General features: G+C 36.5%; 1 protein-coding gene and 2 pseudogenes across 1 annotated transcript; 2 read left to right on the top strand and 1 right to left on the bottom strand.

The window, feature by feature from the left end:
- Positions 1-31,425: 31,425 nt before the first annotated feature.
- On the top strand, positions 31,426-33,175 carry LOC113353272 (annotated as a pseudogene).
- A 563-nt stretch (positions 33,176-33,738) lies between these two features.
- Positions 33,739-51,428, bottom strand: LOC113353271 (cytochrome P450 72A15-like). Its single transcript, XM_026596922.1, has 7 exons — positions 51,253-51,428; position 50,986; positions 35,435-35,537; positions 35,082-35,302; positions 34,691-34,938; positions 34,247-34,613; positions 33,739-34,167 (listed from the first exon to the last, which is right to left on the bottom strand). Exons 1-7 carry the CDS (start codon positions 51,426-51,428, stop codon positions 33,739-33,741), a joined length of 1,545 nt encoding a protein of 514 aa, XP_026452707.1.
- Positions 51,429-63,401: 11,973 nt separating this feature from the next.
- Positions 63,402-65,379, top strand: LOC113353270 (annotated as a pseudogene).
- The last annotated feature ends 6,710 nt before the right edge of the window (positions 65,380-72,089 follow it).

Below are 72,089 nucleotides of genomic sequence, written 5' to 3'. Positions count from 1 at the left end.
TGAATACTACCATTAAAAATATTAGGTCTGACCGTGATGGTGAGTATGAAATTCCTGTAGGAGATTTCTGCGAAGAACATGGCATAATACATGAGATTACAACCCCTTATTCACCTCAATCCAATGGTGTAGCTGAACGTAAGAACCGTAACTTTAAGGATATGATGAATTCCATGTTTATTAGTTCAGGATTACCTTCGAACTTGTAGGGGGAAGCTATTCTCTCAGCCAATTACATCATGAACAGAGTACCCTTTAAAGGATCAGATAAAACTCCATATGAGTTATGGAAAGGAAGACAACCATCTTATGATTACTTCAAAGTGTGGGGGTGCTTGGCAAAGGTGGGCATCCCTCCTCCTAAGAAAAATAAGATAGGACCCAAAACAGTTGATTGTGTTTTTATAGGGTATCCTGAGCATAGTAGTGCTTATAGGTTTATGGTTGTGAGTTCTGAATTTTCTGACATAGGGTTGAATACTATTATGGAGTCTAAGTATGCTGAGTTTTTTGAGAAGCCATGACTTGTCCAGAAGCTCCATGGTGGAAAGAATCTTCCATTAGTGAAATGGATTCCCTTCGATAAAACGGTACTTTTGAACTTGTAGATTTTCCTCCAGGGTGTAAGGCCATAGGTTATAAATGGATTTTCAAGAGAAAACGTAAGATAGATGGAAGTATTGAAAAATACAAGCCTAGGTTGGTAGATAAAGGCTACAAACAAATATAAGGTATAGATTTCTTTGACACCTATTCACCAGTGAGTAGAATTAGCTCCATTAGGATGTTAATTGCTATATCTTATGTCCATAATCTAGAGATACATCAAATGGATGTATAGACAGCGTTTCTTAATGGTGAGTTAGATGAAGAAATTTATATGGAACAACCTGAGGGATTTGTAGTTAAAGGTTGTGAAAAGAAAGTTTGTAAACTGGTTAAATATTTATATGGATTAAAACAAGCACCTAAACAGTGGCATGAGAAATTTTATCATGTGATGATTTCTAGTGGTTTTAGAATTAATGAATCTGATAAGTGTGTTTATACTAAACTTGTCAAGGATGCCTTTGTGATTGTATGCTTGTATGTTGATGATATGCTTATACTAGGTACAAACATGGATGTTATTAATTCCACTAAGAAACTGTTGAATGAGAACTTTGACTGTAAATCTGTTTGTACTCCATATGACTCTTCTTGTCATCTCATGAAGAATAAGTGTGTAGGAGTTAACCAACTTGAATACTCTAGAGTCATAGTAAGTCTGATGTATTTGATGAATTGTACGAGACCAGACATTGCTTATGCTATGAGTAGGTTAAGCAGGTATACTTGTAATCCAGGGAATAAACATTGGGATGCACTTATTAGAGTACTAAAGTACTTGAAGTATAGAATGACCTTTTGTTTGAATTACGAAGGTATCCAGCCTTCCTTGAGGGATTTTGTGATGTAAACTGGATAGCAGACTCAGAGGAGTCTATGTCTACGAGTGAATATGTATTCACTCTAGCAGGTGCGTCTGTAGCTTGGAAGAGTTCCAAACAGACATGTATAGCTCGCTCAACTATGGATTCAGAGTTTATTGCGTTAGATAGAGCTGGAGAGGAGGCCAAATGGCTAAAAAACTTTTTAGAAGATATTCCTCTCTAGCATAGGCCTGTGCCAGCTATATCTATACATTGTGACAGCAAATCTGCGATAGGTAGAGCTAAGAATAGCTTTTATAATGGAAAGTTTATACATATGCGTAGAAGACTTGATTATTTGAAAATACTAACTCAACTGGCGTTATTTCCATAGATTGGACAAGGTCCAAGGAGAATATCGCGGACCCTTTGACGAAAGGTTTGTCCAAGGAGATAGTTAGTAAAGCATTGAGGGGGATGGGGCTTAGGATCAAACTTTCCATGAAGGATACTCAACCTTGATGATTGGAGATTCCAAGATCAAGGTTTCGAATGAGACAACTAATTTATGGTAGGTAAAGGTAAACACTATTAGAAAATTTCATTCTCTGTCCCTTCCCTATGGTGTTGATGTGATAGTGTGACTGCATGTGGAGGATAACTTTTAATTAAATCTTAATGAGTTGTATGGTTTCAATTTAAGATTGAAGTGGGGTGTAGAAACACTCTTGATGGAACTCACCTATCTGAATATGGAAGTGGGGCCGTTTCTATAAGAATTGAGCGGATTCTCTAGAGCATTATGAGAAACAGGATATGTCCAGTGCCAAATTGGACAAAACGGCACGAACTTAGCGACGCCAGGAGGATATCATGCGTGGTTTTTGTCGCGAATTACACCAAACACTATCAGTTCAAGACTAGGTTTACTGTTTATAAAGTAGTTCCGATAACTTCTCACTAAGTAAGGGTTCAAGACCTCATGGACACCTTTTCCTAAATGGTATTTTCCTTACTCTGATTTTTCGTTTTCCGAGATTTCATTCATGTGGGGGATTGTTGGAGAAAATGATTTTTAATAAAAGGTTTTATGGTCTTGGTGTGGTTTGATCTAATGACGTAAGGGTCTGAGGATACTTACTCATTTTTTGGGTGAATAAAATAGAACCTTTAGTCCCACATTATGGAAAACTAAAGAGGATCTCCACTATATAATCATACTCTTATGTATGTATTGTAAAACATGCTTTGACCCATGCGGGTGGGAAAAAATACATGTTTTGACCCATGCGATATGCGCGTATGCCATGCACCAAGTCCGTTTTCTACACGGATTTCTTTTAGCGAGTTTTTCTTTAGGAAATTAATTCCAAAATTATTTCTTAAGAGTTTTATTTATGGGTAAATTCCTTTTACGTGTTTTACTTGTTTTTGAAGAAAACCAAAACCTAACTTTATTTGCAAGTATTTCATCCTATAAATACAACTCGAAATTCTGTTTTAAAAAATACACAAGAAGCAATTCTTTTTATCATATTCTTCCTTTGTTTGTGCGGCGTTTTACTTCCATCCCCGTTGCTGAGTTCAAGAGTGGGTAAATTGCGTTGTGCTAACTCAAGTTATATCGGACAGTCTTATCCTGGACACATCTTCGTTTTGAGGGGTTTAGCATTACTCAATTCGAGTATACCCGCGAAATAATGTGTTAAGGACAACTTGTTGAACCTATGATTCTGCCCTCATCAAGTTGATTCGGTAGAGTTGTTTCAAATTATTTCTTCACATATTAATTTTTGATACATCTAACTTGTTATTTATTGTTGCAAGATTCCAACAAAAATACACCATGCTATCAATTTTTTGAGTGAAAAATTAAGTTTTTCCTTCCATATGACTGGACAGATTTTTTATTTTGATGAACCCCTCCATTGTATAACATTTCTTGTAGTTTCCTCCACCAACTCAAATGTTAAACTAACTTGAAATATGGCTATTAATTTTTATAATTATTATCTTTCAAAATTTTCACTAGAAGACCACACGATAAAAGTCCAATTTATAAGATCCGCAACAAAACTCAATCATGTAAAACAAATTTCTACACATCAAGTGCATATTTTCATTTTTTTTCACGAGATTTGGACACATAAATAAATTAAGGAGTAGTAGTTTACTATGTTTCTGTTGTTACGGTATTTTGATCAACAGATTAGCAATCATAATGTACTTGAACAAAAAAAGGTAATGCAATATAATTAAAGCTTCATAAGAAAAAAAGTTTAGCAATACAATTATCCAATCATAATGTACTTGAACAGATTAAAACTATCTTAGCTCAATAAGAGATGATCAATAGGCAGCCTAATTAGTAATATCCAAAAAGCATGATAAAACCGGGACTTGCTCTTGTTTGCTGTAGTTGGTGATGGTTAGTTAGCATATGAAAACCATGTTGATCTTCCATGCTTTCTTTATACTTTGTTATTAATGGCAAAACAAAACTCGTTTGAATCTGCCTTTCTGAAACACCAAAACTGCAACTTAGTTCCTTGTACCATTTTGTATTTGCGAACCAATGCATTCCAATTCGGTCCCGTCAAGACAGGTTGGCCCTCATCTACAACTGGTTGATCACGCGTGCCCAGACTACCCCAAATTTTGAAGTCGATTTCTGATGTTTTCCCATCTGGTTCAACCAACGTAACAGAATATTCTTCCTTCTCCTTGTTTGATCTATTACTCTCATCACCCTTAAAAACCCAGTGCTTCTTAACCTCTGTCAGTGTCAGATAATCTTTCACAATTTGAGACATGAATATCCTTCCTTGTTGTCGTGATGCATCGCTCATAGTTAAAGTTTTCTCAAACAACCAATTTACTGGTGTTGTGCCACCAATTTCTGTAACAGTTTGCTGCATGACTTCAGACACGTCTTGAGGTACTTCACACCACTTAGGAAGAGGCATAACCTTAAAAAGTAGATGTTCTACCCTCGACGAGATTATACCTTCCATTGCCTGTATACAACATGAACATAAATGCCCTTCAAATTTACTCAAACATTAAGAATAAAAATTAAAAAAATTAAAATAAAATGTAATAAACAAAACATAAAACGAAGAACTAGACAAAAAATAAATTATACCTTGTTATTAATGGCAAAACAAAACTCGTTTGTATTTTCCTTTCTGAAACACCAAAACTGCAACTTAGTTCCTGCTACCATGTTGTATTTGCGAACTAATGCATTCCAATTAGAGCCCGTCAAGACCGGTTGACCTTCACCTACAACAGGTTGATCACCTATACACAGACTACCCCAAATTTTGAAATCAATTTCTGAGGTTTTTCCATCTGGTTCAACCAATGTAACAGAGTATTCTTTCTTTTCCTTGGTAATATTACTCTTATCACCCTTTAAAACCCGGTGCTTCTGAAGCTCGCGGGTGTCAGATAATTCCTCACTGTTTGAGATATGAATATCCGTCCTGGTTGTGGTAATGTATCGCTCATGGTTAAAGTCTTATGGAAACTGCAAGATGAAACTTAGCTTATATAAAGACAACTCTCTTTATTAATGTTTAGAAAATCTCTCAAAACTAAACACAAGCTCTAATCTTGCTCCTATGATCAACCACAACTTTGGTGATCATATATATATAGAACTATGAATTCCTTTTCCTAGTCCTATTACCTTATTACACGTCTTTCCTTTTCTTAGAACTAGATGACTTCTAATTCTCTTAGGATTACATCAATTGCCTTTTCTTATCCTAACCAACTTGTTAGAGATTATCTTAGGCTTAATGTTGAAGTTTAACCAACATTCTCCCCGTTAAGCTTCAACCTTACCTGTGACATATCTTGTACTCCAATCAGTTATCTCATTTCTTAAAACTTGATCTGAGCTAATGCCTTTGTCAATATATCTGCTTTCTGCTCAGTTCCTGGTATGTGTTCTACGTTAATGACCTCCTTCTCAATGCATTCTCGTATGAAATGATACCTTTTTTGAATGTGTTTCGTCTTCCCATGAAACACTAGATTTTTAGTGAGTGCAATTGCATACTTATTATCAATCTTGATGAGAACGTTTTCAGGTTCTCTTCCTTTGATTTCACCCAACAGTTCTTGAAGCCATATTGATTATTTAGCTGCTTCTGTTGCAGCCATAAACTAAGCTTCACAGGATGAGAGGGATACAATGTCTTGCTTCTGTGAACACCATGTAATAGGTGCTTCTCTTAGATAAAAATATATGACCAGTTGTACCTTTTCCATCATCTTGGTCAATATTATGACTGCTGTCACTATACCCAACAATTCCTTTTGATCCTCCTCGACCATACTTCAATCCATAGATGATTGTTCCTCTTAGATATCTCAATATCTGCTTTATTACATCACCATGAGACTTGCATGGACTCTGCATATAACGGCTTGCTACTCCCACAGAGAAATCCAAGTCTGGTCTTGTGTGTAACAAGTATCTAAGGCATCCAACATTTCTTCTATAACTCGTTGGATCAATCTCAGCTTCTTCTTGTGCCTTTGAAACTTTAAGTCCAAACTCCATTGGTATCTTAGTTGGATTACAAGTTTCAAGTCCTGCTTCTTTCAGAATTCTCCTTGCATAAGCTTCTTGTTTAATCTGAATCCCATCTACTCCTTGATGGACTTCTATGCCAAGGTAATAAGTGAGTTTTTCGAGGTCTGACATCTCAAACTTATATGACATATCTTTCTTGAACTCATTGATCACCTTAAGGGAGTTGCCAGTCAAAAATAGATCATCTACATAGACTGCAATCACAAGAAGCGTTCCCTTTTCTTCTCTTCTGTATACTGATGTTTCTTTAGAGCACTTAACAAATCTGATTTCTCTTAAGATTTGATCTAACTTTGTATTCCAGGCTCGAGGAGCTTTTCTTAGACCATATAGAGCTTTTGATAACTTATAAACCTTATGCTCTTGTCCTTTTACTTCAAAACCTTCTGGTTGTTCAACATACACATCTTCTCGCAATTCACCATGTAAGAATGCTGTCTTAACGTCTAAGTAGTGAATTTCCCATGAGTTTGATGCAGCTTCTGCTATTAAGAGACGAATTGTCTCTAGTCTAGCAACTGGTGCGAAAAATTCATCAAAGTCTATGCCTGATTCTTGAATGTATCCCTTAGCTACAAGTCTTGCCTTGTATTTGTTAATAGTTCCATCAACATTTCTTTTAACCTTAAAGATCCACTTAAGACCACTCACTTTTACCCCACCTGACTTATCAACTAGAAACCAAGTCTTGTTTCTGTTGATTGAAATAATTTCTTCTTTACATGCTTGTGTCTATTTAGTCGAGACCTTTGCTTCCTGAAAATTCCTTGGGTCATCATTAACAGAAAGTAGCATAATCTCACACTCTTCTGTAGCTTGAAGAACATAATCCTCCAGATACTGTGGCTTTTGTATCTGTCTTGTTGATTTTCGCAGTGGAATGGGTTGAGTTATTTCATCGATCTCTTCTTCTTCTTTTTCTTGTTCTTCTTCTTCTTCTTCTTCTACTTCTTCATTATTCTCAGTGTTTTAATTATTCTCTTCTTCTTCTTGATTAACATCATTGTTTCCATTGGTATTGATGATTATGGGTCCTTCGCCTTCATCAAATACTTGACCCCATCTCATGTGAAACATTCCTGGATCCCTACTTGGTCCATCATTAGTTTCTAAGGTTCTGAAACTTATGTGTCCTAACCTTGCGTGCCACTTCCATGTCTGATCTTCCAGTCTCATATTCAGACACAATGTCCTTCCAATCATGAGACTTATCTTGTAGAGTCTATTCTGTGAGCGTGAGACTCTAACTAAAAGTCTTCCACTTGGGTCATGAACTGTTAGATAATCTTGTCGCATTCTAACATCACATCCAACTTCTGTAGCTTGTCCTAAACTTAGAATGTTGTTTTGTAAGTTTGGGATGAAGTAAATGTTTGTGACAAGCTTCTGTTCTCTAGTCTTGCTCTGAAATAGAATTGATCCTTTCCCTTCAATTTCTACAGAAGATCCATCCCCAAACTTCACTTGTCCTTTGATTTTCTCATTGAGTTCATAAAAGTAGTGTCTCTTACCAGTCATGTGATTGCTGGCTCCATTATCTAAATACCAGATTCCTTCTTCTCCATCCTTTGATTCGTAGTTCTTTGGTATTATTTTCCCTTCGTTTAAGAATACAACTTCGTGCATGAAAAAAGATGTATCTACTTCCCTTGTTTCATTCTTGTTTGTTTCTTCCATCTGTTGTATTCTTTCAGGGCATACAGAGGAGAAGTGTCCTGGTTTATCACATCTGTAACAAATAATGTTTGATCTATCCTTCTTTTCTTTCCCTTGGTTTTGATCATTCTGACTTGTTGTTCTATCTTGTGAGTTAAACCTACCTCCCCTTCCTCGGCATCTGTTTCCTCTACCACCTCTACCACGACCTCTTCCTCTTGTCGCAGAGTTTTGTTGGTAAGAGTTTGTGTACAAGAGTTTTCCTTGAGTTTCTCCATTGTTTTCTTCATCAAGGATTCTTTCTTCATATGCTTTCAATCTTCCAATTATATCTTCATAGCTAGTCTTCTTTAAATCTAAGACTTGTTCGAGAGAAGCTATGATATGAATATACTTGGATCTTGGTAAACTATTGAGAAACTTCTTTACCAGTTTAGCTTCATCAATGGATTGTCCAAGTGATGCAACTTTTGAGGCTATCTCTGATAGCTTTCCTGCAAAGCTATCAATAATATCAGTGTCTTTCATCTTCACTCTTTCAAATTCAGACATTAAGGTTTGCAGACGGGCTTCTTTAACTCGATCAGCTCCGAGATTACGTGCCTTTATTGCATCCCAAAATTTCTTTGAAGTTTCCTGTTCACCAACTTGTAGAACAAGACATTCTGGTATTGCTTGAAAGAGTAATCCAATGGCAACATTGTTTTTGTCTGGGTCCAACGTACCAGGATCAATTGTTTCCCAAACTTTGTAGATTTTCATCAGTACATTCATTCTCATGGCCCATACTGTGTAGTTTGTGGCGTTGAGGATTGGAACTTGTATTGATGGTGGGGTGAACTGTTTTGCACCCACAATGGTGGTTTCGTTTTCCATGGCTCAGAAACAAGCTCTGATACCAATTAATGGCAACTGCAAGATGAAACTTAGCTTATATAAAGACAACTCTCTTCATTGATGTTTAGAAAATCTCTCAAAACTAAACACAAACTCTAATCTTGCTCCTATGATCAACCACAACTTTGGTGATCATATATATATAGAACTTTGAATTCCTTTTCCTAGTCCTATTACCTTATTACATGTCTTTCATTTTTCTTAGAACTAGATGACTTATAATTCCCTTAGGATTACATCAATTTCCTTTTCTTATCCTAACCAACTTGTTAGAGATTATCTTAGGCTTAATCACTATGGGAAAAATATACATCTACAACTGGATTTTTACAACTCTTTGATAAACATCGTAGAAAGTCTTATGTTTTACAACTGGTTTCAAAGGAAGAGTTGTCGTATATCATCACTACCAACCCTTAGGAACAAGGGGTTGGCGCTAAGAAAACAAACGACAACTCTTTAAGCAAAACAGTTGTGACGACATTTAGCTGTAACAACTTTGTTCCATAAAGGTAGTGACTTAGCCTATCACAATTCTCACAAGAGTTGTTGAAGAATACCAAAATATGATAATGAAAAATATGTTAGAGGGGAGATTCGAACATGAACCTACTGCATGGAAGTCTAGCTCATCAACCATCCGTACAGTTCACAAGTTTTGTTTTTTTAAATGTATAACAACACTTATGAGTGTTGTTGAAATAAAAATATATAATGTTGGAAAAAAGGAGGTTAGAGGGGAGATTCGAACATGAACCTACTGCATGAAAGTCTAGCTCATCAACCATTCTTACAGTTCACAAGTTTTTTTTTTTTTTTTTAAAAAAAACGTATAACAACACTTATAAGTGTTGTTGAAGTAAAAATATATAATGTTGGAAAAAGAATGAGGTTAAAGGGGAGATTCGAACATGAACCTACTTCATGTAGGTCTAGCTCATCAACCATCCTTACAGTTCACAAGTTTTAGTTTTTTGTGTTTGTTTTAATAAAAACGTATAACAACACTTATAAGAGTTGTTGAAAGTAAAAATATAGAATGTTGGAAAATGAGGTTGGGGGATTTGATCTTCAGCCTCCTGCATGAAAGTCTACACCACTAACCATACCTACACTATCACAAGTTCTCTCAAGTTTGTGGTTCTTTAATATACTAACTTTATGACAACCCTTTATATGAGTTGTAAAACAAAATATAATGTTCAAAAATAATGCTCAGGTGACTGAGCCGCAAAAAGCGCGAAGCCTTCTCTGTAAACAATCAAATACATTCTTCTCTGTAAACAATCACATACATTCTACAATGACAATGCATATCATTCTATATATATTAGTTGATGAAAGCATGGGCTGAAATTGGCACCACATAAGCCAAGTACTTCTCAAACTGGTCTCCTATTGCTTGGAAAAATCTTGCGTATTCTGCATTCACAACAACTTCACCAAAGAGGTTTAAGTTCAAATATGTAACTTCCCTTTCAAAACCATAACTCAAATTTCAAAACAATAAGTTCCAAAGTCAGCACATATCCTCAGTAGATTACAGATATGGGTTACAAATCGATTAGGGTAACAAACCTTTGAGAATTGGTGAATGTGGTAAGTCTTCAACTTTGTGTACGATTACTTGTAGATGATGATGAAGCTGGTGAAGAAATCTCCTGAGATGATGAAGCCAAAATCGATGTAGGGAGAGATGAAGACGCTGCTCTGTTGAAGACGATGAAGTTAAGGGGGAAAAAAAGGATAAGGAAGGAATGGATATGGAAGTAATGATGTTAAGGGGAAAAAAATGAATGAACGGTTGTATATGAAATGGATGGATTCGTCGTTCTTACCAAGTTTCTGACTTTGAGTAGTCAACTCGCGGCTAGGTTTCCATCTCGGAGCCTGGTATGCATACAATATGCAGAAACAGGTTTTGTTTAAGGTTTCATAGAATGTTCCGAAGGAACCTTACCTGTAACTGGATGGATTCATCGTCCTTACCAAGTTTCTGACTTAGAGTAGTCAACTCACGGCCAGGTTTCGATCTCGGAGCCCGGTATGCATACAATATGCATAAATAGGGTTTGTTTAAGGTTTCGTAGAATATTCCGAAGAAATCTTACCTGTAAATGGATGAATTCGTCGTTCTTACCAATTTTATGACTTATAGTAGTCCACTCGCGGCCAGGTTTCGATCTCGGAGCCTGTTATGCATACAATATGCAGAAATACGGTTTGTTTAAGGTTTCGTAGAATATTCCGAAGGAATCTTACATGTAAAGGGATGGATTCATCGTTCTTACCAAGTTTCTGACTCAGAGTAGTCAACTCGCGGCCAGGTTTCGATCTCGGAGCCTGGTGTGCATACAATATGAAGAAATAAGGTTTCTTTAAGGTTTCGTAGAATATTCCAAAGGAATCTTACCTGTAAATGGATGGATTCGTCGTTCTTACTAAGTTTCTGACTTAGAGTATTCCACTCCCGTCCAGGTTTCGATCTCGAAGCCTGGTATGCATCCAATATGCAGAAATAGGGTTTGTTTAAGGTTTCGTAGAATATTCCGAAGAAATCTTACCTGTAAATGGATGGATTCGTCGTTCTTACCAAGTGTCTGACTCAGAGTAGTCAACTCGTGGCCAGGTTTCGATCTCGGAGCCTGGTTTGCATATAATATGAATAAATAGGGTTTCTTTAAGGTTTCGTAGAATATTCCTAATGAATCTTACATGTAAATGGATGGATTCGTCGTTCTTACCAAGTTTATGACTTAGAGTAGTCAACTCGCGGTCAGGTTTCGATCTCGGAGCCTGGTATGCAGAAATATGGTTTGTTTAAGGTTTCGTAGAATATTCCGAAGGAATCTTACATGTAAATGGATGGATTCGTCGTTCTTACCAAGTTTCTGACTCAGAGTACTCAACTTGCGGCCAGGTTTCGATCTCGGAGCCTGGTTTGCATACAATATGAAGAAATAGGGTTTCTTTAAGGTTTCGTAGAATATTCCGAAGGAATATTACCTGTAAATGGATGGATTCGTCGTTCTTACTGAGTTTCTGACTTAGAGTAGTCAACTCCCGACCAGATTTCGATCTCGGAGCCTGGTTTGCATACAATATGCAGAAATAGGGTTTGTTTAAGGTTTCGTAGAATATTACGAAGGTTTCATAGTTTAGGGTTTGTTTAGGGATTCATAGTTTGTTTGTCGTTATACCGAATTTGAATTTCGAATCGACACCGAGCTTCATATTTATCGATTTCGATGATGTATCATGCTAAGTTTGAAGTCAGAACCCTCCCGAAGCTTCATGATTCATAGTTTGTTTGTCGTCATACAAAATTTGAAGTTCGAATCAACACTGAGCTTCATATTTATCGATTTCGATGACATATCATGCTAGGTTTGAAGCGTGAACTGAAGTTATTTCATGACTTGTATGACTAGTCAAAATTACTTCATGACTTATGTTACTAGTTGAAATTCAAACCGGAAGCAAAAAGAGAAAGCACAAAAACATAAGGAAAAAGCACAAAGAAAACAAAAAGAAAACACTAAGAGCTTCATATTTATCGATTTCAATGGTGTATCTTGCTAACGCGAGTCTTGCGGTGTAAACTGTAGCTAGTTCATGACATATATGACTAGTCGAAATTACTTCATGACCTATGTGACTAGTCGAAATTTAACCCGTAAGCACATAGAAAAAAGGGCTTGCGGCACAACTTGTTGCTCGCTTGCCTGCTATGTAACATTTTTAATTGAATTTTTTTTTTGAGTTTTTTTTTTTATAGAGAAAGCACATAAAAACACAAAGAAAACACATTTTCCTTGATCCATATGGCAGTCTTAAATCAAATCTCTACCGTCCAAAAATATCCTTAATCCGTATGACCATTTTAAATCAAATATCGACCGTTCAAAGATAGGTATATAGAAGATCAAAAGAAAGTTCTCACAATTTCTTCACTTCCTATTTTATCTTCGTCTCTAACCTCTCAAAACTTCCTCCTACCTCAGGAAAAAAAAACCCTAATACAAGAAATCAACTCAACCTTCATCTATTACTTTTGATGCGTTTATGAGTAGATCTGGTCCGATTTTCGTCATTGTTTGTGGTTAGGGTTAAAGTAGATTGGAAATTTGTGAATTGATTAGATTTTTTCGATTTCGAAGTTTTTGGGTAAACTGTATTCTCGGTAACAATCAACATCAGCAACTTCTCCATCTCTGATTAAGAAAACCCATACCTATTAGCTCACCATCTCAAACGCTAACCCAAGTCTCCTAAGATTCAATTGCTTCAAATCTTCATAACAGAACTCAATTCTTCCATCTCTATAATTCGAACTCAAACGCAAAACCCTAGACTGTTGACAACTCAGATTTCTATGTTTGAGCTAAGAGATGGAATTTAGGGTTTAATTACTGAGAATCGAGAGATGATTAAGAATAATTAGGTGATGGGTTTCTGTGGTTGTTCTTCAAGGGAGAGAAGACTAAGAACTGGTGCTGTTTTGATGGGGTTGAACTCGATTTCAGAGACAAAGAGCAGGGATTTGACGGGGGTTTAAAGCAAGAGATGTGGAGAAATTGGGTTAATTTGGTGAACATCTGCAAGAATAGAGAAGGGGAATTGGTTTCTGGTCGAGAAACAAAGAAGTTCTTGCCGTCAATTTTGGTTAGTTTAATTTCTAAATGTTGGTCGTGAATTCTAGACTGCAGTGATGGTTGCTGGTATTTGGAGAGAGTTAAGACATGGAATTGAAGATTGAAATCAATACAAAAGCAGTCATACTTGGGGATTTTATAATCTCATCCAAGATTAGGTCTATTGGTAGATGTTCCTGAGAGAAGGAAGATTTGATTGATGAGTTTTGTCTTTTGGGTTTTTGTTAAATTTGTACTGTGAAGTTCTTGTACTCGATTTGTAGCAGATTGATATCAATATCAGTGAAGTTAGTGATATTGTGTGCTGGGTGATTGCGGATTTGAGTTCGTTGTGAAACTCAGTTGAGATGAATCTTGGGTTTGATTGGAAGAAGATGGCAGCAAAAGCTTGGGTAGATGATGTACGTGTTTGAATGGGTGATGGTTACACAGAAATGGTCAATTAAATGGTGATGTTGCCATTGATGCGTAGTATTCTGTCAACAATAGCAAATGAATACTGGGTCTTGATTTAATGGTGATGGAAGCGAAATTAAATGAAGGGTTCGCTGTTGACTTGAGTTTAAGAAGTTCAGTGAAGTGAAGATGGTGATGGAAACAACAACAACAAAGACAATATCAATGCATGAATGTATTTTTGCTGAGATGGTTTCAAAATGTGATCTCGTTGGATGATATAACTGAAGTCAGTGGTGGTTATTTTCTCGAATCTGTAATGGGTTCATTCGAATTGGTTGCAAGGGTATTGAAATGAGCAATGCAGTTCAGTGGTTGTAGCCAGATCTGGTGGAGATGGTTGATGGTAAGCAGTGCAAGGAGATATAAATCGCGAGAACTCTGGAAGCAACAATAGATGGGACTTTGACAATGTCCTGGGTGCTGGAGAGTTGAACTGAAGCTTAGTTGAGGTGCCAGTTGTTGAATTTCAGTTGGTGCTGCAATGAATTATATTTAAGTCTTTTTCTTGAAATTCCTTTCATCTTCTAACTTAAAGTTGATCCGTTGTTTGTTTTGTTGAGCAGGGTGTTCTTGTTATCAAGGTATAGATCATGTTAGATTAGGATCCCAAAGGAAAGAATGGTCCAATGACTTCATTACCTGATGTTGTTACAATCCACCAACCTAAGAATGAAGAAGACTCATTAGCAGGCCTTCAGTGATGGCTCCTACCGAAATCGAAATGCCAGGTCAAATGGTAGGTATAGTAGCTTGAATTGGATAGGTTTATAAATTGGATTCATTTTTGGGTTCTGTAATTTCTCAGAGGAGTATTTTGAATGATATCACTCATCAAGTTTATATGGGTTTTTTTTGTGATTATTGCAGGCTAGGATTGTAAGCTGAGCTTGAGCTGGTGATTGAGTTGATATGAAATTGGAACTGTATGAATGAATGTATTCCAGTGGATATGCAGAGATGAAGTTGTAGAGAAATTGCAGATGCCGGTTGTTACAATGGATGCGACGATGTGTTTGAGGTTCCTTGCTAAGATGTCACTGCCAAAAGGTTCAAAGATGTACTTGTCCGACAACCTATTGCAATTACAGTAAGTAGTTTGATTTTTTAAATTGAAGCTGTTAAAATGCGTTTGTTTGACAAGAATTCTTTCAAATGAATCTGTTTTTTATTGGTTGTTCCATTTATGTTTTTATCAGTTGTCCCATCTCTGTTTCTAATGTTGATTCATTTGATAAACTTTGTGGTGCCTCTAGTCACTCATTTTTTGTTTTTGTTTTTGGTGATTCAGGTATGAAGTCTAGATAACTTCTACAGAGGAGTTAATCATAATGATCCCTTCTTTGTTTTTGTTTTGTTCAACTGTGGAACGAGTATGATTTATCATATGATTTCATCCATGATTATTGAATTTTGTTAATTTTTTGATTTAGGGTTTTTGTGCCACTTAAAATTTGTGTATCTGTGTTATATGATTTCGGTGTTGACTAGTTTTTGTTGATTTTGCTTAAGGGGAAAAGACCCATTAATGTGGGGATTTAAGGGTTTCCCTACTACGGATGCCAGATTGCAAGGTGGGTTTTGGCTGCTGAAGATATTTGCTTCAGAAATTCGATATCGTCATACTTATTCAGACTCGGTATGGACGCTTCATTCATCTTGCTATTGGTTATTTGTGCTTTGTGGTATTTAGTCTAAATTTAATTTACTGGTTCTTGTGCTTGGTGTTTGCAGTCGATTTACCGACTTGGTTTTGAAATGTTAAAGCTATATTTTTGCAGATAACCCCAGGAGTATTTTACATTGGACTGCCAAAAGCTGGACCCAATTTCACCTGTAAAGCTTACATGCTTCAGGTATGTTTATACTATTGGCTCTAAATTAGTTCCTTCTTAGTAAGTTTGGCTTTTGTGGGCTATGCTCATTGTTTCAGTGTGTTTTCTTTTTCTGTGCAACATCAGTGCTCGCATTGATTGGATATCAAGCCTTGGGAATAAGATTGGCAACTCAGATATGGCAAAGCTTGAGGATATTGGGAGGAGTGTGCTTGTATGATAGTGCCTGTCTGATTGTATGATAGATATATGATATTTTTAGTCATGTTCAAAGGATCTATAATTTTCTTTTCTTTTGTTGCGCAACACACTTTCATACAAGGTGATTTGAAGTTAGATAGGTAATGAAATTGGAGTGGCAGGTCTTGAATGAATGTAAATGTGTTACACCGGCAGGTTAATGTGAAATTATGAATGTGAAATACTTTCGGCAGTTCGGTTTCGGCTATAATTTTTTTTTTCAAAATAGTTTTATGCACAAAACTTCTAATAAGAGTTGTGTTCCATATTTCAACTACACAAATCAATGGTTGTGAAAGAATGTATTTACGATATAACTAGGTGTTGTCCAACATAGTTCTACAACTCTAACAAGTGTCGTGCAAATCTTATTCATAATAGAAATAAGAGTTGTTACATATTTCTACAATACACATCCTAGGTTGTCTAAGATAGTCCTTTAACTTATACAAGTGTTGTGTTACATATTTCTACGATACACATCCTAGATTGTCTAAGATAGACCTTCAACTTATACAAGTGTTGTGTTACATATTTTTACGATTCGCATCCTTTGTTGTGTAAAATAGTCCTACAACACAAGCAAGAGTTGTGTTAGGCTTTCAAAAAAAAATCGAAAGAGAATCACAAGTTTGGCAAAATATTGTGGAACCATGAATCACATCACCCTTTACAACTCTTAGTCAAGTATTGTAGAAAAGCTTGGACTTTCTACAATACCCCCATCCACAATGCATAAATTAGAGTTGTTGCAGGGGTACTACAACGCTAATACAATGTCGTCAATGATGATTTTTCCCGTAGTGAATGTTGAAGTTTAACCAACAAAGTCTTCTCGAACAACCAAACTAATGGACTCCCGCCACCAATTTGTGTAACAGTTTGCTGCATGAGTTCAGAAATATCTTGAGTTGGTGATGGTGCTGTAGAAGTCATGTCTTCTTGTTGTTGGGAGAGAATAGAAAAGACAAATAAGAATCGAAAGGAATGGAATGGGGTTTATTAGCTCTTGGAAGTATTTATAGTTGAAGTAGCTTCCCTTATTTATCATGGTTTCTTAATACGAGTTCAACAAGAACTAAATTACTGTTCTACTGTTAGATTAAGGAATTAGGACCTTGTTCTTTTTACTCAAATAATGATAGCTGTCTTTGAGTGTTTAGCCGTGACTGTAAAAGTTCCCCTCACCGCGTAAACACATAGTGGCATAGGCATAGCCGTTTTCTTTTTTACTTCTTGCAAAGATTTTATCCTTGTAAACTTCTAATGTCTGAGTCTATAGTAGTTTTCCTTTGCGGTGCACCGAGCACTTCTTGAAGTTGTTCTCTTGTTAGGGTTCGCTACTACCAAACTAGAGAAATGGAGAGTGTAGATATTTATCCAGCAGAGCCAGATTACTATTCATCTCCAGCTAATTATGATCATGAACGTCATAAAGCCCAGATCATGATTATGTTACGGGGATTTCAATGACAGCATCATCATCAATAGTACTCGAAGACCGACCAGCTAAAACAACAACTTCATCAGCGTCAATTTGTCATCAAGGAAACTCATTAATTTCTTCCTCAAAAGTCTATGAAGGACATTATCCACCAGGCTTTTTGAGAAAGGTTATCCACTTCTTGTTAATATATATAAGAAATGTCTAGCAGGAGGCTTGCAGGAGTGATAATCGGAGTTTTGACATATCATTTGGTTGCTAGCAGCAGGTTTTAGTTATTTCTTTATACTCAAAATCTTGCAGATTGCTTTGGCAATAGAACCTTAGATCATAGTGCTTGCCAAACTGTCATTTATTTTGCTTTTCCGAATTATTATTTCGCAAGTTGCGGAATTAGCAGGGATAGCCCTTGCATCACTTCTGTCTATCTTAGCTGAGTATGATTAATATTAATCACTTCTGTCTACTTAATGTGTAAACACGTACTTTACCTTGTGTAGAGTGTTTGTTTCTCGTTCATTTAACAACTACGTGGTCGTTCACCTTCTTCTATTTCTTTTAATGAGTCCACTAGGTTCTTGTTTATTGTAACTTACTGCCATTTCCGTTTGGGAACAAAAACATGGTACTCCCGATCCCCGTCTGGCTACCCGACTCCACGATTCGACTATAGAACTGAAATCCACTGTGTGAACCGAGATTGAATTTTTTTTCAAAATCCATATTCTTTTTCCAAATTGGATTAATACAAAAATAATTAAAAATCTTATGAAATTTTAGAAGTATCAAACCCATTGTTCGTCCAAAATTCTTAAAATTAAAACTAATTTCAGAGTAAAAAACACTATGTGCATAAACTGGATTAACTCTTTGTTTATTTCTCAGGATCATGAAGGACTTACCCAATGGATATCCAATCGAAACCATAGAGGATGGATGCTTAGCCATCGAATATGACCTCAGTACAATTTCCTGATACTTCAACCAGATTGTGTAACTCGTCTTACAGTTTCCTCCAACAAGTCAGATGTTAATTAATTTGAAATATGACTTTTTATATCTGTATTCTCTCAAAAATCTCATAAATAACCATACAATAAAGCTTCTTTGTGTCTATTTTTATAGGAAGCATAAGCTGCTTAACAATAAAACTCAATCATGCAAAAATAAATGCCTAGAAATAAAATTTTGTCATGGTTCATTCATTTGGTATAAACTATAAACGTAAAAGGCGCCCAAAAAGAAAAAAGGAAAAACAAGATTTTACATTGGTGATTATTTTTACAAGTGCGTAAAATAAAACTCGATCAAGAAATCAAGATTTAATTTGTAATGCAAGTTCATTCATTTTGTTATAAACATGATAATAATGCTTTTAATAATGTCCTGACCAATTGTAATGAATGAAGCTACAAGCTGCTCTTTCCTCTTGTGGTTGTGATCGGCTACACGTTCGTTGTAGTATAGTGGTAGGTATTCCCGCCTGTCACGCGGGTGACCCGGGTTCGATCCCCGGCAACGGCATTTTTTTCCTTTTTATTTTCTTTTTTGGCCTTTGTTAGCAGCCTTGTCACCTTAGGGATATCAATCTCCATTTTTTTCCAAATTCGATGGAAGTCCAGTCAAAAAAATTTTATAAGCAAGTATGAACACACAATTAAGAAATGATTAGGTGAGAGGGAGAGGAGTCATACACAACCTTCTCCAATACTTCCTTTTAGTTTGATTTTTATACTTTAATAGCCTTGACTGCTTCCTAATGGATAATCCCGGATTTTTGCAGCTGTGTTAATCTTCACTACACTGTCATTTGCCTTATAATTTTCAGTAGTAGTGACAGATAATGGCACAGGGTGATACGTCCACATGTGTTTGGTTAGGTAGGTATGTGCGTGTTGGTTGTGTTCTGGATTTGTATGTGTGGTTAAGGTATGGCAGTTAGGGTAGTTTGCATGTAGATTACTATATGTATGTGTCTGTAAGTACTATTATGGGGGAATGAATGAAATGGATTGATATCCTCTTTTGAGACTGTAATCTTCTTTACTGATTCTATGAATTCTTCCGCTCCTTTATCTGATTTCGTCTCTCTTTATCTGTTTATTCTTCTTATTTCACTAATGATCATTGATTGATGAGTTTGGGACTCATCACAGGGATAACGTGTTTGCCCATTGCACATAAACACTTATATTATGCACATTGCTATAATCAAATTCTATATACAAATCAAAAGACCTTACAATGATCATTTTAGCTCGGCTTGTTCTGCTGTGTAATTCAGAGCAAAATCGAAGAAATGAATCGATTCCAAGGGAAACTCGAGGTGTTTTATAACAACATATGGTTAGTATTTGTTGCAGCAATGTGGGTTCAATCAGTTGCAGGAACTGGTTATTTGTTAGGAAGTATTTCACATGTAATTAAGAGTTCACTAAATTATAATCAAAAATAAATTGCTAGACTGGGTGTAGCTAAAGATCTTGGTGATGATATTGTTTTTTTAGCTGGAACTTTTTGTGAAGTTCTGCCAACTTGGGGAGCTTTATTTGTTGGTGCTATTCAGAATCTTGTTGGCTATGGTTGGGTTTACACACAGGGTTCCAAAAATCAAACGCTTGGCCTTTTTGGTACCCTGCCAAAGGACTTTTGGTTTTGTTCTATATGTGTTTTGGTACTCCACACTAATCCGGCACCCCCATTAGCAGCCATGATATCTTCGATAATAGGATTTGACAATTGCAAGGATGATGCAAATCCAACGCTTAGGGCCCGCGACTTCATTTTTGCTGTCAGGTACACTCGCGTGACAGCAGGACTTTAAATCATAAATAACTTTGGATTAAAGCTTTATTTATCTAGTTTATAATAAAGGACTAAACCGAATTCATATCTCAAGCACAACTATAAAGAACTGATGATAGCGACTGAATATGCCTTGAGCAAATCCTTATTTATCAAGTTGATCACCAACAGACATAATTACTCAGAATATAAACTGCCGTGCACATAGCGGAGGTGTAGACCTTTCCAATAATTGTGTAAAGTTTCTTAGAGTTTCCTCTAACAGCTCAAATGTTCCCGATACGGCGTCAGCGGCCATACTATCAAATTTCTCATTAGATAACCACACAAAAAACAACTGTAGACTTGTGTTTATATCTTTATAAGCCAACAGCAAAACTCAATAACCTAAAATAAGTGACTAAATGTCTAAAATTCAAAATTTAATCTGTAATGGCTCATTCAATTAAGTATTAACATGAAAGTTACATGCAAAATGAAAATAAATTAAGACTATATTCCTGCAATGTTAAGTTTTTCTTTTTCTTTTCTTTTTACTTATATTTTTTTGCCTAGTCGTGCTACCATTTTATGCAAAGGCCAAACCCAACCATGCTTCCACCATCTTCTTGAATAGAGCTATCAAACTTTCATGTGTCATTCATGACGCATGTGAGGGATGGATAAACATGAGGATTAAAAACCATTCCTGCCAACTCCAAAGGAAGTCATAACTTAAGAAATGCATGATTAGGTAGGTGAGGCGGAGTAGTCATAGAACGAACTTGTTCATACTTTGTAAGTTTGATTTTAACACTTAAAATAGCTTTGACTACCGAATGGATGATATTACTCTCTGATTCGTGCTAATCTTCAATACATTGTCATTCGGCCTGGTAAGATATTTAGTAGTGACATCCGATAATGGACAGCACGAGGATAACGTGTATGAAACATACACCACAAGCATTATGAACACTGCTTGTTCTGGTCTTTAATTATATATTCTACTTCAGATGCATTTTCTTTATATTTGTAGGAGTGAAATATCGCACATTCGTTATGTATGCGAAATAACAACCATCTAATATGAGCGAAGATTATCGTACATAGTAAAATTGAGATGACGTATCTGATGATGTCATCACAATCACGAGTAAAGTGTGAAGATCTGTGCGAAGTATAAAGTGTGCGAAGTTGAGCGAATGTACATGAGCGATTGTAACGCAAAGTTATTCCGAAAATAGGGGATCTATTAGTTGTCATCCACTATGTAATATCCTATATAAAGGGAAGGGCGATCATGTAATGAGAGAGATCCTGGAGAGTGTGTTGGATAAGAAATTAGGAAAGAGAAAGTTTATTTGGAGAGAAAGATAAGTCTTTGTATTATCTTATATCCAACTTCAGATCTTAATGAATAAACGAGTGATTTTCACTATAAGTTCTTAGAGTATTGTTTAGATTCTTGTGTGGATGTGGTTGTAGGATTTCCTGCAACTACATTTTGCGCTAGAAACAGTTCGGAGTGATATATCCTGTTGGTGATTTCGTTTAGATATCAAGTTTACAGAATTTTAGATCTAACATTTTTCTTTAAACAATTGAGATTATCATCATTAGAACATTTCAATTCTTTTTAGAGTAGTCTTTCATTTGTTAATACAAGAAAGTGGTGATGGTACGAATCAGATCTACTGTTGAACAAGCGGCGACACCTAGGAGGAGTAAAAGAATTGCTGAAATAAGAAGAGGTGCAATTCCTAAACAACCGAGGTAGGATAAAGAGAAAATCAAAGAAATGCAACTCCAATTTGATCTCAACGTACACAAGAGAAGAACAATAATATTGATTACGATCGAGTGAGTATTCATACTACAACGAACGAAATCTACCGAAGAAGAGGAACAAAGAACTAGATGCAGGAAGGATTGAAGGAAATGGAGAAAATATGACAATTGCAGAACTTAGACAAAGATCGATTGCAGAACGACGAAGAGAGGAGGAAGAGCGTGCGTACTTGATACGTCAGAATGATGATCTAAAAGAAGAGAATCTCAGATTGCAAGAACATAGATCAAGAAGCGCTACACGATCAAGATCTAGGAAAGAAGAAGTTCATCAAGACAAAGTCAATCTAATCAAAGAGATGCTAAGAGAGAGCAACCTTTAGGTAATATTGATGAGAACTTACAAGTAGGTGATAATTTACAAGATCAACGCGATGAGAGACCCATATAATATGAGCAACTGTGTGAACATCATCGCCGACAAGAAGGTCAAAGGAACAACATACGTCAAAATGCAGGCGAACGATATCGCACACACTATGAGTCATATAATGATGAATAAAATGATCTAAAACAAGGTAGAATTCTATTGCATGGTAGATAAATATTGAGAGATCAATATGCACGCGAAGAATAGGATGAAAGAAATAATGCTATTCATGAACATATGAGAGATGAAAGAGAAAGGCGCAGGAGAAGAAGAGAAGAAGCTGAAGAAAGAGAGATAAAAGAGGCCATGCGACAAAATAATCATGAGAATAGATTGAGGTAAGCGAGATTAAAAAGGCCTATGCGACAGGACTTAGATCAAACTATGAGTGAAAAAATTCTTAAAGAAATGGCATAACTAAGAGAAATGATGACTGCGCGAAAAAATGGTGGAAGGAGACTGTTAGAAGAAGCAATAGAGGAAGCTGGAAAGACACCCTTTGCAAGACAAATTCAAAGCGGAATAATACCACCTAAGTGCAATTTACCAGTATTCACAAGTATATTTGATGGAAGCACATGTGCAGTACAACACATAAAAGCTTACAGTCGATCTCTGTTGCAATGGGAAGAGAATGATGCAGTGTAGTGTAAGTATTTCCCTGCGAGCTTGACAAGGGAAGCTTTGCAATGGTTTGAAGGGTTGCAACTAGGGACCATTATATCATTTCGTCATTTACAGAACGTCTTTTTGGGATAATATATCAGTAATAATATGTCAAGACCAGGGATTGATACGGCCTTTGGACTTCGTAGAAGGATCAATGAGAGTTTGCGTCATCTAACCACGCGTTGGAGAACGATATATAGTGAAATGGCAAGACAGTGGATGAACGAAATCTTATACTATCCTTTATCAATGCTCTTTTTCCTACGGACTTATTATATACATAGATCTTCAGGATAAAAGACACCATAACAATGTCAGAGTTGCGCGATTTTCAAGAGGAGTATATAGCGCTTGAGGAGAAGAAGAGAGATATGAAGTCTTCCCCAGTTGCAAAACCTAATGCGAATAATGAGAATGCAAGTTTAATCCCAAGGATGACAAATGTTGTTGCAAGTACATCTCAGGAAATTCAAGGAAAGAACATTACAGAGGTGGAACAAAAGCTGGTAGCCATGGGTAGCGCAGATGAAGAAGAATTCAAAAGAGAATGCAAAGAAAAACAATTACAAAATCGCGGAGGAAATAATAAGATTCAAAGAATGGATAACCCTCCATAAGGATATGGAGGCCAACAACCATATTATAATAGAAGACAAGGAACTGGAAAGGTGGTCTGGGAATATATACACTTGTCAAAGTTAAATACTACAGTAGACAAAATCTGGGAAGCTGTTATATTAATGGAAGAAATTCCTAAACCACATAATGTAGGAGATGAACCACCACCGGGGAGAAGGAGCAACGAATTCTGTGTATATCATCGCTTTTATGGTCACACAACAAGTAATTGTAGAAATGTGAGGAAAATCATACTGCGAATGATTGAGCAAGGAAAACTGGACCAATTCTTAGTACAACATCCACAGAATTTACCACCACCACCACCAGGAGGAAATACATATGGTGCAGAGAAAGGAAAGAATACATATGTAATCTAAGTAGGTGGGAAGACGAAGAACCTATACTGTAATTCGATTATATATTCATTCAAAAATATAGAAGTTTTTCATGATAATATCTTAAGTTGTGTGCATGCGAGAGATAATGATGGAAGAGAAATATTCAACCTTGCGAAGGTATCACCATTAAAGGATTGGAAAAAACAGACCATTTCGTTCAGTGCGGAAGAAACACCGGGAGGAGGAAAACCACATAAATGTCCACTAGTGGTGAGGTTAGGGATTAATCCGAAAGCAAAAGTAGAGGATGACGAAGAAGATGAAGCGAACACTTGGGTTATAAATAGAATACTCATAGATCCTGGGAGTTCTGTTGATATCCTATTTTATCATACATTGAAGACTATGGGTGGAAGAAATGACGAATTAATTCCTTCGACTTATAAAATTTATGGATTTAATGGTACTGCGAATAAGCCAAAAGGAGAAGTGACAATGTGAATTCCTCTACAAAGTCTTCCAACAGAAATCGTATACTGTGTTGTTGATGTTGAGTCACTTTATAATTCTTTAATTGGGAGGCCATGTATGCATAGTATCTTGGGTGTGGCTTCGACATTCCATCAGTGCATAAAGTTACCTTTACCTCAAGGTCTTGGCATAATAAGAGGAGATACAAATGAAGGTAAAAATTGTCTGGAAATTGATAGTCACAAGTGCGAAGAGCGAGAATGCAAAAGAAGAAATTGGAAGAAGCATGCTAAAGATAGTCAAAGATGTGAAAGATTAATGGTGGATGTAGTGTCTAAAAGTGGAAAAACAGATAAGCAGGATACTGAAGCAAAATCTTCTGCGAATAATAACACCAAACGAGCCAGAAAGATCACTTCTAAAGAAGGATAGAGGATGCAGGCAGAAGTTTTGTTCTCAGGAAAAAGTGAATTGTGCGATGATTCTCGCACAAAGGAGATCGAAGAAATCATGCGAAATAATGTTCTGAGAAGCATCTGCGAACTTAAAGAGATGAAAAAGATGAAAGAATCAAGTGAATAGTATGAAAAGCGCAAATGTTTTTCTTCATGAGTAAGAATTTAGTAAGAATTATGTGTACTGGAATTGTATAACTCAAGAATAAGAATGGCTAATTTCATATAATGATATCGTATCAAAAGAAGGCAAATGTAAGTCCTTATAATAAGACCTTAATAGAAGGCACCAGAAATAAAAACTCTAACTAGGGAGGCTAGGCATCCGAATGTGGCGTGCAACCTAGTTCGCATAAATGCAAGAGGGAAAAAGTAAGACCTATCGCAGTCATAATCGCGAAAACCTGGTAAGCATGACTCAAGGGAAAGCTACATCGACCCTGGAACTTGAGTCATGGAGATTTGGGGTGAGCAAAATGAAAATTCCCATCCAAGAAATACACCTAAATCGAAAGATTGGGGTAATAAGATCTTTCCTAAGGAATGCAGAAAATCGATCAGGGCACCGAGGTACATAGTTGAGTCAAGAATGCCCGGGGCGTTTGCAGCGTACCTTTTCACTCTTGACAAGTCCTGACTATGATGCACTCGATCCGAAGAAACCCCACTTAGGGTGCAGTCTCGTAACCATAAACCTTATCGGTGGAGGGATAAGAGACTGCGAAATCAACTAGTTGTTGTATTATCGGATGTGAGGATCCATCCTTAACCCGGTAGAGGTAAGCTTCCTTGAAGGGGAAACCGAGAATATAAGGACGGAACCCTCCATTAGGGAGCTGAATTGTGTCAAAAGACGTAAATGTCATGAGGCCTTTTACTCATGAGAGTATTAAGGCTTGTCATATTTACGCACATAAGAAACCTGAAGAGGTAATAATACAAGAAAAAGATAAGGCGAAATCAATGGGTCGATACACTACAGTGTAAAGACTTCCTACGATTTCGTCGCACAAGAACAAAAAGATTTTGGGAAAAATAAGACCTTTAATTAGGAAGGAAAAATAAGACCTCATGAGAAAAATAAGATATATGCTAACTTTGTTTTGCCGGAAAATAAGTGTGCTGCGAATAACTTCGCATGATAGGGAACAAAAATAAGGCAGAGAGCGACATTATGTTCATCATCCTATCAATATGTGACAACTAACAGAGGAAAGAATGGGAATGCAAACATAAGAAGAATGTTATTTGCCCCATTTAATAGACTCATGCAAGTGCGAGAAAGAATGACATTTTGTTATTTGTGAATAAAAATATAAATCCAAGGGAACATATATTAAAATGAGCAAAAATTAATACTTTAATGGTGTTCATTAAAGAAAAAATTCCAAAACACATGAAGATATACAAGAGACAGAAAAAGAATTTACAGCAAGCGAAAAATGATTAATTTTTGCCTGAATTATCTTCATCATTTCGCTCGGCCTCAGAATCACTTATTTCTTCTTCATATTTTTCATATTCTTCTTCACTATCAGAAATATTAGGAACAACTTCGTTGGGGGGAACGTATGCGAATGTATACTTTGAGAGAGGAATATCGTTATCAACACAGACTTTCTTAACAGCGCATCACGAGCACGAGTGGCATCCTTGCCATTATTCGAAATAGTGAGGATATAATTCTTTTTTAACTTCTGATACATGGAGCTGCGAGCAGATAACTCCATTGAATACTTTTAGGCTTTCTCAAGACGTTTCTTCTCTTCAGCAGCTAATTGCATCTTTAATTCTTCAATTTTCTCAAGATATTTCTTCTCTTTCTCTGTGAAGTATAAATAAGCAGGTTAGAGTTAAAAAAGATATCATCCTCAAGAAATGACAAGTATGAAAGAGCAACAAATGACCTTCATGATTGGAAATAATGTCTTTAACCAATGCAAATGTTCAGATTGAAGGCTCACGTTTACGGCTAAACCCTTCCTATCATCATTCAGAACTCTAGTAGCCCAACTAAATTCAGCTTCACTTTCTATGAGAAGTTGAGAACGGATTGAATTTCTTTCCTCAACAAGTGCACTTTTTTCGCTCAAAGATAAATCATGTTCAACTTGAACTTTAAGGACAGTTTCTTGGAATTTTTCTAGTGCCTTCGCACCCTTGAGAGCAATCTCATCTTTTTCACTAATGAGTTTGTTCTTCTTTGCTTCCAAAACCTGAATTGTCTCTTTATTCTCATGAAGACGATGTCTGAAGTTATTAAGTGTAGTCAATAGGGGTCTATGATCCATTCTAAGAACAGTATACTTCAGTATTAATTCTTCCAGATTGAGATTCTCAAATCCTTTGGTAGGATAATTGTTTAACGAAGAAATAAGGTATTCTAAAAGAATTTCCTCGTCAGGAAAGTTAGATGCCTCATCAGAAAGATTATAAATGTCAGCGAATATGGAAAAGTAAGAAGTGCGAATTACTACATAAAGCAAGGAGAATGAGAAAGTTAAAGATCACGTACCAATAAGTTCATAATTCCTTTCTCAGACTTGGAGAATCAATTCAGAGTTGGAAGAATTATTCAGCTTTAAGTTTGGTATTTTCTTCCCTCAGCTTGAGAAGTTTCCTTTGGTAATCTGAGGAAACCACATAAGATAAGCGAGATACCTACAAAAATATAAGGAAAGCATTATGTAATGAAAAGAAAGAATAGAAATAATATTAAAGAAAGTGCGAAAATATGAACATTACCATAGAACCAATTGCATATTGGAAACTTGGGTTTATTACAGAAGCAGCTCCGCGAAGAGATGGATCATCCAAAATGGGAGCATCGCAGACTCTAGAGACCATTCCAAAAGTGCTTTGTAGTTCATCATTATTAATAGCCGACATTGTATCAGAGAAAAGGGTGGATAAATCTTTCATGGAGGAGGAGACTGATGGATCTTCAGAAGCAAGAATATCATCATCGTCAGATTCAGGACTTGAAGAAGGGTAAAATTCTTTACGCTTCTTGGAAAGATCCGAAGAAGACGTTTTAGACGAAGATTTAGACACGGATTTCTTGGGTTGGTTCTTATATTTACCCATAGTCTTAACACCCGAAGTTTCAACCTACGCGAATAATCAAGATAAGGAACAGAGGCAACAATATTGTTAAAATTAGAGAAAGAATGTTCCTTACTTCATTATTCTGCGAAGACGACACATCGTGTGATGTCTTGGACCTCTTAGCCATGTTCTTTGGATTAACAACATGGAATTGGAGGAGTAGGAAAATAAGAAATATAGAAAATAAAGTTATGCGAAATTTTGAATACTTCTGCGAAGATCTCATACCGCTTTCTTATTCTCATCTTCGGACAGAGCCAATTTCCAAGATTGGTAAGCAGAATATTTCTCAAGAAGGGGAAGATCGCAACCGTCAGCAGCTTTTCCAGACACATAAGGACCTTCTAAAATTACAGGACAATTAAGCCAACATGTGTCATTAGACCTGCGAGCAGTATTATTGGATTTGTCGTTCCAATCGACATCTCGCATAATATTCTCGTCTTCAGAAATGCCATCTTTCCTTCTTAAGCAAATGGCCCATTTGGTTGATTCGTTTTTCATAATTGCAACATAGTAGTGTTTGAAGAAATTATCGAGGGTATACTCAGCATGGACGATGGCTCTATCACGGAATAATTCATTTCGCATCTCATAGGAATAAGAAGTTCCTAATCCTGCTGCGCGACGATAATATTCCAAATCTATTCTAATAGCATCATCGCTCAGTTGAAATATTCCCCGTGCGAATCGATCATCAGCCATAATTTCATAGAATAAGGGGATTTCTGGATTATACAATGGGATAGGAAGATTATTCAGAAGTTGTCCTAATGAAACAATAATCTTCTGATTAATCCATTGTTCGGAATTTATTAACTCAAGATTGAGTTTGGATTAATAATCAGATCCAGAAGGAAGAGAAAGCGAATAACCACTTGTGTCAAGTTCTTTCTTCAGTTTGGTGAATTTTATCTCCATCTTTTTACCAGCTGGAGCCATTATAAGAATGGGAATGACGGGTTTATAAGTTATTTTTTTATTTTTTTAATTGATCAAGATCAAATCAGTAAGGTTGTGATCAAATCGGTAAAATCAAGATTAAGTTAGAGGGAAAAGAGAGGAAAATGTGAAGAATGATAAAGGAGATGGGGAAGAGGTAATGGACTGTAAAAAATATGATGATACGAAAAAAGAAAATTGCAGTAACAGATGAAAAGAAAGAAGAAGTAAAAAGAAGAAAGAAGAAGATGAAGGAAGACATATAAGAAAATTTACCCTCGTTTTCCGAGATTTATCTCATTTAATGCGAAGAGTGAACGGATATAAAGAAGCGGTTATAAGGACGTGTCAGATAACGAGTGGTCAAGAAGACACGCGTAAATTAGGAAAGCTCAAATTCCGGAAGTGTGTCGGCAAAACAAAATATGAAAAGATGAGCATGTGCTATATTATATGATGGATATTTCTCATATCGCTCACTCTATAAAGAGAACGACATGAGAAGAGGAAAAATGTAGGACTGAAATATCGCACATTCGTTATGTATGCGAAATAAGAACCATCTAATATGACCTAAGATTATCGCACATAGTAAAATTGAGATGACGTATCTGATGATGTCAGCACAATCACGAGTAAAGTGTGAAGATCTGTGCGAAGTATAAAGTGTGCGAAGTTGAGCGAATGTACATGAGCGATTGTAACGCACAGTGATTCCGAAAATACGTGATCTATTAGCTGTCATCCACTATGTAATATCTTATATAAAGGGAAGGGCTATCATGTAATGAGAGAGATCTTGCAGAGTGTGTTGGACAAGAAATTAGGAGAGAAAAAGTTTATTTGGAGAGCAAGCTAAGTCTTTGTATTATCTTGTATCCAACTTAAAATCTTAATGAATAAGAGAATGATTTTCACTATAATTTCTTAGAGTACTGTTTAGATTCTTGTATGGATGTGGTTGTAGGATTTCCTGCAATTACAATATTTATATAGAAATGAAAACATATGCTTTGTTTCAGAGCAAGCTTCACGAAATGAACCGATTTCAAGGGAATTTAAGGTTTTAATTTATGACAATAGATGGTTAGTGTTTGTAGCAGCACTGTGGTTTCAATCAGTAATTTTTGGAAGTATTTCACCTGTACTTGAAACTTCCTTGAATTATAATCAAAAACAAATTGCTAGACTGGGTGTAGCTAAAGATCTTGGTGATAATGTTAGATTTCTATCCGGAACATTATGTGAAGTTTTGCCAATTTTGGGTGCCTTATTTGTTGGTGCTATTCGGAATTTTGTTGGATACGCTAGGGTTTGTTGTTACACACAAGGTTAATGGAGAAACCTACTTCAATACTGCGGCAATGGTTTCAAACGTGCAGAATTTCGAAGATGATTAATTTTCATTATGCTTTATTTATTTATTTATCAATTTTTTAATACAGAAGAATACAGATCGCTATAGTTTTACTTTTACAAGTAAAACCAAAAATCCTAATGTCTACATAAGTTTTTTAAATTCAAATATTGAAAGCATTATACAAGAAATTGGATTAAATCTTCATTAATCCAGTTGATTATAAAGTACTAAATCCAACAAATACTCTAAGAAATACCATAGAAGACTGGTGCAAACATATATAGCACCCGAATATGCCTTCCATAATTACTCAACATGTAATCATCACGTAAAAAACCGATCTAGTTAAGATACTCCCAATTGTATACTGCAGTTTCCTCCAACAACTCAACTCTTCCCCAAATTAAAATATGATTCCCTTCTTTCAACATTATCATGGCATACCTACACACAAAAATAATAAAATTAATACAGTTGTGGTGATTTTTATAAGCACGGCAATAAAAGTCCAATCATGCAAAATAAATGTCCACACATCAAGATTTAATTTGTAATGCGGCTCATTCATTTTAGTATAAACATGATAGTACATTCAATAATGTCCCTTTTCACACCAATGGGCTGGAAGCGGTGACGAAACTCTTCACCAATGTCCCTTTTTTACTAGCAGCTAGCTGCAGCCTACTAGGGGGGAATCAGAGATTCAAAATGTAAGTGTGAAAATGAAAGAATTATGATCAATCTCCATCTCGTTCTAATGTTCATAATTATTTTGAAATTAGGTGAGGGGTAAGGGAGTCATAGACAACCTCGTTATACTTTAATAGCCTTGAGTACTTCTTAATGGATAATCCCTGATTTGTGCAGCTGTGCTAATCTTCTTTACATTGTCGTTTGACTTATAATATTCAGTAATATTGACAGATAATGACACAAGGATAACGTGTATGCCCGTTGCACATAAACATACGGAAACACTTATTTTATGTATACTGCTATAATTATATTATTCCTATATACAAATCAGAAGACCTTAAATTGATCATTTTCGGCTTGTTCTCCATTGTTTCAGAGCAAAAATTGGAAAAATGAATAGATTTCAAGGGAAACTTGAGGTTTTTTATAACAACAGATGGTTAGTATTTGTAGCAGCAATGTGGGTTCAGTCAGTTGCAAGAACTGGTTATTTGTTTGGAAGTATTTCACCTGTAATCAAGTCATCATTGAATTATAATCAAAAACAAATTGCTAGACTCGGTGTTGCTATGGTTGGGTTTGGCTTATTGTTACACACAGGGTTCCGCCTTTGCCTTTGTGGGGGGTAAGTAGTCAATCACAACTTTCATCTTCAAATTCATTTTTGCATTGGAAATGGCTTATTGCTCGTGTTCCACGCCTAGAATCTCATATGTGAGATCCATTTTGCAATGGTTAAAATCTTGACCAATCTTTTTTGTTACTCAGATGTGTGTTCTTATATTTGTGGGAACAAATGGAGAAACTTACTTCAATACGCAGCATTGGTTTCAAGCGTGCAGAACTTCCCGAAAAGTAGAGGTCCAGTGGTGGGAATACTCAAAGGGTTTGCAGGTTTGGGTGGTGCGCTGATTTATGACCCTGATCATGCAGGGATCATTTTTATGGTTGCAGTTTGACCAGCAATGGTGGTTATTGCACTGATGTTTATTGTTAGACCTGTTGGAGGTCACAAACAAGTTCGACCTTCTGATGATTCAAGCTTCACATTTATATACACTGTGTGCCTTGTTTTGGCTGCCTACTTGATGGGGGTCATGCTTGTTGAAGATCTATTTGATCCGAGCTCTACGTGGTCGTCATTTTCACTGTTATACTGTTTATTCTGTTAGTGATTCCAATTGTAGTTCCAGTGTCTTTGACTTTTTTCTCGAGTCGAAGATCTGCAGCTGAAGAAACTCTCCTTCCTGAAACTACCAAGCAAGAACCCACCAGTTCTAGCCAGGATTTGAGTCATGAAGTTATATTCAGTGAACTTGAAGACGAAAAATCCTCTGAAGAAGAACCGACTTATGTGAATGACAAGAAAAAACGAATTCAACAGTTGCAAGCAAAAATATATAAAGCGGCTGCAGCAGGAGCTGTGCGAGTCAAGAGGCGAAAGGGTCCACACCATGGCGAGGATTTCACATTGACGCAGGCATTGATAAAAGCAGATTTTTGGCTCATCTTATTTCGCTTCTTTTGGGGTCAGGATCTGGCTTAACAGTGATTGACAATCTTGGCCAAATGAGCCAATCCTTAGGTTATGATAACCCTCATATATTTGTATCCATGATCAGCATTTGGAATTTCCTTGGCCGGATTAGTGGAGGCTACTTCTCAGAGATTGTTGTAAAGTATAACCCCCTACTTGCTCTTCATCATTTATGTATCCGTAGCTTAAGTCTGGTTTTATTTTAATTTCTGTTTTCTCATTCTTGATCTATATGTATTCTTATTACAGGGATTATGCCTATCCAAGGCCAGTAAGCATGGCTGTGGCGCAAGTCCTAATGGAAATTGGGCACTTCTTCTTTGCAATGGGTTGGCCTGGGGAAATGCACATTGGTACATTGCTGATAGGACTTGGTTATGGTGCACATTGGGCAATTGTGCCAGATGCTGCGTCAGAGCTTTTTGGATTGAAGAAATTTGGGGCACTGTACAATTTTCTCTTACTTGCAAATCCTGCAGGATCGCTAGTTTTTTCTGGTGTTATAGCCAGTTCCATATACGACAGTGAAGCTAAGAAACAAGCGGAGATGCATGGTCAACTGCTACACAATTCCAGAGGTGTGCTCAGAAGGATCGCTGATGTTATTTTGGCTGCGGATGAACCACTCAAATGTGAAGGCTCTATCTGCTTTTTCCTTACTTCCATGATAATGTCTGGATTCTGCATTGTTGCAGTTGTGCTGAGCATGATTCTTGTTCACAGGACCAAGGTTGTGTACGCCAGTTTATATGGAAAATCGCGTACTTGAGTGGAAACACTGAAGATTGAGATTATTTCCCTGGGGGGATTGTTGTCTGTATAATTGTATTAAATTTGTCTATAGAATTGAAAAAGTTGCACTTCTTAATGTCAAATACAACATGACACTTTTATACATCGGGTCACATAACTAGTAAAAAGATGCAAATTGGAGCAAAGATCAAAATAAAAATATAAAACAGAAATTAAAAACACAAAATTAGTTAAAAAGATCAAAATCAACAATTCCTGGGTGAAAAGGACATCTAGATTTTGATACTATTTAAATGGACAAAAATGTAAACAGTTTTATCTAACCCTTTTCAAATACTTTTTCTTATTTTTAATTTACATCTGGATGCATTCAGTTTCATCCTTACTATTTTTTAAGTTTAAGTCAGGATGAATCCAGTTTCATTCTTGCTATTTTTTAGTGTCAATTTCACCCATACTAATTTTTACTTGTCCATTTGAACTATGTTTTAAAAATATTTGGACAAATGACCCATTTTTCGAAATTAAAAACTCGCACACGCTTTTGTTGCGATCAAGGATCACATTATTTTCAATAGCTTAGAGTTGGTGTGGTATGATTTGAGCTCCATGTTGAGGTTGGAGAGTCATAACAGTATACGGAGCATGAGCATAAGACGGTGGGAGCTCCAAAGAGAAGTTTTGCAGAATCATAGCCAAAGCCATTTTAGCTTCAATCATTGCAAAGTTTTGGCCTATACAAACCTTAGGACCCCATCCGAACGGAAAGAATGACGCTCTATTATCCTTTGAGGCATTCATAACTCCATCAGCAAATCTCTCTGGTTTGAATTCCTCTGCATCATCACCCCAATATTCCTTATCATGATGAATAAGAAGTATAGGAAGAGTTAAATCGACTCCGGCTGGTATGGAGGTATCTCCTAGTTTGGTTCTTTTGCAAGTGTGTCGATATACTTCAACCACAGGTGGATACAACCTCAAGACTTCATTTAGTATCATCGTCATCTGCAAAAATGGAGAATTGATTCAGTTACCATAACAAAAGAAATGCAAGTGATATAAGGAGTTACGAGAGCTAGCTTACAATCTTGAAATGCGTAATGTCCTTGAAATCGGGAACATTTTTGCCACAAATTCTCTCCACTTCTTCTCTTGCTTTCTCTTGCCAATTCGGGTGCATTGCCAGGACGACTATCGCCCACGTTAGTAAGGTTGAATTTGTTTCTTGACCAGCTGAGTAAAAAACCTTGCATTCCTCAATAACATCCTCAATGGTCAATCCATAGCTTTCTGAGTGACTAGATTGCAGTAGCAATCCTAGCAAGTCATTAGTACTGCTCAGCGAATCGGTTTTCATCAACTCTTCTCGTTTACTAATAAACCCTCTTAGTATACCGTTTATCTCCTTAGCTAGATACTGTCTCCTCTTGTTCTTTTTTGTAGGTATGAACCTGTATAAAATCATCAAATTCTATGATATTCTATCTCACTAGAAAATATTTAGCTGAAATGAAGAACGAGAAAGTACCTATAACCGGGGATGTATAACATTTGCATAGCTTCAACAACTAGTAGAATCTGCTCCTTTTGTAGTTCAAAGAGCCTCTTTCCTTCTTCATAATTGCTTCCAAAAGCCGTCCGTGAAATAACATCAGCAGTTAGTTTCCCCATTTCAGGCCATACATCCAATTCACAAGAACCTTTAGCAGGATCCACCAACATCTTCCAACGCTCAATTAACTCGATACAACTAGTCGAAAACGCAGGCATCATACCCTAGATAGTCAAGGCGTCCAAAAAGTTAAACCACCAATGCATGAAATACCATGACAATCTCAACCAACTCCCATTTCGCCTTACGTACCTCATTTTATATGCAATTGAGTTTTTTATAGTAATTCAGTGGAAGAAGAAATGACCTTCAATTTCTCTTGGTGAAAAGCAGGACTGATAATTCTTCTATGTTTGGACCATTCCTCTCCTTCCAAGACAGTCAGTCCCTTTGCAAGCATCAGAATGAGAGGGTTCAATGGTGGCTTCTGGATATTGCCATTTTTTTCAGATAAGACTTCTTTCATCATCTCTGGGTCCATTATAATTAGCCTAGGAGTTGTTCCGTTCCAAGTCAGTGATACCTTCCCTGTCATCCAAAAATACTTAAAAATATGTGATTACTCAACAACCATTTGAAATCATATCATCGACTATCTAGCATGTTAAAGTAATTCAAGAATTTCAAATGAAATGGTGGAAAATGAAGAATTAGTATTACCGTACTGTTGTACAAGATTCTTAACATACGGGACTACCCGCGACGTTATCTGGTGATTCAGATTGATCGGTTTTGACCATGTTTCGGTTATACAATTGATATACTTGTAGTTGCAGAAAATCTTACAACCACATCCATACAAGAATCTAATAATACACTAAGAAATCATGATGAACATTATTCTTTTACTCATTAGAATCTTAATTTGGATACAAGATAATCAATGACTTTACTTGCCCTCCAAATAAACTTTCTCTCTCCTAATTTCTTGTCTAACACACTCTCTGAGATCTCTCACATTACATGATAACTCTTCCCTTTAGATAGGATTTTACATAGTGGATGACAGCTAATAGATCCCCTATTTTCGGAATCACTGTGCGTTACAATCGCTCATATACATTCACTCAACTTCGCATACTTTATACTTCGCACAGATCATCACACTTTACTCGTGACTGTGATGACATCACTAGATACGTCATCTCAATTTTGCTATGTGCGATGATCTTCGCTTGTGTTAGATGATCTTTGTTTCGCACACATAATGAACGTGCGATATTTCACTCCTACATTTTGCCTCTTCTCGTGTTGTTCTCTTTTCAAAGTGAGCGATATGAGAAACTTGAGATCTAAATTATCGCACATGTTCATTTTGTCTTGCCGACATTTTTCCGCAATTCCAGCCTATTTATCTGCACGTGTCAATTCTTCTACTTTTTACCGATATAGCCTGTTTCTAACTGATCATCTCTTTTATCTATTTATCGATTTATTTTATAGAAGTAACTCCTTCTTTTCTTCTGATTTGATTTTTTCTTTCCAACTTCTTCGAGATTATTTCATCTTCCTGCTATTGCTTCTCTGATTTACTGTTGTTGTTGTTATTTCACTTTTATCTTCATGGTTCTTCAACCAAGGTTTGCATACTCTATCAAAATCAACCTCTCTCCTGATAATCATATCATTAATATCAATCATGATTGTTGATATTATAACTAACTTAATTCCCATACTGTTTGCAAGAAAAATTCATCCTCAGACGGCTTCAAAATAACCGTTTCTAACCCGAAATCTTCTTCAGACACCAAAGACAAAGAATCTATCAATAGGAAGACTTCGCACAACAAAGGAGTAAGAAATACTTTATTTTTTTATCAAACAATATTGTTGCCTCTATTAACTATCTGCGTTGTTTTCGCAGGGTTCCGATTGTGAGATGGGTGGTAAAAAGGGACCGAAGATCAAGAGAATTCGCAAACCTACAACTCTTAAATCAAATATTGTTATTCCTGAACTTGGTGCTGTGAATGTCACCCCTCCAACTGCTATCGAAAATATAGCTCAAGATAATACTTAAACAACTCATGCAAATCTTTTCGTTACTCTCGAAGAAATCTTTCCTCCCAAAAAGAAAATTGTTGATCAAGGAATAAAGGATACCCCTGTTTCTTCCTCTGCGGTTTCTTCGGATGCTGATCAAACTATTTCAACCTTTGCGAACACTCCTTTATTTGCAAATACTGAGACCATACGAAATAATACGGATATACCTCACTCTGCGAATTTCACCATTCCTTCTCCTTCTATTTCTGTTTCCCCTTCTTCATCTTCCTCTTTCTTATTAGAACCCCTTTCTTTGGATAAGAAAGCTTTATATAGCGTAAAATTTACTTCTCAAACTTTGCTCGGCATCATCAATTATTCACAATCGTCTACTAATGATCCTCACCAACTCCACATTTGCTCGGATTTGAGTAAACTGCTAGGCGGATTTCCTTCTGATAAAGCTACTAGGGACGAGATCCATTCTCAAATTGACCCAAGCTTTCATACTGCTCTATATGTCTAGGTAAGTACCTCTTGTATTTGTTTTCTTGATAACAATATCCTAATTACTTATCCTTATCCTCTTTCTTTATCAGGAATCTCATCGTCGGATGATTTTAGCTGAATGCCGTTTTGAATCTAGTTGTTCCCAACTAGAAATTTCTCACCAGAATACTCTTCTACAAAAGGAAATCAGTAAGTTGAAAGGAGAGCTCCAGGTCTCAATTCTTGACTCCGAAGGTCTTCGCAACGAAAACCAAAAACTTAGAGGTATTCTTTCTCTTTATTTATTGTATCTTATAATTCATGTCTTCACTTATTAACTTCTTTTAAACTTGTTCATGCATTAAGATTTAAACTAGAATCAAATTGCGGAGATATTCACTTTTCAATTTCTTGCCGAAGACACCCGTGCGAATAATGAGAAGTTGCAGATTCAATTAAATCAATTAAATAACCAACATTCATACTCGTTTGACCAGATTAACAATCTAACTCATGAAAATAGTCATTTTACTAGAGAGATTGAAATTTTAAGCGCTCAGATTTCCCACTTATCTAAATTATTGTATGGTGCTGATTTAAGATATCAAACCTTGTCAGAAGAAAACCATAGTCTTTTCATGGAGAAACGCTCCTTTGTAAAGAAGGAAATAATGTTTTCGCATAAATACTCAATTATTCAGAAGATAAATGATAATCAAGAACAAGCCCTTCATTCACTCAAAGTCCAGCACGAAGCATCATTTAAGGAATTAAATACCCACAATAAAAAAATCATCCAAAGTAAAATAAACTTGACTGTGAAGATGAACCAGCTTCAAGAACAATATGTTCAATTAAAGCATTCTCATAAGATCCTTAAGAAAAAGAATAGTTCCCTCTCTGCTGATGAAAAGAAGATTCGATCCCATCTCAATGGTTCGTTCGGTGATGATTTTGATAAGGCTATGGAAAGTATGAAGAATAACACTCTTGACTTTTCTAAAATCTGCGAAGGTAGTCAGTTAGACTTGACTGCCTCATTTTGCTTGTATTATTTATTTATTTATTTTGACCTTATTGATGCGAATTTTGTTTCCAAACCTTGATCCTTTATTTCTCTTTGCAGGCTCCGAAAAGTCGAATCAATCCATTATTTCCAATTTGAGGTCTGACTTAGCTAAAGTTCGCAAAGATCGTGCGACTCTGGAGATATCTTATACAAATCTTGAGGTTTTTCTTACTGCCTCTCGGGACCGAGCGCGAAGAAGATTCACGTATCTTCAAAATTTCATAGAAATCAATGCCAGAAATATTGAAAAAGAAGTTCTTCGCAATGCTCATGATAAAGCTCAGACTATAGTTAACCAGATCCTTCTGAGCAACTCTCTCTCCAGTAAATGTCCCTCCATTTAATGTAAGCGAAGACGAGGTGTATCCTGAGGCTGATAGTGACTATGAGTTTGTAAGCGATGATGAAAAAGACCACGAAAATGATATTGATGAAGAAGATCAATTTGAGAAGAACAGTTCTGGAAACATGGACTCTGTTTATAAGGCTGATGTTGAAGTTAAAGACCTAAATCCAAGTCTCAAGATTGATGCCTAAAAGTCTTTAGTTGAACAAAATGTACCTTCTGATAATGTTTAATCTTCGTATTTTTTTTTTAACTATCCGCATCACCTTTTGTATTTTGATACACTTTGGACTTGTTTCTTGATCAATAAGGATAATAAATTTTTATTTTAATTCCCATACTTGCCTCTTATTATATTTCTTGGAAGAAACAAGTGTGCGAATTGGATCATTCTGAAAAGAAAAGAAAGAGTCTAATTTGGTGCACACTTCTTTAAAGAGTGTCCACGACATAATATTAATTCATTCTTGTGAGGTCTTATTTTTCCTTCCTAAGTAAAGATCTTATTTTGCCTGAATGTATCTTTTATTTTTGTGCGACGAGATCGCAGGAGGTCATTACACCTAAATGTAAAGACCCATTGATCTCGCCTTATCATATTCTTGTATTATTACCTCTGCAGGTTTCTTATGTGCGTAAATATGAAAAGCCATAATACTCCGTTGAGTAAAAAGCCTCATGATATTTACTTCTTTTGACACAATTCAGCTCTTTAATGGAGGGTGTCGTCCTTATCTTCCTCCTGTTTGCCCCTTCAATGAAGCTTACCTCTACCGGGTTAAGGTTGGATCCTCCCATCCAGTAATACAACAACCAGTTGATTTCGCAGTCTCTTATCCCTCCACCGATGAGGTTTATGGTTACGAGACCGCACCCTAAGTGGGGTATCTTCTGACCGAGTGCATCATAGTCAGGACTTGTCAAGAGTGGCAAGGTACGCTCCAGACGCCCTGGGCACTCTTGACTCAACCGTGTACCTCGGCGCCCTGATCGAATTTCTGCACTCCTTAGGAAAGATCTTATTACCCCAATCTTTCTATTTAGGTGTCTTTCCTGGATGGGCATTTTCGTTTTGCTCACCCCAAGTCTCCATGACTTAAGTTCCAAGGTCGATGTATCTTTCCCTTGAGTCATGCTTACCAGGTTTTCCTCGATTATGACGTGCGATATGTCTTACTTTTTGCCTCTTGCATTTATGCGAACTAGGTTGCTCTCCACATTCGGATGCCTAGCCTCCCTAATTAGAATTTTTATTTTTATTGCCTTCTATTAAGGTCTTACTTCAAGGTCTTACACTTGCCTTTTTCTTATGAAAGAATTTCTTGAACACGGAGCGAGATCTTCAAATTTTTTAATTGAATTGAACTTTACATCCATACTGAAAATATTAATTCGTATTCGTAACTTCGCATCATTGTCACCTGTGCGACTCATATCGCAAATATTTATGGATAATACTTCTTCAAATATAACCTATTCCAAGGATGATCTAACATGTGTCCTATATCTCTTCCTTCAGGATCCCTTAATTCGTAAGCTCCATTACCAACTATTCTTTTGATTATATATGGTCCGTCCCACTTATTCTCTATCTTCCCATCTCCTCCTCTCTGATAGACTGGTATTTCTCGCGGCACCAATTCTCCTGGTTGACCATCTCTTGTCTTAACTCGTTTGTTGTATTCTCAAGCTAATCTTCTTTGATAATTTTTCATATTTCGTAGAGCAACCTCCCTAGTTTATTCCAGATCATCCATCTTTGTTAAAATTAAATCCGCACTTAGATTCTTCTCCCACGCTTCTTTCTTCGTTGTAGGGATAATGACTTCTGTTGGAAACACTGCTTCTACCCCATATGTTAAACAGAAAGGTGACATTCATGTTGCTTCTCTCCTTGTTGATCTGCATGCCCATGCTACATTAGGTACTTTCTCGCACCACCCTTGATTGTACCCTTCCAACTTCTTTTTCAATGTGTATGTGATTGTTTTATTAGTGGCTTCTACCTGTCCATTACTCTGTGGATATAGAGGGGTAGACTTTCCACTTTGAATTTTGAACGCATTGAATAACATCTCTATATTTTCACCCTCGAACTGCTTTCCATTATCAGATACTAACTATGCTGGGATTCCAAATATGCATATGATATTCTCAAAAATAAACGTGAATATGTCTTTATCACGAATATGTTGAACTGCTTTTACTTCTGCCCACTTTGTGAAATAGTCTGTTGTTACTATTAAATATCTTCTTTGTCCTGTACCTGGGATAAATGGACCAACAATGTCAATACCTCATTTTCCAAATGGCCATGCATTCGCTGACGTATTTAGCATTGCTTCGGGCGTGTGTATTTTCTTCCCATGTCGTTGACATTCTTCGCATCGCCTTGATACTTGTTTTGCATCTTCATGCATGTACCGGCAATAATATCCTTGTATATTCGCTCTGTATGCGAGTGACCTTTCTCCACTATGATTGCCAGCATCCCCATAATGTAATGCTTTTAATATTTCGATTCCTTCTTTTCGCGTAAGACATCTAAGCGAAGGTCCAAGAAATGATCTTCTATACAGAATACCATCTCTTAATTCATAATTCGTCGCATGACTTTTTAATTTGTGTGCTTCTAACCTTTTTCTTGGTACCTCACCCCTTTCCATATATAAATGAAGCTCAGTTCTCCAATCTTTGTCTTCGTTCATTTGTTCTTCTTCCTTGTCTTCTACTATCATCACATCTGCTTTTGTTCCTTCTTATTTCTTTGTGGATGGTAAAAAGAGTTTTTGTATCTTTATGTCTCGCGCAACTGGATCCACTAACATGGGAGGTATGAAAGCCAATGCATCTGCGAATCTATTGTCCTTTCTGCCTATGTGTCTCCAACTTATTTTTGGAATTCGCTCTACTAACTCCATGACCAGCTTTTTATATTTCTGCAAAGATGTTTATTTGTACTATATTTTCCTTCTATCCGATGAATAACCAACTGCGAGTCACTAGTTATTCGCGCATCTTTTATCTCCATTTCGATAGCTAACTTTAATGCATGTACAACTGCCTCATATTCAATTTCGTTATTTGTGGACGCGAACTCCAGCCTAAATGAGTAATCCATTCGCGCTCATGTTGGTGAAATAAAGAAAATACCAATTCCATTTCCTTCTCTATTAGATGATCCGTCTACCTGTATCTCCCATCAATTTGAATTATGATATGTCAATAAATCTTTAAGATTCCCATGTTCTTCATCTAAATCCATCATATCTTCTACATTTTCATCTTCTTCCAATGAAAATTGTGATAGGAACTCTGCGATAACCTGTGACTTTGGTGAAGATAAAACCTCATAACTAATCTCAAAATTTCCCACTTGAGCATTTCATCTTTCAATTCTCCCTGATCTTTTTGAATTCTTCATTTCAGGCTCAATTGGCACTTTTGTGAACACCTTAATCTTACGAGCCTAAAAGTATATGCGAAGTTTGAAGGATGCGTAAACCAGTGCGAGAATTAATTTTTTAATCGTGGAATAAATTTTCTTTGCAGAGTTGAATGTTTTACTTATACAATATATAGGCTTTTCCACTCCTTGATACGATAGTAACAAAACAACACTTAACGCATACGGTGTTGATGCCAAATATATTAACAGGTCTTCTTGGTGGCTCTCTAAAAGAGTCACAGAAATGATACCTGCAAGTGCACAGGGTCTGTTGTAGTGAGTGTGCAAGGCAGGGTCGAACCACAGAGACTAGGGTGTGAGTTGAAGTTTCCTAAACTGTTTTCTAAGCTTAACAGAGAACAAAGGCAGTGATAAAGAAACAAAGGCAGGTCTTCCAACTATGTTCTTGTCCCTTGTTAGTTATCAGTCAGCTTCTAGGCTTTCTGAATAACTAGATGACAGTTGCGGTTCAAAGCCGGCTGTTCATCTAAGGGTTGGTCTAGAAAGGAGGCTAAAGGCACTAAGATGAATTCTAAACCTTGTGGTAGTTGGGGCTCTCACACTGCAACTACTCGCAGAGAAGCTTGCTTAGTGTTTTAACAACCTATAAGGATATTCAATCCTAGACAATTCAAGCACAACAAGATCAGAGCATGGATAGGAAAAAACAATTTAAGTTTACAACATCATTTAAAATAAAACTAACCCTTGAGGCACTGGCTATTCCAGTCCTCTTGGGTGAAGCACTGGCTAGTACAGGCATAACTTCTAACACACACCCACACATCATATTTATAGTTACAAGCTTCAATTAGGGTTCTACACAAGTTTTCCCCAAATCCCCAAAAACAGCAGAAATTAGGGTTATTGATTTACCTAATTTGATGGGATGATTCGTTCCCATGTCTTCGACCCATCCTTCCTCTGCTCTTCCTTCTCCATCTCTTGTTCCAACTGCTCCTCTAGCTCGAGCTATTTTATCAATTTCTCTTCTTTCCTGTCTCTGAAACCCTAGGAGAGAAATTGGTATGATAGCTGGCTAGAAACAAGGGGGAAATAGGTAGGCATTAGTAGGTGATAACCATGATGGCTTTTGGTGGTGGTTGGCGACGAAGAGATGGTGGTTGTGGTGGTGGTTGAGAAGAGGCAGTGGAGTTGCAGACGGAGAAGAAGATGGGTTCGATGGAGAATATGAGAAGGGGTTGTTTGGTACGGGGTATAGGTGTTTGGTACTCGGGTGTTGAGCGGGTGTAGAAAATGTTGATGCGCAGCAAGGATGAGACGTTGGATGCGAAGATGATGGATCGATCTAACGGCGAGACGGAGGCAGATCTTGAGCGACCGTTGGATTCTAGATACAACAATTCTGACGTTCCAGATGAGAGTTAAGTGCTATGATGTTTGACAGGAGCTTCATAATTTGATGCACTGTGATGAAGCGACCGTTGAGTGCATCCGTGGATCCAATCTGACGGCTACGAGCTTAGGCAGGCTTTGGGCTTGGTCTTGGACTTAGGTTAGAGTTTGGGCTTAGACAATTCTGAGCCCGCTTCTTCTTTAAGAACAAATTCTTCCTTCCAAGCCCACTTCTAGTTAGTCCGGCTCTTGCAAACATCATTCTTCGCTGCCTTTATGCGGGATGGAGAATTAGAACACAAAATATGAGTTAATTGCCAAGAAAAATATATAGAAATATGCACTTTTTAGCACTTATCAAATACCCCCAAACCTGAATTTTACTTGTCCTCAAGTAAAACAAAACTAAGGAAATCCTACCTATACCACTGTCGCTGGTTTCTCGAATGCATTTAGCGTATGCACTAAGCCTTTTAAACCACTAAGTGTCCCTAGTGGACGAGTGAAGTCTCGTGAAGGTTTGCTTAGAACGTACCTACAAAGTTCTAGGACAAAATATAAGCTCATATTCCATGAAATGTGACATGTGCAAGACAGTAGAAGATCACAGCAAAATGGAGATGTCAATCTAGCTATCAAAGGCACAATCCTAGCACTGATGACAACTAAAGACACGTGATAAGAGTGTAAAGTGTATCTACACATGTTTCTAGAATGACCTGAAGTCATGACTACTAATCACCAAGAGATAGTTTTTAGGCTAAGAACCGAATTCTAAGCCAAGCTAGCTGTCCGGCTTTACGAGAATTGTGAATGTTCACCCAATGAGTTTGTGATATTTCAGTTTACCCGCGTTATACATCGATGGATGCACCCTCCTTGCTTATTACAAGACTATTTAAAACAAAAAGATGACTCTTTACATGACTCTTATTTACATTGATTACTCTCTTTTATTTTTGGGACAAGAGAGAATTATTGTCTTTAACATGACAAAACATGGAATAAATAAATACTTGATATTTTTTTTTTATTTATTATTTTTTCTGATATTTTTTTTTGATTTTTCTGATTTTTTTTTTTTTTTTAAAGAAACAACTTTGATCTTTACAACATAGTGACACTTTTGATACATGAACAAAAAGAAAAACATAATTACATGACCCTTAGCAAGAGGTGGCCCTTATCGAATGCATCCGGTCAAATTCTATGGTTGCTTTTCTTAACGTATCCTCCAACTTCTATCCCAGCCAACCAAAGAACAAGCTAGTCAAGTCTCATTCAGTATTCTAAAGTGATTGGAAATCTAACTTCCTATCAAACACCTTGAAGATCGAGGCTATACATGTATTGGTAGATCGTGCGCGTGCAAGTTTCTTATCACATGTGAATTGTGCTAGAATCAGGGTGCCTAAATATCTAGACTAAGAATCCTTATGTTTACATACATGCACAGGAGTCAACATTTCAAGGTAAATGAGCTCCATTTTTATGTTTTTTTAATTTTTTAGTTATTCTTTTTTTTTCAATTTTTCAATTTTTTCAAAAAGAATTCAAAAAGAAGGAGTTCTTGTTTTCAATTATGGCATATTATCATGGTATCTAATCTATACCCTCAAACCTAAACTAAACATTGTCCTCAATGTTTCAAAAGATGTAAAGAATTATAATACAACATATGAAAAGGATTATGCTGAGTAGAGAAAAAGGAAAGAGAATACCTGATATCGGCGAAAGCAATATTAGAACTCCGTTATTCAAGACAAGAATCCAACATATGTCAGCCGAGATTATATTGGATTAGCAAAATATGTACAAATGAAACAAAAGATTTAACTAAGAAACTATCTACTAGATTTTATACAAGAAAATTTGGTTTTTAATGGGATTGGACTTTTTGGGAAAAATTTGGTTTTGTCGGGAGACATTTGGTTTTGATGGGAAAAAGAAAAATTTTGGTTTTTAGGGAAACATTTGGAAAACTTTGGTTTGTATGGGAGAAAAACATTTGGTTTTTAATGGGATAAGGAGACCAAGCCCACTGTTGGGTTTTGCGAAGCCCAGCTACGTTTTTGAAAAACAGGCCCACTGCTGGTGAGTAAAGCTCACTGTTGGTTTTTGGAATTTTGAAATTTTGGCCCACTCGAACTTTGGTTCAGGCCCACAGTTCAGAAACAAGCCCAGGTAACAATTTGAAATTTGGGCTCTTAAATATCCAAAGGTCGAGGCCCAACTGGGCTTTGAAAACGTTTTCTGTTTTTGGGTCAAGCCCACAGTGCAAATGTTTAGTTTTCAAATGGATGTTAAGCCCACAGTCCCAGAAATTCAGTTGGGCTTTGGCTAGCTACTAACTAAAATATGAGGCCCAACTTCAAAAGTTCAGTTTTGTTTTTTTAATTAAAACAACAGGCCCAAATCAATCTAAAACCACAAGCCCACAAGAAATTAAACAAACAAGCCCACAAGAAATTAATTACAAACCCAACAGAAAATATAAGCCCAAATGTTGGGTTTAATATTACAAGCCCACAAGAAAAATGGAAGCCCACAGTTTGGGTTCTTTTAATGGGTTTAGGCTTACCTGTGAAGCACAGCCCAGCTGTTCAGTTTGGTTGCAAAAGCCCAGTTGGGCTTTGGATCATCCTAAGCTTGTGTAGCCCAGTTGTGTTTTGGTCTAGTTACAGCAGCAGCAGACAACAACACAAGATCAACTCAGCAACAGCAATAGGCTTGGCCTGGCAGGAAACATCAGCAGCATCAGGTCAGTTTGTGGCAAGGTCACAGCAACAACAGCAGGGGCAACAGCTTCAGCAACAGCAGCTCTGCTGCAGCACCACAGGTAACAGCAGCAGCAGGGAGAAGAAGAAAGTAGCAGCACAGCTGCAGCAACAACAACAAGAGCACCAGAGGCTCAGTACCAGCACCAGCAAGTGGCAAGCCCAGCAGAAAGAGGCAGCAGCACCACAAGCTTGATCAGCAACACCTCATGTACCTGGTAGCTTAGCAATTAAGTTTAGTTCTTGAAACAAAGGCAAGGAAGCACACAAGATGCAAAGAGAGATCAGTGAATGCAGTTACAGAGGACAATATATACACAGCTAAAAACAACCAAGTTATGCTAAATGGTTTATGCTACAGAACAGAATGGCTATGAACAATGAGAGCTACAGATGGAATGCTAAGTTATCAGGGTGCAGTTGTAGATTCAGGTGACAGTTGATTATGCAGAGAACAGATGATGCAGGTATGCAGATGCAGATGATGCAGTGCTTACACTAAGATGCATATGCAGATGCAGAGATGATGCAGATGATGCAGATGCTTATGCTTACAGCTAAAGATGAACTAAGTTACACTACACTAAGTTACAGGTGCAGATGCAGCAGCAGCACCAGAGGCTGGCTAAGTTACACTAATATGCAGCACCAGAGGCTGGCTAAGAGGCAAACTAAGATATGCAAGATGCAGATGCACTAAGTTATAGTTAGACTAAGTTACAGCTAAACTAACTACAGCTAAAGTTATACTCAGTTATACTAAAACACAGATGGTACTAAAATACAACAGCTACACTAATTTTTTTTTTTTTTCAACTACACAGCACCAGTCCCCGGCAGCGGCGCCAAAAAATTGGTGGCTCTCTAAAAGAGTCACATAAATGATACCTGCAAGTGCACAGGGTCTGTTGTAGTGAGTGTGCAAGGCAGGGTCGAACCACAGAGACTAGGGTGTGAGGTGAAGTTTCCTAAACTGTTTTCTAAGCTTAACAGAGAACAAAGGCAGTGATAAAGAAACAAAGGCAGGTTTTCCAACTATGTTCTTGTCCCTTGTTAGTTATCAGTCAGCTTCTAGGCTTTCTGAATAACTAGATGACAGTTGTGGTTCATCTAAGGGTTGGTCTAGAAAGGAGGCTAAAGGCACTAAGATGAATTCTAAACCTTGTGGTAGTTGGGTCTCTCACACTGCAATTACCCGCAGAGAAGCTTGCTTAGTGTTTTAACAACCTATAAGGATATTCAATCCTAAACAATTCAAGCACAACAAGATCAGAGCTTGGATAGGATAAAAACAATTGAAGTTTACAACATAATTTAAAATAAAAACTAACCCTTGAGGCACTGGCTATTCCAGTCCTCTTGGGTGAAGCACTGGCTAGTCCAGGCATAACTTCTAACACACACCCACACATCATATTTATAGTTACAAGCTTCAATTAGGGTTCTACACAAGTTTTCCCCAAATCCCCAAAAACAGCAGAAATTAGGGTTATTGATTTACCTAATTTGATGGGATGATTCGTTCCCATGTCTTCGACCCATACTTCCTCTGCTCTTCCTTCTCCATCTCATGTTCCAACTGCTCCTCTAGCTCGAGCTATTTTATCAATTTCTCTTCTTTCCTGTCTCTGAAACCCTAGGAGAGAAATTGGTATGATAGCTGGCTAGAAAGAAGGGGGAAATAGGTAGGCATTAGTAGATGATAACCATGATGGATTTTGGTGGTGGTTGGCGACGAAGAGATGGTGGTTGAGAAGAGGAAGTGGAGTTGCAGACGGAGAAGAAGATGGGTTCGATGGAGAATATGAGAAGGGGTTGTTTGGTACGGGGTATAGGTGTTTGGTACTCGGGTGTTGAGCGGGTGTAGCAAATGTTGATGCGCAGCAAGGATGAGACGTTGGATGCGAAGATGATGGATCGATCTAACGGCGAGACGGAGGCAGATCTTGAGCGACCGTTGGATTCTAGATACAACAATTCTGACGGTCCAGATGAGAGTTAGGTGCTATGATGTTTGACAGGAGTTTCAGAGTTTGATGCACTGTGATGAAGCGACCGTTGGATGCATCTGTGCATCCAATCTGACGGCTACGAGCTTAGGCAGGCTTTGGGCTTGGTCTTGGACTTAGGTTAGAGTTTGGGCTTAGACAATTCTGAGCCCGCTTCTTCTTTAAGAACAAATTCTTCCTTCCAAGCCCACTTCTAGTTGGTCCGGCTCTTGCAAACATCATTCTTCGCTGCCTTTCTGCGGGAGTCTTTGTCGTTTCTTTGCTCTTTTCACTCCGTGAGTTAACCAGGCTTTATTTAGTACCTAAAAATGCAAAATTAATTAAAAAAATTATTTATTCTTGAAAACAATGAAAATACAGAATATGGGTTAAAATGGAGAATTAGAACACAAAAGATGAGTTAATTGCCAAGAAAAATATATAGAAATATGCACTTTTTAGCACTCATCACTTCTCCTGGCTTTGCTTTCTGCATAATGGATAGGTTCATCAAGTAATTTTTTATATGTTGCAAAGCTTTGTCGCATACCTATGTCCATTCAAATTTTGTTCATTTCTTTAATATATTGAAAAAGTGTTTGCACTTATCAGAAGAACGGGAAATAAATCTCCCCAGCGAAGCTATCAAACCATTTAATTTTTGAACATCTTTCACTGTCGCAGGAGGTGGCATGTCTCGTACGGCTTTTACCTTTTCAGGATCAACTTCAATTCCTTCTTTTGATAATATGTATCCCAAAAATTTTCCCGACGACACTCCGAAAATACATTTTTCTGGGTTTACTTTTATATTGAACTTTCGCATTTGTTCGAATATCTCCTTCAAGTTATCTAGATGATCCTCTGCTTCTTTACTATTTACTAGCATATCATCCACATAGACTTTAAATGTTGTATGTATCCACTTCGCAAACACTTTCTCTACCATTCTCTGATATGTCGCACCCGCATTTTTCAATCCAAATGACATTTTCGTATAACAGTATAATCCTATTGGTGCGAAAAGGCAGTATGTTCTTGGTCTTCTTTATCCAACAACGAGAGTCTGTCATTTCCTGATGCTGATTCCACCATCTGCGGGATGTATGGCAAAGGAAAACTATCTTTCGGGCACGCTTTGTTTAAGTCACTGAAGTCTATACAAATCCTGATCCCCTTATTCTTCTTCAGCACCACGACCATGTTTGCTATCCATTATGGATATTTTGCTGGTCTTATAATCCATGCATCCAACATTTTTTGTAACTCTTCTTCTATTTGAGGATGATATGTTGTTGCGATCTTCGTTATTCTTTGCTTAAATGGCTTTGCATTGTTTTTAATATCCAATTTGTGGCATGTGACAGTCGGATTTATTCCTGGCATCTCCTCCATACTCCATGCGAATATGTCATTATACTCTAGCAAAATATTTATTGTTCTTTGTTCTTCTTTTTTATCCATTGTGGTTCCTATTTTCAATATTTTTGGTTCTTCTTCCGTTCCAACATTTATTTATTTTGTTGGTTCTGCAGCAGTGAAATTCGTTCTTGGTTCTCCCATTGGTGTTGGTTCCTTAATATCTTGAATTGGATCACCTTCCTTCTCTGGTATCTCGCTTGGTATTCCTTTTCCTTCCTTCGCTCTAATCATGTACATCTGAAATTCCTCTTCCTTCTTCAATTCCTTTGCTTTTCTCCAACGATCTTTTCGCTTCTTTGGACGTTCTTCATAATTTCGTACATCTACTTGATGACATGTCTTCGCACTCGCAACATCTCCTTTAATTTCTCCTATTCCACTTGGAATTGGGAATCTAATTAATGCATTGATGTAGTGTTGACGCCACAGCCTTTATCGCATGTATCCATGGTCTCCCTAGTAACATGTTATATGGTGATTCTATATAAACGACACATAACATCAACTTCGTTTCTATTTTTCCCAAAAATATTCGCATCGTTATCTCTCCTTTTGGTTTTGTCACTGTTTTATTAAATCCACGTATATTATAAGTTGGACATGTCATATCTGCATTTTTGTACACCATGGATTTGAACGCACGATAAAATAAGATATCAACAGCACTTCCTGTATCCACCAACGTTCTATTAATCTCCCATTCTTCTGATTTCTTCATCTTTTCATCATTACTGCTTCGCTCATCCGTTATTGTAATTACTAATGGATCTGTTCGTTTTGAATTTTCTTCCGGAATTTCATCTGCTGCAAACGTTATCTCCACTTTCTCCCATTCTTTTAGAGGAGATTCCTTTTCTACTGTTGTCACCTTCTTTCCGTTGTGATCTCATTTGTGTATTCTTCCTGTTATTCCTGCTTGAAATTCCACATCGGAGATTGACGTTTTAGTTATGGAATTACACTGTATACTCCTTCCTCTTCCTCGTATCGTCCTAATTCTCGCTTTCTCTATAAATTCTTCACTTTTCGTCTCTATCTTCTCTGGTATTTCCATATCTAATTTTCCAAGATTCTATAAACTAACCAACAGGATTTATCACCACAAGCTGTTTCTAGCGCCAAAATGTAGTTGCAGAAAATCTTACAACCACATCCATACAAGAATCTAATAATACACTAAGAAATCATGATGAAAATTATTCTTTTACTCGTTAGAATCTTAATTTGGATACAAGATAATAAATAACTTTACTTGCTCTCCAAATAAACTTTCTCTCTCATAATTTCTTGTCTAACACACTCTCTGAGATCTCTCTCATTACATGATAACTCTTCTCTTTATATAGGATTTTACATAGTGGATGACAGCTAATAGATCCCCTGTTTTCGGAATCACTGTGTGTTACAATCGCTCATATACATTCACTCAACTTCGCACACTTTATACTTCGCACAGATCATCACACTTTACTCGTGAATGTGCTGACATCACTAGATACGTCATCTCAATTTTGCTATGTGCGATGATCTTCGCTTGTGTTAGATGATCTTTGTTTCTCATACGTAATGAACGTGCAATATTTCACTCCTACAATACTCTTTCAGGTCTACTCCATAGAGTAGTATGTATGAGGACCCTTTAATCCCTTGTCGCTTCAATTCCTTCTCAAGTTTCTTTGGTTTCCACCAAATTGAGTAAAGGGCTTTCAAACCATCCCATAGTAGCAAGCATAAAGAAAAACTGATCAAAGTAAGAAACACAAAACTAACCATCATATTTTGTTCTATCTTGATTTAACTAAAAAAATTCTTATGATATCAAAGTCAGACAAAGATGAGTATTTATAGACTTTCTTGATTTGTATAGGTAATTTAAAGATTTTGTGCAAAAACTTGACATTCAAGATAATGACTTGGGAAATAAGGTTGTTACAAAAAAATTTTGTCAGTACTAAAAATTCAAAGATAATGACTTTGCTTGCATCACATGATTTGCTGTCTACTTTGTACTTAACGCTTGTTATCCAAGTTCGACTAAAAGATTTGAAATCACATACAAATTGCCTAAAAAATGGAAAGTTTAAATCAATATACAAACGGTCAAAAAAAATAAAGTACACAAGTTACCTAAAACAAAAATACAAGGAAACATTAACGGTCAACTATGGTATCAAACAACCTTCCGGTTAATCATGTGAAGGTGGCTGGTTTGGGACCTGCATAGGCCACATGAGATTAAATGTTTGCAAATAGTTTTCTCCAAGTGAAAACTACTACCAGACCCATTTTTTGTTTTCCTTCCACTGTGAAACCCATGGCCAAAAAAACTCACGGTCACATCCATTTTCGCTGATAAAATTATGCACAAACCCATATTTTAATATTTGATGTTTTCTTCTTTTTTTCCTTTCCTATCTCTTTCATAAAAAAGAAAATATGAAGACGAGAACATGATTAACAACTTTCTTTTGATATCTTTCTATCTAATTAAATCAAAATAGAAACCCTAGAAGACATAACCTAAAATTCAATTCTATCTTTTTTTTTTATTCAATTTGATAAAACTCATTTTAGATCTGGAAATTATGATCGAGAAATAGCTGATATGGTTCTTATCAAAGAAGAGAGAGTCTCATCAAATCAAAGAATAGTTCAAGCTGGTGGCGCATTACATTATCCGTGGTGCGGGATTGCAATGAATTAAACCGGTGGTTGGTTTTGAAGGATTAAGAAAGGGTTGGAAGTGAACTAAAACTCAAGTCAAGGACTGGTGGGTGCATCTCGTATTTGATTTACAACAGTGAAGAGAAGGAAGTGATTAATGGTGTTATGTATCTCAACGGGAGCTGTTCTTGAGAGAAAGAAGACTTGATTGATGAGTTTGTTCACATGGGTTTATGTTAAAGTTTTACTACCAGGTTCTTGTACTCGATTTGGAGATTATTGATGTTCTCAGATTTCTGAAATGGGTGCTGAATTAATTGGTTTTCTTTGATTCAATGATGAAGCTGTTTGCTTCCGTTGATTTCAGCGAGAAGACTCGGGGAAGGAAGGTATTACTACTCTTAGAATCTTATCATCGTCTCAAATCCCTTCTGGAGAATTGATTACCAAAGATTTGCATTGAAAATGAGTTGCGATTTCCCAAATGAATTAATTTTTGATTTTACCTGAAATCAAGTAAGAATCCGAGTCTAGGTCTTATGAAAAGCCATGGATAAATCAGGTGCTCTGGAGTACATCATCCAGATGTTCCCTACATGTTATTATTGATTCTAATTTCTTTCAATTCAATACGGAGTTTAGTTTTTGGTTATGAACTACAATTTGCAAGTGCTTGGACAGGTTTTGCTTAAATTAGTTTAAGAATTGAGATCTACAAGCTGATAGACAAAATTAACAAATATATCTTTGCTGGTATGGATGCGAGTGCAGTCAAGTTCAGCAAGATTGCAGTCCGTCCTCTTGAGTGTGACTAATATAGATATCCTTTTCTCTTTCCCTTACTTTAGATTCACAGAGAAAGTGCTGCTTCTATTTTGCTTTTGCTGGTTAGGTGTCAATATGTTGTTAATTATATTGTTTGAGTTGGTGGTTTTGATTGATAGTATTACTAATATCTTTTAGGGATTTCCTTTTCACCTGTGCGTATACTTTCAAAATCTTTCCTTTTCCTAAGTTGGTGGTTTTGGCGCATCCTAAAAGTTTACATTAATAAGCATCTTGATGCAGGGATACTAACTGCAGTTCGCAAACAGGTTTTTTGTTTTGTTTCCTTACATCAATTTCTGAATTCGCAAGTCATGAGATTACAACTGAGTTTATCTTAATGGAGGGAACAAATGGACGTGATGAAATGTTGTTGGCTGTGTGTCAACTGTCAATGGCTGAGAGATGGAGGGAATGGTAGTGAATCGGCAGTATTGTTGTGGCATAAGTGCAACCGAATTTGGAATCCACAGCAACGAATTGAAGGTTTAGCTGAAATGAAGTGTTGTCAATTATATGTATGCTAGGATTGAAATGTATGAAACCTACAGGGAAGGAGTTGGTTTTTCGTGCTCCTGGTGGCGTTAAACTAAGGCTTGAAGGTGTCTGTGTTGGTAATGCAGTCAAATGGGACCAAGAATGGAAGTTGTGGTGATGATATGGCTGTGACAGAGTGAGATGCAAAATGGTTGAGGTGCTGTCAAGCAGTATTATTGCTTTTGGGAGCTCGGCATGAACCTATTGCTGCGCGTAGTGTTGAAATTTCTTTTTTATTGGTTGAGGTTCTGGTGTTGGTAAGTTTTACAGGTGGTGTTGGTGTTGGTCATATTGGTTGAATAATTTGTTAGGCATCTATTAAAGATGCATAACTTGTTATGCATCTACAAAATTTGCTGCATAACTTGTTATGCAGTCCCGAAAATGGTTGCATAACACATTATGCAGCTATTATTGTAGGTGCATGACAAGTTATGCTGCCTCTTTTTTTGCATAATTTGTTATGCAATCCAGAGAATGGTTGCATAACACGTTATGTAGCTAATTTTTTATTAGTATTGAAACCAACAAAAAAAAAGGATACATTATTTGTCATGCACCTACAATAATATCTGCATAACATGTTATGCATTCGAGAAAATGGATGCATAAAGCATTATGCAACCATATTTTTGTAAGCAGTGAATTAAAAAAATTGATGTATAATCTATTATACATCCAAGGAAATGTATGCATAACATGTTATGCATAAATTAATAGATGCACGAACCAAAATCTGGTTGCACAATGTTATATGCATCTTTTGTTGTGCCTGCATAATGTGTAATGCATCGTTTTTGGTGGCTGCATAATGCTTATGTACCAAATTTTTGAAAATTTATCTTAAAAGAACAATCGCCTTCGATTTTTTCGCAAAAAAATTAAATTTGATATTGTTGTTTGTACTCGTTGTGCAGCTCTCTTAAAAATATTTCCAATGATATAAAATTTGTAAAATTCCAAGGTTCTGTTTTTTAGATATGTTATATCCAAGTTGCGTTGTCAATTATACTCCTGATGCATAACCTGTTACGCAGACACTTGTTAAAATTTCGTATAATTATGGGTGTCATGGAAGCAAAAAATAATCTCGGGCCTGACAATAAGAATATTACTTTTTTTGGGCTTGCGCCTAATTTTCCCGTATCTAATATCTCGTTTTATAAGTACTTTCAAATTTTCCATACCCGTTTCTTTTATAAATTTAAGAGTGATGATAATCGAAAGAAACATGTATAAATACTAAAAAAAAAAAGGATTGAGGAGAGTTAAACGAATTAAGGGTGAATGCATATCATGTATTTGAAAAAAAAGTATATCATGGTGATTGTGCATTGATAAACAAAATGTATATATATATTCAAGAACAAGTCAAATGAATTTGGCACAATTGTCAAAAATAAAGCTAGACTTTTCGCCTAAAAAAAAGTTAAAAATCTGTCGAATAGCTGAAGTACAAAAAAGTTAAATGATTTTTTGTCACATTTATTGGGTGCAAAACGCATTAACATCCTTTTTGACTCTCTCACATTTGGGACCAAGATCTTCCAATTGATTTTAAATGAAAATCTAAATCAGCGCAGGAACTTGACGTTTAATTACAAAAAAGAGAGAAAACAAACACTCTTTATTATACTGAATTATTGGATAGCTCAATCTCTTTTGTAGTTACATGAAATTCCACGACTAACACCCCTTAATAATTTCTATAGATCTAAACATATTGAACATGAAAATGAAGATTAAAGTGCTTGAAATGTAAAATGGACACAAGGATTTTTTACATGGTTCGATCAATGTGATCTACATCCATGGTTCTTCACTATAATTGTTGGGATTACATGAGTATTACATTTGGAATCTCCATTAATGGGTTTTTGGTAGAGCTCTAGATCTAGTTTTTGGTGATGGAGGAAGAAGATGATAGTGTGCCTCTAGTTTACAAAATGTGTCCTCTCTTTTACAAAATGTCTCTCTCTCTTTCTCTCTCCTGCCTTTCTCTTTATATAGGTGTTTACATAGTGGATGACAGCTAATATGTAGTGGAGTACAACTGATTGCCTCACGCTCGTGCTACTATTGCCTCACGTTCTTGATGCTGATAATGACATAAAACCTTGTATAAATGACGCACACTTGTTATGATGTGCGATATTTTGCCCCTACATTTTGCCTCTTTTTTCTTGAATAATGCTTGAAGGGCGATCTTTAAGGAAAAATCCGCCTTGTTGTAGTTGTTGAAGAGAGACGCGTGATGTTGGTGTAGCCTTTGATCTTTGTTGTTGAAGGAACGAGAGAAAGAATACTAGACTTGAAAAGTACGTACTTGCCTCTATTCTTTTGTGAAGTTCCGTGGTGTTGTCGTTGAGTATATGCGAAATAATTCCTTGAAGCATTAAGTATGAAGTATCCATGAAGAAGTATCCGTCCTTGAATGTGAATAAGAAGTATTGCGAACTAATCATGTGAGACTATTGCTCCATGTTCTTTGCCCCATGTTGTGCTATAATACAAATAATAATTTAAATTAGTATTCAACATTTCTTTTATCCAAAATTTTCATTTATGTGCGATTTGAAATCGTTTTGTTTGTTTTGATTTCAATTGTAGGACTTGTTTCGGCTCATTTTGATAGATATATCCCATGGAAATGATCCTAATAAGGTCTTATGCAGCCTATTGTATAGGTCTTACTAGCCTGTTGATGAGGTCTTATTTTGCCCCCTACTACACTCCATGTGAAATACCATATCATTTGAAGCAAATAAATATTCAAGAAAAATTTTAATAAATTGATATATGCGAGATTTTTCTCGATTTTTTGTAATTGTGAAATCTTTGTAATTGTACGATTTGTATCGCGTTGTAGTAAATCAAATCAAAAATCTTTTTATTTGTTGTAAATAAAATGTTCAAGAAAAGTGGTACTTAGCTTTTGTGATTTGTTGTTGATGTGAGAAAATATTGCATAAGTTGACGAGGCTGCAATGGGCTTGGGTGAACTGGTCTTGCTACCAAACTCTTGTGCGAAAATGTTCGCGCACCAAAAAAGAAATCTGAAGGGATGGAGTATTCACCCACTTGCCTCTTGCTATGTGACGCACTAGACCAACTGTGCGAACCCTCTCATGCGAAATAATCAAAGACCGTGGGCCTTTATCTCTATTTTCGCCCTTAACAACTTAAATATGAATACGCGAAGAAACACGCATGAGGTGGGAATCGACCGGGCGACCACGAACGCACATACTGTTCTCTTGACCAACTGTTCAAGCAACTTTATGCGAAATAAATGCATAACATTTTTCTCTTATTCTTTTATTCGCCCTTGGAGCAAACATATGTGCGGTACAAAACATGTGAGATGCGGGATTCAAACGCGCGGTGTTCAACTCAAAATCTAAACTTCTGACCATCTGTATTGACTTCATCTATGCGAAAGAAACCATTATGTTTGACCCTTATCTCTTATACGTCTTTGGAAATGAGACGAAAATGAAAAATATGTATGTGCGCGAATTCGAACGCGTGACCTATTGCTTGTTCTCTCGACCTTGAACCATCTATGATGGAATTCTCTTATGACAGAAAACACAGCGCCTGCCTCTTATCCTTATCTTCTCCTTCCTTCATTTCTTTCAAATATTTTTCTATTGCTCTTTCTCCTGAACATGAAAATCTTCTACCGAGACTTTGGTTTTTTCCTCTGAATTTTGTAGATCCAGTAAGATTTGTTGCAGGTAGGATAAAATCCTTTACTCTCTCCCTATTTCTAGCGCCAAAATGTAGTTGCAGGAAATCCCACAACTAACACCCCTTAATAATTTCTATAGATCTAAAACATATTGAACATGAAAATGAAGATTAAAGTGCTTGAAATGTAAAATAAACACAAGGATTTTTTACATGGTTCGATCAATGTGATCTACATCCATGGTTCTTCACTATAATTGTTGGTATTACATGAGTATTACATTTGGAATCTCTATTAATGAGTTTTTGGTATAGCTCTAGATCTAGTTTTTTGTGATGGAGGAAGAATATGATAGTGTCCCTCTAGTTTACAAAATGTGTCATATCTTTTACAAAATGTGTCTCTCCCTTTATCTCTCCTGTCTTTCTCTTTATATAGGTGTTTCCATAGTGGATGACAGCTAATATGTAATGGAGTACAACTGATATTGCCTCACGATCGTGCTACTATTTCCTCACGCTCTTGATGCTGATAATGATGCACAACCTTGTATAAATGACGCAAATTTTATATGTTGTGCGATATTTTTCTCCTACATCTTTAATCTTCTGAGTATGATCTATATCTAGTTGTCGTGTCACAACTAGCATGAATCGGATTCCCGGATATTCAGCTAAGCAGAATTGAGCCTGGCATAATTTATCATGCATTTTGAGGTATTACCAAAGAAAGCTCTCAGGAAAACTTGCAAAAAGTGTGACAAACTCATATATGTGACTCACTGATTCAGCAACATCACATTATTCTCATAATAATATAATATCTAACCTAAAGTTGGCATAATATGATTTGAGCTCCATATAATTAACATATTCTTATGTGTCTAATTTTCCCAAAGTTTTTACAAAATAAAAAGTACAGGAAAATTCTTACGACTGTTCATGGTTTTCAAAGCTAAACTCCAAAAATAACAATCGTAGCAAATATACATGGAAATGGATTTAAACTTCATCCACCATCTACTACATTGAAAATCAACGATCGAAAACCAACAAATTTTAATGTTGAGGTTTGGTATTTCATAATGTGCACATTTTTAATGGTTTGTAGAAAATTGTAAGACGAGCACATCCCCAAAATAATAGCTTCAAATATGTTACGGTGTAAGTTTATTAAGAAAAACATCTTCCAATATATGAGATAGTGTGAATTTAAGAAAATTGTGTGCGGATCTTACTCATTTTTAAAAACACAACCACCAAAATCAATCATCTAAAATAGATATCCTCATATCAATATTTTGTAATGCCTTATATATTTTAGTGTAAACATGAAAGCTACATGCCTAAACGCATATATATGAATCTTGCCATTGTAGAGGTACTGCTATCATGTGAGATCAAAGTTCGTTAACTGTTATAATTTGATTATTAGTGTTTATTTCTGATTCTTGCGGCTCTCTGTATGGCCACAACTGTCATTAGGAGCAGGCTGCAACTGTACGTATGGGTTGGAAAAAAGTTTTTCCTACCCACACCACAAGCTAGGCCGGGAAGAAAAGGATAAAATAGTCATAAGAGCCCATTTTATGGAAAACTAGGTTTGAGAGCGGATTGGTTGAGAAACTGCCACCGTGAGACAAGCTAATTTTGCTCCCGACATCTATAGACTAAACTATGTAATACATTTTTGGGATACATGCAAGAACGAAAGCCATATTGTACGGATATGCCAAGAAAGATGTCGTAACCGTATATACGAACGAACACAATTGCGAAACTTGTCCAATACGTGATGGGCATGCCACAACACGTGTCGCATAAAAAGTAACATTTGACACTTTGCGGATGCTAATTGGATACTTTCAGAGACGCCCAACCTAGATGATTCATTTTTTTTTTAAAAAATCAAAATCAAAATAAACTAAATCTGACACTAAATTATCTTCCTTTTATCATTTTTTCACTATTTTTAATTAATTAGTGATCAAGTATTTTTAAAATAACAATAATGATTTTGTTGAGTAAATTGTTGTAAAATCTCATTTTAATTATGTGAGTTATATATTATGTAACGTGTCCTCCTGACCGGCGTTTTTGAGATTCGATGTGTCTCCATAATTGTGTCGTGTCGTAACTGTGTCTTGTGTCAGTGCAACATAAAACAAATATATTATACATATCGAGCATACCTTCGTCCCCAAGAGGCAAATTGCGGACAATGTCGTTCTAGCCCATGAGATGACAAACACAACTAAAAATAAAGAAAGAAAGTTGAGACTGATGCCATTAAGTTAGACATGTATAAGGATTATGATAGATTGGAATAGTCTTTTTTGGCCAAGGTAATGGCCAAGTTTGGTTTCAACTCAAAGTGGATTAGATTGGTCATGAACTGCATAAGCTTTGTATCGTACTTTATGCTGCTGAACGTTAGTCATGTGGGAAAGTTTCAACCTGAAGGAGAACTAAGGCAAGGGGATCCGATATCCCCTTAACTTTAATTACATTATATGTGTATAATCCCTTACTGCTTATATTAAACACTTGGAAGACGCTAACCTTGTGCATGGCATAAAACATTCCAAGACTGGCATATCCATTAGTCATCTATTGTTTGCAGATGATAGCCTTCTCTTCACTAAAACAACAATCCCGGATTTTCATGCTGAAAAAGACTACCCGCAAAAAATATTGTAAAGCAAGTGGTCAAGAAATAAATTTTAACAAGTTAGCATTGTTCTTTAGCCCTAAGGTTCATCCAAGCCATAAAAAAATGCTATCCAAAACCCTAAATATCATTAATCTCAGTCTCGGTGAGAAGTATTTGGGTGCGCCAATAAATACTTTAAGGTCTAAGACTCAAACCCATCTCTTTCTCCCAAGTGTTTTGGAGAAGAGAGTAAATGGTTGGTTAACACAATTCTTAGCTCAGGATGGCAAGACTACTTTGGTGAAACATGTAGGCCAAGCTATGTCTCTTTATCATATGGCTACATTCTTAATCCATAAAAGCACGTGTCATAAAATTGACTCTCACCTCAATAAATATTGGTGGAATGAGGATCCAATATCAAAATAGAGAAAGCTTCATGTTCTTACGTGGGTTTTAGTATCAGAGAGATAAATAATTTAGCTATGATGTCTATAAGTGTTTGGAGATTGGTGGAAAATCCATCATCTCTTAGCACAAGTTCTAAAAGAAAAATATTATGCAAATTGTGATGTGTTGAACTCTAGCTGTCCTGATAATGCTTCATGGTTATGAAAATGCCTCCACAATACAGTGACTAAAATAAAACCATTTATCTCATGAGTAGTTGGGGAAAGAAACTTTATAGACCCTTGGTGTGATAACTAGATCTCTTGAAAAAGAGTTGCCAAACCAAGAGAAAACTGTCCCTGATAAGAACTTAAAAGTTAAGGATCTAATTGACTAGGATACTAGAATTTGGGATGCGGAAAAATTGAGTGTTGTTTTGATCAACCTTCAATAGATAAGATTGAACAAATCCCGCTTAGCTTTGAACCTGCTAGTGATACAAGGATTTGGACCTCATCTACAGATGGAGTCTTCTCTACAAAGTATGCTTATTCTACCCTAAGTGTGAGAAGGGATGAATCTAACTCTGTTTTATAGATTGCAGTTTAGAAACTAAAAGTCTCATCAAGAATTCAACTTTTTCTGCGCAAGACATTAAAAGGTGATCTACCAATGAAAGAAATACTTCATAAAATGATCCACATCTCAGATTATTACGGGCCTAGATGCAAGACTAAGTCTAAATCAATTAGGCATGCATTCGTCACTTGCAAAAATCTTGCAAGAGTTTGGTAGTTATTAAACATCCAAAATGACCAGTTCCAGGATTTTACGTTTATGCAATGGACCAAATTTTGGTTGGAGTTGTATCCTTATCAAGATATTTCCTCAAGAGCTGAGAGATTCCCTTCCAACAATAAGAAGGAAGAACCAATGTTTTATCTGTCAAGAGCCAAAGCCATGAAGATGGATATACCGAAAACACCTATAATCAGTCACATCTTTGCAATTACACAAAATCGGTCTTGGGTGGGTGTACCTAGGAACTGGTTAAAAATTAACACTGATGGTGCTTGGAACCTGAATTCAGAAATTGGGGGCTCAGGCTTCTTGATAAAAGATTCAACCCATAGCTTTATTCTCGCATAATCGACCAATTTAATTTTCTTTTAGCAGAAGAAGCAAAAGTTCGTGGAATCAGAGACGTGTTTAGAGTTGCAATGTAAAGGAATTAATTTGGACCGTATCATAATTGAATTTGATGCCATAGTTGTTATTGAGAACATTAATAAGAAACCTTTCTTGGGAAAACTTCGAACTCAGTGTCTTTCAAGATATTAAAGTCTTGATCTCCAATTGTCAGTCGCTAACTTTTAAAGCTGTTAACCCCATACGTAATGGGGTTTCCCATGAGCTAGCTCAATGGGGCAAGGTAAATGCTAGCCCTATGTCTTAGGATGTTCCACCAATTTGTCTCCTTCCTACTCTGTATAATGATTACATACTGTTCCACCAATTTGGCTTCTTCCTACTCTGTATAATGATTACATAATGTTCCACCAATTTGGCTCCTTCCTACTCTGTATAATGGTTACAGAAACGAAAGGGCTGGTAACTTGTAGTTTTGACATACAACCTCAAATGCATCCCAAAAATCAATTGCTTGGGAAGAATTAACGCTCAATCCAACTGTTTTTGAGTGTTTAGGTTATTTAAATTAAATTACTTGGGAATGGGGTTACAAAAATTACTACCGTTTTTTTGGATGGATCTGTTGAAAGGAGTTTACATGGTTGATTTATTAGTACGAAATACGACACCAACATCTAAGCGTACTTTATTTTTATTAGAAGGAAAATTACTTGGAAATGGTAACTCAGATTCACAATCAACAACAATATAAGTTTCTCACTTAAAAATGACAAGTATCATACATAAAATTGGATTAAACTTTATTGATATTAAACCCAACCAACATTCTAAATCGTAAACTCTGATGCATAATCGTGAAATATGCCTTCAAATACAGACCCATTTATTAACTTGGCACTCACTAACAAATATAATTACTTGAGATATGATTGCTCCGTAGCATATCTGATAACAAGTCCCTTAACTGTTTGAACTTTGATTACAGTTTGCTCCAACAACTCAAATGTTTCCCAAGTTGAAATTAGATTATTTTGATTTTTTTTTATTCTTCCAAAATATGCATTAGATCACCGCACATGACATAGCAAAGTTTCATAGCTGTGTCTATTTTTATACACACAACAACCAAAATCAATCATGTAAAATAGATGTCCACAAAACAAGAATATGTAATGCCTAATCCAATTTAGTATAAACATTTATCAGATGACATAAGTAATGAAAAAATTGTGATCTTCCTTCAGTTAGATTTTATATAAACCGGTAACTGGACCCGAATATTAAACAAGTCGTTGTGGTGTAGTTTTCCACCTGTCACCTGGGTGAGATCCCCGGCTTTGTCCTCTTACCAGTGCCTATGCGCTTAAGAGAGGCGAAACCGCCTTGCTTCCACCACCTTCTTGTACGGAGGATGCATCAGATTTTTCTTGCATCATTCATGACGCGTAAAACACAGAGATTATTAGTATAAGCATTTAGGGGGAGGGGTCATAGATTACCTTGTCCAAAATATCCATTTTATTTTGATTTTTATTGTATAATAAGCCTTGACTTCATAATGGATTAGGTGCTAATCTCTTCATTACATACTGCCATTTGGTTTAAGATATATATTAATGACACAAAAAAACGTGTAACCGGTATGCCCATCGCACATGATTAAACATGTTGCACACTATACCATTATACACCCAGCATGTTCTGCTCTGTATTCTGACTTTACATTATTATTTTTTTAATAATATCTAAACAGAAATATAAAAACCATACATTGATCTTTTCAATTTTTAGACTGAATCAAAAGAAATAAAGACTTGGATCACAAACAGGTTTCTGTGTTTTTTGAGATATTTGAGAAATGAATCGGTTTCGAGGGAAATTTGAGGTTTTTTACAACAACAGATGGTTAGTATTTGTAGCAGCAATGTGAGGAACCGGTTATTTATTTGGAAGTATTTCACCTGTAATTAAGAGTTCTTTGAACTATAATCAGAAACAAGTTGCTAGATTGGGTGTAGCTAAAGATCTTGGTGATAATATTGGATTTCTAGCTGGAATTTTGTGTGAAGTTTTGCCAATTTGGGGAGCCTTATTTATTGGTGCTATTCAGAATCTCGTTGGCTATGGTTGGGTTTGGCTTATTGTTACACAAAGGGTTCCGGAATTCCCGTTGTGGGGGGTGAGCATCCAATCACACCTTTTCTATTTTACTTCTGTTTTTATTGCCGGTTGTTGGATGCCTGCTTGAGTTGTAAGATTGAAATCTCTTATGTGAGCGCCGATTTGCCATGGTTAAAATGTCAACCTTTCTTTTTTTTGTTTCACAGATGTGTATTCTTCTATTTGTGGGGGCAAACGGAGAAACCTACTTCAATACCGCGGCATTAGTTTCATGTGTGCAGAACTTCCCAAAAAGTCGGGGTCCAGTAGTGGGGATTCTCAAGGGGTTTGCAGGTTTGGGTGGTGCTATTATGACTCAAATATATGCGCTGATTTACGACCCTGATCATGCAGGGATCATTTTTATGGTTGCAGTTGGACCAGCAATGGTAGTTTTCGCGCTTATGTTTATTGTTAGCCCTGTGGGAGGTCACAAACAAGTTCGGCCTTCTGATCATTCAAGCTTCACATTTATATATAGTGTTTGCCTTGTTTTGGCTGCCTACTTGATGGGGGTCATGCTTGTTGAAGATCTATTTGATCCGAGCCACTACGTGGTCGTCATTTTCACTGTTATACTCTTTTTTCTCTTACTGATTCCAATTGTAGTTCCAGTGTCTTTGACTTTTCTCTCGAGTCGGAGATCTCCATCTGAAGAAACTCTTCTACCTAAAACTCTCAAACCAGAACCCATCACTTCTTGCCAGGATTCGAGTCATGAAGTTATTTTCAGCGAACTTGAAGAAGAAAAGTCCCCTGAAGAACAGACGACTTTTGTGAATGAAAAGAAAATAACTGCATTAAAGGGTCCAGACCTTGGCGAGGATTTTACGTTGACACAGGCATTGATAAAGGCCGAATTTTGGCTCCTCTTTAGTTCTCTTTTTTTGGGATCGGGCTCTGGCTTAACAGTGATTGACATTCTTGGTCAAATGAGCCAATCTTTAGGATACGATAATCCATATATATTTGTCTCCATGATCAGCATTTGGAATTTCCTTGGCCGCATTGGTGGTGGCTACTTCTCCGAGATTGTTGTATAGTATAACCCCTTACTTTCTCTTCATCATCTATGTTTAAGTCTGGTTTTATTTTATTTTTCTTGATCTATTTGTAATTTTATTACAGGGATTACGCATATCCAAGGCCTGTTAGTGTGGTTGTGACGCAAATCTTAATGGCAATTGGGCACTTCTTCTTTGCAATGGGTTGGCCTGGGGCCATGCACATTGGTTGTTTGCTAATTGGACTCGGTTATGGTGCTCATTCGGCAATCGTGCCAGCTTCTGCATCAGAGCTTTTTGGGTTGAAGAAATTTGGGGCACTGTACAATTTTCTCACTCTTGCGTATCCCTCGGGATCGCTTATATTTTCTGGCCTTATAGCCAGTTCCATATACGACAGGGAAGCTAAAAAACAAGCCGAAATGCATGGTCAACTTCTACACACTTCCAGAGGCGCGTTGAGGAGGATATCTGATGTTATTTTGGCTGCAGATGAACCACTGAAATGTGAAGGCTCCATCTGCTTCTTCCTTATACTTCCATGATAATGTCTGGATTTTGCATTTTTGCAGTTGTGTTGAGCATGATTCTCGTTCATAGGACCAAAGTTGTATATGCTTGTTTATATGGAAAATCGCGTACTTGAGTTGCGGTTCTGAATGTCAGAATATAACAGGATTAGGTTTTATATTCAAACTCGATCATCTGTTTTTGTGAAGTTTATAAGCCTTGTAAGATCGTATCCCTGCAAGCCAATTTTCAAGGATAATATAAGTTCGAAACTCTTCTGTCGTAAATTCACGGGAGTTCCGGACTCATTAGCACCAAATCTTTGCTAATCCAAAAAAAAAAAGAAGAAAGAGTAGAATAGAACTACGTTAGAATCTAGTCATGGACACCATGTTGGTGATTTAGCTAATTCAGTACCAAACTGGTAAGCTCATTAGCAGCCGCTTCATAATTTAAAAACCGAAAGAGTCGAAAATGTCTTCGACTCTTCGGCTTTTAGCATGTATGTGTAGAGCTTCAGTTTTTTTTTCATTTAGATTTGACTAGCAGAAAGCAATACCCAAGCCATAGGGTGTAGGCCTAAAGTCACGGTCCGCAAATATTTTTAATTAGCTCATGTTTGGCATGAGATCTATTTTAATCAGTAATTCGTTTGGTCCAATTTCAACCAATCAAAAAAGATCATGATTTCTGTTTTTAGTAGAAAAAGGGCTGTCAATGGTTTAGTGTAGGCGCACTACATATGGAAGACAGGAGGAAATGTTGAGGAATATAAAAAATTGGATTTTTTCTTTTCTCTGATTAAACTACTAATAAATTGTTACATAACGGCATATGATACCCCAAGATTCATCAAATACAATTGGAAAATAACATTTCTATGTTATTTTTGGGAGATTTTTTAATCATTTCGATTTAATTTAGTAATAATGCAAGGCAAAATGTTTTTTTTCTTTTTTCTTTTTTGAATCATGCAAGGCATGATGGAGTAGGCGCTTTTCTTTTCTTCTTAAATATAAGCATAAGCAGACAAAGGACAACAAAAAACCAGCCTTATGGTCATATCATCCTCTTTTAAAACCAACTCATCTACCTTTCTTAGGATTTTAATTTCTAAGGTCACATCATCTTCTCCTAAATCCTTCATGTCAAAGTTAGAACTAAGAAACTTCTTTGTTTCTTTTACAGGAGATAAGTCAGATCCAATAACTCTAAAACCAAAACAACACAGTAGAGAGAACGTCACACAATTTCCACGTGTATACCGATGTCGTGCATATAATTCTTGAGTAAAATCTCGTAAGACACAATGGTAGGATATATTTTAAACTTTTTACCATCCCAATGTTCAATGAGCTTCCTCCCAGCAATCAAATCACCTCATGGAATTTTATTCTGGTATATTCCATGGTAGGTGTAAAGTCATTTGCTTCAATTTATTACTTTAAACTGTGGCCATAAAAATAATTTTTTCTTTCTCATTTATTCTTTACAAGAACCATTTTCCTCGCCCCAAGCCCTAGTTTTTTTCACTCTAACTTTCACTTCTGTCTCACCAAATTGAAGTTTTCCAGAGTTGTTCAGCTGGATCAAAGGGTTTGACCGTACTCTATAATATCCACAGCGTCTCCCTCAAAGCTGCCAAGGAAAAAATACTTATCCCCTCAAGATTTCAGCATTTCCCTCTGTTTCTTAAACAAATTTAGGGGTTTTCAAAAAATTTCCCCTTTTTTTCCTTTCTTTTTCCAATAAGTTAGGGTTTGTTTGGTGGTTCAATTTTTCATTTGTAAAATGTTAGATAGATAGTCATAGTGTTCTTCACTGTGCTTGGTCACCTTGGCTTGTCCATTTTGGGTCATTTGTGCTAGAAATTAACACATCATTGATTAGGTGTACGGTGGTAGTGTAGGAATAGAATATTGCACATGTGTTATATGCAAGCAAAGGAAAATCAGATGTGTGCGAAGGTCTTCGCTCAGCTGAGATGTGGTGACATATTGAATGATGTCAGCCTAGTCACAAGTAAAGTGTGAAGATCTGTGCGAAGCTTGTAGAGTCTACGAATATAACTAATGTACATGTGCGATAATAACGCACAGGGATTCCGAAAATAAAGGATCTCTTAGTTGTCATCCACTATGTAATACCCTATATAAAGAGTAGATGGTCCATGAAAAGAGAGAATTCTTCTTAGAATCCTTGGTCAAGAAATCAGAAGAGAGAAAGATTGTAGAGAGAGAGAGTAAACTTAGAGTTTCCATTATCTTGTAATTGTTCTTGTGATTTTGATTAATAAAGAGATGATTTACATTGAGATCGGTTAATCATTGTTAGATTCTCATACTTGTATGGTTGTAGGATTTCCTGCAACTACATATGGCGCTAGAAACAGCTCGGAGTGATAAATCCTGTTGGTGAATTTTTTTAGAGATTCAATCTCAGAAAACAGGAGTAATTGTGAGAATTGGATTCGTTATCGAACAAACGGCAGCGAGAAGGAGTGCAAGAATTGCTGAGAGAAGAAGAGGTGAAATTTCAGATCAACTAGAGATGGAAGAAAGAAATATTCAAAGGAACGAAGATACAATTGGACATCAACGTATACAAGAACGGAATAATCCTATCGATTATGATAGAATAAGCGTGCATACTTCACAAATTGATTCTACCGAAGAAGAGGATCAAAGAACTGCAGGAACGGGAATGATAGAAGGAGACGAAGATAATATGACAATTGCAGAATTGAGGCAAAGATTGATTACCAAAAGACGTAGAGAAGATGAAATACGTGCGAATTTAATATGAGAAAATGATAATTTGAGAGAAGAGAATCTTAGATTGCGAGATCAGAGATCCAGAAGTGCAACAAACACAAGATAAATATCAAGAACCAGTAGAAGTTTATCAAGACAAAGTCAATATAATCAAGGACATGCTAGAATGGAAAGAAATTTAGGCGAAAACTTGCAATTAGATGACAATCTACAAGATCAGTGTGAAGCTGGACGAACGAAGCAACAATTAGAATATGATCGATATGAACAGCCACAAGAACATCATCGTAGACGAGAAGATCAAAGGATTGACAGATATCAAAGTGTTGGGGAACACCATCGCATACGTCATGAGCGAGATAATAATGAGGAGCATGATCCAGAACACGGCAGAATTATATTGCATGTTAGAGAAATGTTAAGAGATCAATATGCACGCGAATAAGAAGAGGAAATAAATAATTAACTCCGTGAACGTGAAAGAGATGAAAGAGAAAGGCGTAGACGAAGAAGAGAGATACAGGAAGCCATGCGATAGAATAATCATGAGAATAGATTGAGACAAGCGAGACTAAAAAGGCCTATGAGATATGATTTAGATCAATCTATGAGTGATGAAATTCTTAAAGAAATGGTAGAAATACGAGAAATGATGGTTGTGCGAAAAAATGGTGGAAGAAGACAGTTAGAAGAAGCAGTAGAGGAAGCTGGGAAAAAACCTTTCGCAAGACACATACAAATTGCAATAATACCATCCAAGTGTATTTTACCTACATTCACTCATATTTTTGATGGAACCACGTGCGTAGTACAACATATAAAGGCTTATAGCCGATCTTTATTACAGCGGGAGGGGAATGATACAGTATTGTGTAAATATTTCCCAGCAAGTTTATCTGGAGAAGCATTACAATGGTTCGAGGGGTTGCCAGTGGGAACTATAAGATCTTTTCATCACCTACAGAACATATTTTTGGGGAAGTATATCATCAACAACATGTCAAGACCAGGAATTGAAACAGCGTTTGGGTTTCGCAGAAGGATTAATGAGAGTCTGCGACATTTGACAACATGTTGGAGAACCATGTGTAGTGAAATGGGAAGACGAGTAGATAAAAGAAATCTTATATTATCTTTTAACAATGCTCTCTTCCCTACAGACTTATTGTATACACAAATCTTTAGGATAAAAGACACCATAACTATGTCAGAACTGCGCGAATTTCAAGAAGAATATATAGCTTTAGAAGAGAAGCAGAGAGATAGGGAGTATTACCCGGTTGCGATGAGTCATGCGAATGGGAATGCAAGTTTACTTCCAAGGATACCGAATGCATTTGCGAGTACATCTCAAGGAAGTCAGGGAAATAAAATAACAAAGGCAGAACAAAATCTAGTAGCCATGGGCAGTGCATATCAAGAAGAATTTGAAAGAGAATACAAAGAAAAACAACTTCAAAATCTGAGAGGAAATAACAAAATTCAAAGAATAGATAATCAACAAGAAATTTATGGAGGTCAACAACAACAAAAACAGCCATATTATAATAAGAGACAAGGAAACCAAAAGATAGTTTGGGAACAGATAAAACTTCCTCCATTGAATACAACAATAGATAAAATCTGGGAAGCTGTTATTTTAATGAAAGATATTCCTGAGCCCTTCAATCTGGGAGATGAACCACCATCAGGATGAAGAAGTAAAGATTTATGTGTGTACCATCGCTTTCATGGTCACACAACACATAATTGTAGAAATGTGAGGAAGATTATACTGCGAATGATAGAGCAAGGAAAATTAAATCACCTCTTAGCACAACAGCAACAACATTTACCACCACCACCACCACCACGTGGAGGCAACGCAGAGAAAGGAAAAAACACATATGTGATTGAAGTGGATGCGAAACCGAAGAATTTATATTGCAATTCAATCGTTCATTCTTTCAAAAACATCGAAGACTTTCATGATAATATCTTAAGTCGGGTGCATGCGAGAGATAATGATGTACGAGAAATATTCAACCTTGCGAAGATATCACCATTAAGAGATTGGAAAAGACAAGTCATATCATTCAGCACTTAAGAGACACCAAGAGGAGGAGAACCATATGAGAATCCATTAGTGGTAAAGCTAGGCATTAATCCCAAAGCAAAATTCGAATACGATGTGAGGAAAAAGATGATGCAAATGTATGGGGAATTGATAGAAAATTTATAGATCCAGGAAGTTCGGTCGATATCCTCTTTTATCACACATATAAGACCATTGGAGGTAAAGATAACAAACTAATCCGTCCACTTATAAGATATATGGATTCAATGGTACTGCTAATAAGCCCAAATGAGAGGTGTCAATGCGAAACCCTCTGAAGAGTCTATCTACAAAAATCACATTATGTATTGTTGATGTTAAATATCCTTATAATGCTTTTATTGGAAGACCATGGTTGCACGGTATTTTGGGGGTAGATTAGACATTCCATCAATGCATAAAATTCCCATTACCTCAAGGTCTTGGAATAATAAGGGGAGATCAAACGTAGAAAAAAGTTGCCAAGAAATTGATGTGGATAAGTGCGAAGAAAGAGATAATAAGCGAAGAAACTGGAAGAAACATGTTAAAGAAAATCAAGGGGGTGAAAGGCTAATGGTCGATGTGGTGTGTAGAGTTGGAACGGTTGGAAAGAATGATACTGAGGTAGAATCTTCTGAGAATCCTAGCATCAAGAAACATAGAAAGATTACACCTTAAAGGAAAAGGTGGAGGTGGAAGTATGAGTCATTGTGCGGTTTTTTGCACACTATGAAAAACCCATGCGAATTAAATCCCTGTGAAACGTCTGCGAACTCAAAAATTTTGCACAAGCAAAGAACATGATCAAGTAGTATGAAGAGAAAATAATTGTTTCCTTTATGAGTAACTATATAATAAAAATTCAACTCAAAAGTAACAATAGAAAGAGAAAATTTTATTACTTCATGATGGTTTCATTCTATGAAAGAGATTCTCTTATAACTAAGAGACAGAAATAAGACTTTAATAGAAGGCATCAGAAATAAAAACTCCATTAGGGAGGCTAGGCATCCGAATGTGGCGTGCACCCTAGTTCGCATACATGCAATAGGCAAAAGTAGAACATTAAGCACATCATATTCGGGGAAAACCTGGTATGCATGACTCAAGGGAAAGCCATACCAACCCTGGAACTTGAGTCATGGAGATTTGGGGTGAGAAAAACGAAAAATCCAATCCGGGAAGACACCTAAATCGAAAGATTAAGGTAATAAGATCTTCCCAAGGAGTACAAAAATCGATCAGGGCGCCGAGGTATACGGTTGAGTCAAGAGTGTGAAGGGCGTTGGAGCCTACTTTACCACTTTTGACAAGTCCTGACTATGATTCACTCGGTCCGAAGATACCCCACTTAGGGTGCAGTCTCGTAACCATAAACCTTATCGGTAGAGGGAAAAGAGACTGCGAAATCAACTGGTTGTTGTATTACCGTATGGGAGGAGTCAACCTTAACCCGGTAGAGGTAAGCCTCCTTGAAGGGCCAACCAGGGGGAAGATAAGGACGACACCCTCCATTAGAGAGATGAATTGTGTCAAAGACGTAAATTTCATGAGGATTTTTACTCACGGGAGAATTAAGGCTTATCACATTTACGCACAAGAGAAAACCTGAAGAGGTAATAATACAAGAATAAGTTAAGAATAGATCAATGGGTCGATACAATAAAATGTAAAGACGTCCTGCGATTTCGTCGCATAAATAATAAAAGAGAGGAAAAATAATACCTTTACTTAGGAAGGAGCAATAATACCTCTTGATAAAAATATTATGAAGTATATATGATATCATATCGTACGTTGCAAAATGAGGCATGCGAAACTCATATGATCATGAGTTTATCATTTTGTGACAATTAACAGAGGAAAGAAGGGGAATGCAAGCACTAAAGATGTTACTTGCCCCATATGATAAACTCATGCACACATGAGGGAGGTTGATATTTTGATAAGTAAAAATTTAAAAATAAAGTGAAGTAGATGGTCAATATATTTGAG

The sequence above is a fragment of the Papaver somniferum genome, chromosome 2, assembly GCF_003573695.1.
Source record: "Papaver somniferum cultivar HN1 chromosome 2, ASM357369v1, whole genome shotgun sequence".
Lineage (NCBI taxonomy): Eukaryota > Viridiplantae > Streptophyta > Magnoliopsida > Ranunculales > Papaveraceae > Papaver > Papaver somniferum.
Note: the sequence above shows the minus strand (reverse complement) of the source record. Positions and strands in the feature narration are given on the sequence as shown.

Coding starts and splice junctions, on each gene's coding strand:
- LOC113353271 (XM_026596922.1), bottom strand. CDS start 51,428: ATGGTTAGTTTTGTGTTTCTTACTTTGATCAGTTTTTCTTTATGCTTG. Junction 35,303..35,434: donor GAATCTTGTACAACAGTACG/GTAATACTAATT, acceptor TTTGGATGACAG/GGAAGGTATCACTGACTTGG. Junction 34,939..35,081: donor TTCACCAAGAGAAATTGAAG/GTCATTTCTTCT, acceptor TTGACTATCTAG/GGTATGATGCCTGCGTTTTC.